Here is a 72,089-nt window from a genome sequence, read left to right as displayed (position 1 = left end):
CAAGGCTTGAAAAGTCATGATTGTCATGTATTCATGGAGCGATTATTACCCGTTGCTTTGAAACACCTCGTGCCGACAAACGTTTAGAATGCAGTTGTTGAGATTAGTCAATTCTTCCGAGATTTATGTGCCTCTTCAATATGTGTTGATGACATGATTCGTCTAGAAGAGCAAATACCACAGATATTGTGTAAGCTTGAAATGATCTTTCCTCCTGCATTTTTAACTCCATGGAGCATCTACCGGTTCATTTGCCATATGAAGCCAAAGTTGGGGGACCCGTCCAATATAGGTGGATGTATCCATTTGAAAGGTAATTAAGATAATCTAGCTACTTTTAAATTAAAATTAATAATAATAACTAATCTATTTATTATATGTTAACTTTATTATTAATAAAACTCATCATTAACTTTTATAGGTTTCTTAATCATTTGAAGAAAAAAATTGGTAATAAAGCTAGGGTGGAAGGTTCTATATGCAATGCTTATTTAACGGAAGAGATTGCAAACTTTTGTTCTCTTTACTTTGAAAAACATATAGAAACCAAAGAAAAAACTTGAATGTTGAGAAACCGGATGAAGTAGACGGAAGTTTACCCTAATTTTTTCAAACTCAAGATGATGAAGGGTGTTCATCAAAGGGGCAAACAAGATATTTGGATGATAAGGAGTATAATCGTGCCCACCTTTACGTGCTATCTAATTGTGACCTCTTGAGCCATACGAAACACGCTTTGTTAATGATTTCATTGAGAGGAATCCTAATATAAGTAAGGATGATGTTTGGGACAAACATGAGGACCAATTTCCATCATGGTTTCAGAAACATGTAATTGAGTTGAATATTCAAGATGATTTGATAAGAAGTTTGGCTTTTGGTCCTTCAAAAATGGTAAGAACGTGGAATCGATACTCGGTTAATGGGTTTAATTTTCAAACATTCAACCACGGTAAAGGTAAGGCTAGGTGCAATTTGGGGGTTACTATTTCTTCTCTTGATGACAACGAATACTATGGTATAGTTGAAGATATCTTTGAAATTAGTTATAGTGGACGTGACCGAGCTTATAAAACTGTCTTATTCAAGGTTGACTGGAAGGATAATTCTGTGGCTGGAATGAGAGTACATGAACAATACAAGCTCATCAAGTGTATTTTGCTACTTATCCAAGCACAACAAATGATAGAAATCAAAATGCGTGGTGTGCAATCTTTAAGACAAAGGCACGGTCACAAGTTGATACAACTTTTTTCCAAGAAGAAAACGTTTCAAATGAAACGCTTTTGTCTCCACCCGATGAAATCAACTATGAGCATGAGAATAAAGATGGTGAAGACATGGAAGAGGAAGAATATTATGATGTGGAAGAGAGACTGCCGGGGGAGGATGAAGCAGAGGAGGAGGAGGAGGAGAGAAGGGAAGAAGAGGAGGAGAGGAGGGGGGAAGATGAGGTGAGGAGGAGAAGGGAGGAGGAGAAAAGGAGGAAGGGTGAGGGGTTTGGAGATGAAGATGATTATGATGATTATGATGACGATGATGAGGATGAGGAAGAGGATGAGGATGAGGACGAGGGGTTTGAAGATGAAGATGATTAAATTGGTATAATTTTGTATTCCTCAAGAGTAAATTATTAAAATTTAGAAGTCTGTATAATTTCCATTTATCATTATTTGTGTTAATTTTTATTTGTATTACTATCGCAGATGGCCGGAGCAGTCGAGGTAGGAAGCGTGGAGGCGGCTCGGAGGAGGACAGAGTACGCGTCCGGAGCAGAGGAGGAGTTTGTGCGGAGGATCCGATGCATGACGGTGAGGAGACCGACGCTACCGACGAGTCAAGACGGGTGCCGATACGGTACACTTCGGATCATCGGATGATTCTTGAGCCGACGGGATTATGGTAAGTTTTATTCTTTATTAGTCTACTATTTTTATTTCTTTTTTTTTGTTTGTAATTTTACATGTTCAAAATAAATGCAGGTTTATGGACGATTGCGTGATACGAGGTGTCACGAAAAGCACGAAGACTAATTTCGTGGGTCCAATTCCTACATCGTGGACACAAGCTTCTCATGCACAAAGAGAGGCGTGGTTCAATAACTTTCGGGTATATATTTTCCGTAATTCTTTGTTTTAGAAACCAAATAATTAATTTTGATAAATTTTTTAAGAACCAAGGTTATACTTTTATTTTATACTAATATGAAATTTTGTCGCTTTTTTTTGTAGTTATCATTTGCTTGGTCACCGTCTCAAGAACAGAATGTCCGTATCAGGTACAATGACGTCGGTACTCGACGATATCGGGACGTGATTTGGAAGGTAGTTAGGCGCCCAAAGGAACCAGACCACATGAAAGGTATTTAATTAACTTGTTTTGTTATTTGTATTAATTAGCATATACTCTCTTATATTATAAATAATATCAGTAACTTATTAGTTATGATTTCATATGTGTAATTGCAGGTGACAAGTATGAAGGCTTAATAAAGCATACCAAAAGTGAAGCTTAATAGTATGTTGGGTGTAAGTTTGTCTATTATTTCACACTTTTTTTTTGTTTTCAATGCAACATGTTTATTTTATGTTAGATTTTTTGTTGATTTTCTAACATGTATGTTTTTCTTTTTCATTCAGAGAGGAAAGAAGAAGTCACAGCCGATTGCGACGGTACCGGAACTGTTTCTGGACACGCATTCCAGGGTTGACCACAAAGGGGTTAGAACTTGGACTAAGCCAAAAGACAAGCAATTATATGTAAGTTTTCCGTAACACTTAATTTTTGTTAATTTATTCTCTTTTAAAATGTCGTATATAAGGTGGTTACCATATTAACTTACAACCATTTGTTTAATATTGTAGGAAGCATTTGAACGAGAAAAAGCCGCCAATCCAGAAAAACCGGATAATGACATATGGTATGAGTTGGTGGATGGCTTCAAGAAAGGGCACGTGTATGGTACCGGAAGTTCAACACCGGCTTTCTATGAGAAAACGCGTAGAAGATCGACTTCAACAATTTCCAAGAACACGTATCAACCTGGAATTATTAGTCAACTTCAAAGTCAAATAAGAGAGCGTGATGAACGTGATGCCAAACGTGATGAAGAACTTGCCAAACGTGATGAAGAATTCCGGCAAATGAAGGAAAGAATGGAAATGTTTGAGAATTGGTGGCAAGGTTGTAACCCCGGACCTAGATCCAACTACGATCCAAATGATCCGCATGGTCCACATGGGGGGAGTGGAGCCGGTGTTGGCTTCCAAGTAAGATGATTTTAGCATGTAAGCTTGTAAAACTTGAACACTTTAGACTTGAACATTTAGAATAGCTTAGCTTGTAAAACTTTCATTTTCAATATATGAAATGAAGTTTGAGAAATTGGGAGGTGTTGGGTTGAAATGTATGGTGTTGTGTGTGTTGAAATTTGGGATGTATGGTGTTGTGGAACATCGGTTTGTATGCAGGTTGTAAATATTTGGCTAGCAATGAAAACGAAAAACCACCAAAACATACAAAGAGCTTTGGCGATCGAATTGATTTGGCGATCGAAATTCATCGCCAAATTAGCGATCGATTCAAGGTAGTCGCCAAAATGGCGATCAATTGCGATCGCCAAATCCCACATCGATCGCCAAATTACCTCAAAAAATCAAGCTCGTCACCCAAAAAGGCGATCAATTGGCATTTGGCGATCGCTATTCATCGCCAATTTGGCGACTACATTTGAATCGATCGCCAAAATTGGCGACTACCCTATCCGTCGCCATTTTAGTCATTTGGCGACTGATTTTTCAGTCGCCAAATTTGGCGACCGAGTTTAGTTGCCAAAGCTAGAAAAGGCGACTAAGGTCCGCGACTGACGTTTGGCGACTGATTTCAGTCGCCAAATTGATTTTGGCGACTGATTTCAGTCGCCAAAATCAGTCGCCTGTTTTAATTCTTTTTGTAGTGTCAAACATGCGGCCCAATCATCACCGGGTGGTTTGCGAGAGGTGCAGAAATGAGGTATCTACAATGCATCACCTACCTGTCAATCGCATTTTATACAAATACGAAAGCCACAGTCAGTGGGGAGTAACTCCGAGTTCTCCCAGCCACGAAATGTCATAATTAATATAACATGTAAACATAAGAATATGAATATGAATAACACATAGCCTTAGCATATAGATGCTAAACAATCGTGCTTATCATGTGAACAACAATATAACAACACATAGTCCTAGCATGTGAATACTAGACCGACTCATACTACACTATCATGTGAAATGATAATTACAAACATCAAGGCATAACATAAAACATCCAATAACAACCAATCTCACCTGAAAGACAAACCCTCGACCCGAGTCCCGCGACGGGTCATCGGTCAAATCGAGGCTGACTGGTTTAAACCTAGTTTGACCAAACTCGTTCGGTCAATCTGCCCACCTTTCGAGTCTTGGCCTACTTTGGCCCAAATCACAAAATTCATCACAATATCATTCTCATGCTATTTCCAATTTCTATCATGTGAACACTATCAACATAAAGAAAACATTCCAACTTACAAAATAACTAATTCCACAAAATTCTCGCATAATAAAATAGCATAAATAACCGTCTCACACAAGGGTAAACTTTTCTATAAATTTTAGTCGATAAAACGACGCCATTTACTCTTACGGACTCCGAATTGAGTGATTCAAGTGGCTAAACCACCTAATTTTTCGATGCCGTTCAATCTGTCATATTTTTGGAAACATTGGAAACTGTCTCGGTCCGTAGATCGACGCGTTCCAGCCAACACGCGGACTTGTCACGACACATAATTCCTCATCCAAATTTGTTCCAAACAATAATATACAAATGGGTAACATAAATTAAACATAAGCATACTCATCTTACTCCATTCATTCATTTATCAACAAGATCGTCTCAAACAACAACAAACAACAACAACAACAACAAACAACAACAAACAACAAATACAACTACTAATGTGACATTAATTCGTCGAGTAACTCGGAATAGTTACCTTAAGCTAGAAAAAGAGAACAATAACACTTGAGAAAGAGTCCTAGAAACCGAAATCACTCATCATCTTCTACAATATATAAGTCACCTAACTCATCTTCAAATTCTTCACCTATAAGAACAACAAAAACACAATTATTAAGCTTAAATTCGAAAACCCTAAAAGATTAGCCTTAAAACAAAATTGGGGGAAATGAAAATAAAGCTTACTAGTAGATGAGGATTGAAGAGAAGATTCCAAATATATAATTTTTATGAGATTTGGTGGAGAAATGAAGGATTTATGGTGGATTTAGGGATTGTAAGGAGGATTTTTGAGATGAATTTGGTGTTTGATGAAAGAAAAAGAGAGAATGAGAATTGAGGAAATGAAAGATGAAGAGGAGACCCGTGGAGGATGGAGGGTGCATGGTTTGGGGTAGGGTGTTTGGGTGAGTTTCAATTGTTTACGTTTTGGTTCGTTTAAATTTTAAATTAGAAAAATTAGTTTAACGCGATTTCCGAGAATATTAAAGTTCTTAAACACGATTTTACTAAAAGATTAAGTACTCATATGCCCAATATCCAAACTCGTTTACCCAACGACCGTAAGAAATGGGAAAATCCCAATTTTACGACTTTTATCCGAAATCTATTTTATCAAAGGAAAAGGTTTAAATATAGTTTAAATCATTTTTAAACATTTCTAAACTATCAAAAATAATTACATTTCTTCAAAAATAAAATAAAATTATATTTATCAAATTACTATTATTTCAAATAAAATTAATATTAAATTAAAATAGATTAAATTGTTACTTTTAAAATATAATAAGGGTCTTCAAAATTACGGGGTGTTACACTAGCCTTCTCCTGACTCTACTATTCTGCGTCTGGTCGGCATAGGTGATTCTGGTACTGAGAACCTCTGGCAAAACTTGTTTGCACAGTTTATATGCAGCTGGTACCTGAGAAATATTAGTAATACAACCTAGGTGTATGCGATGACCTTCTAATGCATGATCTAGCGATCTAACCAATGTAGACACGTTATGAACTTATATGTCGGGAATGCAATGTTTATCAATGTGTCGTGAGAATGATCATGTTTGAGCGTGTGTTGCGAGTGTCGCAGGTGTTCTATCGTTTTCTTTGTATCTTGCCGTTTCTGGCGTACTTTTGATTTGTGCATGCACGTTTTACGCTGTATGTTTGGCCATCGTTTGATTGATTCTTTGGCTAAGGGGTCTAGTACGCCCACTCGTTCAGAGGAGCCAGGCTTGCGTGGGTGCTAATGCATCGCGGGAGACTGACTGTCCCGGTTGTACGTGCTTAGCCACGGACACACGCCTTCTGTAGGGAATACAGACCCTGCCAGATTAGTTTGCATTTTATTCACTTGGTCATTTATTTGAAAGATATTTATAAAAAAGAACTTCTTCACTTAAAATATTAAAGTGGTTTACTAACTTGAAAAACTTTCAGAATCAGAAAATATCAGGGTCAGAATACATGTAGGGTCTTTTCAGAACCAGAAAATGTTGAGATTGAAATACGTGCAGGAAATTTTCAGAACCAGAAAATGTTGAACTTAAAATATATGTAGGAAATTTTCAGAACTAGAAAATGTTGAACTCGGGATATATGCAGAAAATTTTCAGGACCAGAAAATGTTAAATTCAGAATAGATGCAAAAAGTTTTTAGAACCATAAAAATATTCGAGAGCGTAGAATGTTCAAAGCAAAATCTAGAACCCGGCCGAGTCCAGATCTGTAGGTGAGTACCCGATTCGACCATGTTGGTGGGTGACATGTGCGTGCCTCGACAAAGGCGTCGCACCTTTTGCAAATTCTACAAAGATCTTTGCGCACTGTGGGCTAAAAGTATCTCTACCTCAGTACTTTATTGGACAGGCTCCTGCCCCCTGCATGGTTTCCACATTCTCCACTGTGGAGAGCATGCAAAACAGCCTGAGACTCTTCTCGATCAAGGCATCTGAGGTAGGGTCCAACGAGGGATTTCCTCCTTTTTATCTGTTGGCAGGGTGTCATTCTGCAGCCAATCCAGGTACGGTTTCCTCCAGTCTGGAGTATCTTCTTCACTTCCGGTGCTGCACAACACTCCTGCTTCCTGCTTAAGTTTTAGTATCGCTGGCTTCAGCACGTGGACAATTGGTATTGTGGAGATGGCTCCTGCTTTGAAGGTTGCCCCCAAGGTGGCTAGAACATCTGCTTCTGCGTTCTAGTCTATTGGGATTTGTTTGATGTTGAACTTAGCAAATCTGAGGGTTGACTCCTTTGTTATATCTAGGTACGCCATCATCCTGGAGTCCTTGGCTTCATAAGAGTCATTTACATGGTTAACTATGAGTTGAGAATCACTGCAAACCTGGAGGTGTCTGATTTTCAGATCCAGAGCTAGCCCCAGACCTAGGATCAAGGCCTCATATTCTGCTTCGTTGTTTGTGTCCTTGAATTCACATCGTATAGTCTGGACTATGAGATCTCCCTGGGTGATTTGAGGATCAATCCTACTCCTGCTCCTCTTGCGTTAGAGGTTTCGTCCACATGTAGCTCCCACACTTGTTATGCTTTGTCTTCCTCCAGATTCAGAATGTCCTGCTCTGCCTGGGTCTGGTCCCTGCAGGAAGCACAGACTTAATGACGTAGTGTACTGGATGTTGTGACCCCTTCTGCTCTCGTACTAGCACTGCACTTGCTGCTGCTTCTGTGACTGATATATACAGGAATAGTGGCTCCCCTGGCTCTGGTTTCGACGGGAGTGGCGGAGTACTGAGATGATGTTTCAATTCCTTAAATGCTTTCTCGTGCTCCTCTATCCACTCGAATCTTTGAGTCTTCCTCTAGGGGTAGGTCTGCGTCGTCCTTCCCTTCTGTGCTTCTAGACACCTTATTCTCGCTTCTGCTGTAGGGTCCTGATCTTTCGCTCCTCTTTTCTACCGGGGCTTTTCTGGATACTGGATCTGAATCATAAATGCCTCTGATGGGCGCACAGTCTTCCTCCAGCCTTATGACAACATTTGCTTTCGACTGTACTTCCTTAAGGTGGTGCAAGGGTGTTTCGTCAGGTCCTTGTAAAGATCTGAATCCTGGTGCAGTCCTCGGTGGAAGGCTTGTATAGCGGTTGCTATATCACATCTCGGGATAGCCGCCTTCTCTTTGTTGAACCTGTTCAAGTAATCACGGGTGGACTCCTCGAACCCTTGTACTATCCGGTAAAGGTCGTTGGTCTGATTCTCCGCTTTCTCGCTGTTTGGCGAATCGGCCGGTTGAAGGTATTGACTAGGTCGGCGAAGTTGGATATGCTCTTGTTGGGCGGTGCCGACGAACCACCGGCAGAGTCGCTCCGATAAGGTTGACCCAAATCATTTACACATACAAGCTTCCTTTAAGGATCCAGTTGCGGTTATCACCATCATTTTCTGCTTGTAGTGGTTGATATGATCGAGTGGGTCCGTGGTTCCATCGTAGAGTATCATGGCTGGCGGCACACATCCCTTAGGAACACCGACTAGGGCTATGCCGTCCACGAAAGGTGAGTCTGCGTAGCTGTCTCGGGCTGCTTTCTCCAACGAACGGGCTACGCCGGTATCCAGCATCGCTCCCTCGGCTCCGGTGCTATTTGCTCCAAACGAGTTACCTCGCTCTGCGAGAGGGTTAGAAACAGCGGGAAGGAACCAGCAGGTGTACCTCCTAGCCAGGGCACTCCAGAAAATCGGCCTGGTGCTGGATAAATGGTTACTGGTGTTGCACTGATTATGGATCCGGGCACCCATCCTGGTGTCTCACTGTAGTCCTCCGATCCAGCTCCGGTGGTGAATCGAACTGGTCTGCAGGATGGAGCTCAGCTGCGTTGATAGCGAGTCCAGTTGCCATCCCGACGTCAAAAAGTGTGCGGGAGTACTGTAAAGGCGGAAGGTCGATTCGACGGGGTGCTAAACAAAGCATTACCCGATGTCCGCTGCAGTCGGACGGGTTATCAAATGATAGGCATCCCAATCCTCCGGGCTCAATTGGTTCGCTGGGTGCTACTTCGCAAGGTCCGGTCGGTGACTAGTTCTCGACGGAATTGATCGACTCGATCCTCCACCGGCCGGATTCGGTGAGCCTCCGGTGCCGATGTTGGCTTGGTCTGACCGGGCTTTGTCACGATCCGTGCAATCGGTTCGTTGTCCTTCCTCGGATCTCCGAACGGCCTGACGTAGAGTATCCATCCCCTGAATCATCATCTGCATCGGGTCAAGCACTGGAGGTCCTCTGCTTCTGAGAACTTCTACACCTGATCCCTCCTGGGTCGGGGCTCTGGATGCAGCTTCACCTCTGCTGGGGCTGCTTTCCCTGCTGGATCTAGGTTGGTTGGGCGCGCATGCTGCCTTGGGTATCTGCGTCGGCTGCAGAGGCAGAGGCATGGTTATGGGTGACATCTTGTGGACGAACCATCCGGGCGGATCTTTGGAGAAGCGATTGCCGATTCTCGCGAAGGTGGAGAGTCCTGCTCCTGAAGACATGGCTGACATGCTCTGGCTGCTGGAAGGATTCTGGCTGGTTCTGGACATGGTGATGGCTGGTTCGGTCTTGCGAGATTTGGCTATAGAAAATGATCATTATGCCCCACGGTGGGCGCCAAATTGTTTTGGTAAAAATTTACCGACTATTGATTTAATTTAGTGAGTGATAGTGATTAATCTATGGCCAACGACGGAATGAATGCAACGAATTTAACGCACGAATAAACAACAAAATAAGAGAGTGACACGAGAAATTTTTGGTGACGTGGAAAACCCGATGTGGGAACAACCGCGGGGGGGAGTCGGAATCCCACCAATTTGGCACTATAATCGAGATAGAATTTGTGAGTAAGGAAATACAAGAATTATTTTTCTAGCGGAATATTGCTAAGTATAGACGGAGTGTTGAGTAGTAAAGTGTTGAAAGTGCTTGAGTGTTGGATGCCTTTTTGTGTTGCTCATCTCTTGCTTTTATAGCCACTGGATCTAGGTAGAGAGTCTAAGAACTTCTCTCCTATTTCTGCTCCTGGATTTTGGGTCAACTCCCATAAGAATAGGAATTGGTTATTGACCAAACCCAATAATTCCTTTTGCACGTGTGTTTTGCAGCTTCCAAGTTGTGTTTGTTTTATTTTTGATCTAATGGTCCCCACCTTTTCCAACTCACCAATCCTTTGAATGCCTTAATTTCTTTGACTTATTCCTCTGCCCATTATTTCTACACTAAGTGCACATACTTCTTTCTTGGATGGCTAAGATTTCGCCACATCAGCGACTCCCAACTCCTTAGATCCACCTCTAGGATTTTGCCACGTCGTCTCTTAAAAAATGTGTATTTTTTACCCATAACACCAACCAAACACTTTTTGTGCAATTCACATGAATTTCCATTTCATGTGAATTTATCTTCCCTTGTGGCAACTAAACAACCACTTGGTGAATTCCCTGCTCTGTATGAAAGGAATGGAGCGAGATCCAGGGACGGATCTACACCTAGGGCTATATGGGCTCAAGCCCAATGTAAAATTTTGATAAAAAAGTTTTAGTTATAACCAGATTCAATGACTCTTAGTAGAACAATTGGCAATTGGTAATAGTGGATGGGAGATGGTGTTTTGCTTCAGGAGGTCGTAGGATCGAGTCCTACATGACCATTTTTTTCCCCAAACTTTTTCCTTGTTTAGTGTTTACGAATTATGACTAGTCGGACTACCACTATTTACATACTTCTTTGTTTATACTCCCTCGATCCTCCGTCTCAATTGTTTGTTTATTGTTTACGACTATCACTTTTTAAATTTACCTCTTTTATTTTTTGTAAGGTATTATTTAATTAATAAAGGTATATAAATAAGGGGGTGGAGGCAGTTATATTTAATTATGCGATGGATATTCAAAATATGTGTCGGAGTTGATTAGCTAGATTCTAATAAACTTTGTAATCGAGTCTACATTAGCATTCTTTGTATTTTCCCCCCACTTTTTATTTATTTATTTATTTATTTATGTTTACAACTACCACTATTTAAATACTCCTTTGTTTATATGAGTACTCCTCCGTCATAATTATTTGTTTATTATTTACGACTACCACTATTTAAAGTACTCTGTATTTTGTGTTCTCAGTCTCAATCATATATTTACCTCTTTTAAATTTTGTATGGTATTATTTAATCGAAGTTATAAATAATAAGTCGCAGGAAGTATATGTTTAATTATGAGATAAGTATCCGAAATATTTGTCGTAATTGGTTAGCTAGATTATAATAGAAAGGTTTATAATATATCTACCATAAAAAATAAAATGGTTCATGATATTAAAGGTCATGGTTCAATACTTTCTAAATGCTCTTTTCAACAAAATGTCTAACTTTTCCCCCTCTTTTCCCATCCGTACAATTTCTTTGATTTTTATACAGGCAAATCTTACTTCTATTAAAGCAAGAGCAAATAAACAACAATGGTTAAGCCACGCCACAAAATACAAGCAACAATTGCATTAAGAGAAAAAGTGTCACATGATGTCATAGTGACATCATCCCATCACCCACCCACCCACGTTCTTTTTTTTTCTTTTGTTTGCATGGTTTCCAATTTCCAAATCATTTAGTGTATCATTTATACCAAATAAATTTATACCAAATAATAATAATAATAATAATAACAAAAGAAAAGAAAAGAACTTTATATTTTTCATGTAAACTTTATAATTGGTGTGGGAGCCCAGATTGTCTCTCGGCTCCCCACCAATTTCATGTAAACCTTTTATTTTTATTATAATGAAAGTTGCGCGCACTTTTTTTTTTTAAAAAAAAAAAAATAATAATAATAACAATAATAATAATAATAAAGTAGAGTAGAGTAGTAAATAAGTTTCAACATTTCTCAAAAAAAAAATTGGCAATATAATTATATTTTTTTTTAATAAATCTTGCTAATTTACAATAAGTTTTATAAAAAAAAAAAAAAAAATTTAACATTTCTCAAAAATTGACATCATGTATTTTACGTCCCGTTTGATAATTACAAATGTAATTTATAATTCAAATCTACATAGAAAATATAATTATATTGTTTTTATAAATCTTGCTAATTTACAATATTGAATTACATACCCGTGTAATTTTACACGGGTTAAAAACTAGTTTATTTTTTATTAGCCCACTATAGATTTGATTCCTAGATTCGCCCCTGGCGAGATCCCCTGCCTATCGTCTAGAAAACTTCTGTCTCAACACTCTCGACCAAGGCTAACACATCTTTACCTCATTGGTGACGTAATATTTTTCGTTTTCTTTTCTTGTCATTGGTCTTGATCGACTTTAAATGGCAAAATAGATTCAAATACTACTAGTTGATGATAAGACACATTGATGTAAATTGTAGTAACTAGATTATACATCTGACGTAATACATCAGATGATATAATTTTTGAGCATTAAGAAAAAGTTTTTGAGTTTTAATTTAAAATTTGTGAGTTTTATTATAAAGTTTTTGAGTTTATTTTCTTAAACATTAATCTCAAAAAGTTATATTATACTATAACTTAAAAAAATTACATATAAGCTCAGAAAAATTTGATTTTTGACGTAATAAAACTAAAATGTAATTTATAAACTCTATAGAACTAAAAAAAAATACAAAAAGGCTCAAAAACTCATTAAGTATGACGTAGTACATCTGATGTTCAATCCTTTACTCGAGTAACTGGCGTAAAGAAGTCTTCTCATCATAAAGTTTGACTTGATAAGAGTGTAAAAAATAGGAGTAGTTTCATTTACTTAAAAAGGTAAGAATTTTTTTTTAAAAAAAAAATGAACATAGCTAGACCCAAAAACATCATTCCGCTTTCAGAAGCGTTATATGAGACGTTCTTCACCGAGGTCCAAGGCAAAGAGTTTCTTCATTCGGTTCTAGATCAAAGGGATTTCTCCACTTTTTTATTAGAAAGATTTGTGCTTTTTAAGTTTCTTTGTTTTGTTTATTTAAGTTGGACATTTTTGTTGTCAAAGGAGTAGTAAAGACAGTAAAAAGGGTAAAATGTCAATTGTGTATCTCAATGTAGTCAAAGTTTTGTGCTTTTTTCCCCTATGAGTCTTTTTTTTTTTTTTACAAATACATTACAAAGGTGGCATAATAAAAGGTGGTAATTTTGTGCTCCACCCTTTAACTGAGCTTGTTTTAAATCACGCTGCTGCAATTGTTGAATTTGGAATCACCACAGACAATACGTTGTATTTGATAATGAGAAACAATTGGGGTGAAGAGTTTGGAGATGATGGGATTTTCAGGATTGTTATGAGTTTGGTGTCAGATGTCTATTCTGTTCAACTGAATCACGATGAATCTGATGGTGAAGGTAATTAGTTTGCTAATAGTTTTATACATATAAGTAATTTTAATTAATCGGTTAGAATATTATTCATTCCTCATCGTTAAGACAACTGTTTATTCGTTTTACAGTGAGGAAGAGTGCACGAAAACGAAGAACATAATCTTAATTGTTGAGAAACGTATGAAGAGCAGCAGCCGAAGAAAGTGTTTGGGAAGTGCATGATCAAGGAAAGGTTGTTGCTGTTAACTTTTTGTAAATGCCTGAAGTTCCTATGCTTACATTCATAAACTAATTACTTAGCTACCAATTTTATTCTATTCAAGTCGGTGACACCGAATCTGGTGTAGATAATTACTTAGCTAGCAATTTTATACTTAAGTACTTAACTTAACCAATTTACCGATTAACTTTTTTTACTCCCGTCACTTGGACAAGTTCAACATTTATTTGTTTCACACTGAGGAGGGAAGGGAACGTACTGGGCCCCGAAACAGATAGGCCCCCAAGGAAAAAAATACATTGCCACTATATTTTTTAATATATATATTACAAAAAAAAATATGTTTACCACAATTCACGAAAATTTTGTCACGATTATTAGTAATTTATCATAGCTATTGTTAGTTTATTATATTTTGCCACGATTATGATTATTTGTTGTTGTTGTCATCGTCCTTTTTTTTTTTTTCTCTTACTACAATTAGTCTTACTTAAGACCATCGACGGGTGGGTTTGATACTGAATTGCATAAATGAGCTGAGAAATGGATAGACGGTAGGATTTTGGCATTTATTGCAAATCGTCATGTCTAAAAAAAATCTCTCACTTTCTGACACCTCGTTTCTCCGAGTAGAAAAAACCCCTATCGTGACACCTTTATCGTGGCGGTTCTAATAGAAACGCCGCAAAAAGCCCAAAAATTTGGCGGGAACCCAATTTTTATGTATGTAGGAGGTCTTTTGTGGCGGTTTAAGTAAGAACCGACGTGATAGTTGAAACTTTTTACGGCGGTTTCAAATAAAAAACGCCACCATAAGTCAATTATGGCGGTTATATTAACAACCGACGTTAAAAATGATGCTAAAAGTTAATGTTAAGTTACAAATTTTGGGTTAAAAAACCGCCATTATATATTTTTGTGTCGGTTTTTAATCGCAACCGACTTTAATAAAAAAAAAAAAAAAATAGTTAATGCTAAGTTGCACATTTATTTTTAGTTCACTGCCAAACTCAATCCCCTCAGTTCAATTTCGTTTTTCCCCTTTCCCTAGTGAAACCCTAACTTCCTCCGCCAATATCGCCTTCACCTCCTCCACTCTGCTGACCACTCCTCCGCCAGGACATCGCCTCCACGGCTCTCACGCACCATCGTCCTTCTTCTCATTCTAATTCAACCACTGTACTGATCGATTTCACCTCCCTTCGTCTCTTTCCCGGTCAGGTAATTCGATTTCTCCTAAACGAAAAATAAAAATACCATAAAAGATATGCTGCCGATTTGTATGATAAAGCCGCCAATTATATATTACAAGCTTGCCAAATCATGTACGGACTACTTACTATTTTTTATCAATCATTGATGAAAATCATTGTTTTCTTGTCTTTATTGATCCACTGATAGGTTGATTAAGGTTATAATTGTGGAAATGTGCATATATTCTTATGTTTTCAGCCGGAATGATTTCACTATTTTATTCATAGGACATTGAATTGTCGAGGTTCCATGAGTTTTTACTGAATTTTTGGTACCTAATTCATCCAATACTGACTCTATATGTATGATTGAAATATTGTATCTGTAATCAATGCTAATCATTGCTGAATTGCTGCTGATTTGTCCTAAGTTTTAATTTGCCAAATTGTATTCAGTTCGGTTCAAAATTGTGCATATCTTTCTCGGTCGATTGTTACTTGATTGTTCTGTATGCTTAAGCATTTGTATATCCGAAATTAATCCATCCAACTGGAAAACTCGCACACTGGCTGCGTTTAATTTAGAATTTAGAATAGGACCGTAATTCAACTTATAGTGGTTATGCGCTTTACTTAGCTTGTCGCTCATTTGCCTTAGATAATTGATTCACTAAGGATATATGAGATTTGAATCCCATTTTGGTACTGGATGGTTAAGCATCAATAGCTACAACAAAGGATCAATCTATAAAACCAACATAGGTGCAAAAAAGTCTGGTATTTCGATTGCATATTTGACGCTTATTAGTTATTTTTATGGATCTGAGGGGATCAAGCTGGACTCACATATCAAAAGTTGGCTACCTGTCATTTGAAGGTCATCATTTTGCGTAGGAGACTGAAATTTTATTTGCCTATTATTTTATTTTCGTGCTATTTGTAATACTTTTCGTTATCATGCAGTTGGATAGAAAACATGAAGTCGCATGAATCTAAGGAAACCAATTACTTTCCTTTCTCCCTCCTTCCTCCTTCCTTTCTTCCTTCTTCGTCTCCCCTTTCTCCGGCTCTACCCACTACGCTTCTGCCATTAATGCGTTGCCTATGTTCAACCCGGTCCTTCGTCTCCTTTAATCACTATCAATCTGTTTTTTTCTCTTCAATTGGTAAGTTTTCATTATTCTTTTTCTCTTCTATTTTTCACTTTCAGTAAAAGTAAACCCGAATTCAGTTTGGGGTTATGTAATTTGATTTTTTACATTAATTTTTTTTGAATTGGATTAGTATTAGTATTGATTTATCTATACAAGGGCAATGACAATGTCGCAGGATTGTGGTATGAGTTTATTTGATGACGTGGGACTTGATGTACGCATGAGTTTATTATTAACCACTAAGTTCGTTGTTGGGGTTTCATCTGCCTAGCTGTGCAGTATTTAAACTTCATCTTCCTGCTTGATTTGCTAGTTGATTATGAATGAAGGGCTTCTATTATTACAGAGTATAATCTTGGAAGATCACTTTGGATATCTTTGAGATTAAGTAACATTTTTGGCTTAAAAATGCCTGTTTCTAAACAATGCAAGTTTTACAGGATATATCGGAAGAAATTGCCGAGTTTCAGAATGCTATAGGAGGAGAGGTCAATACAATGTCCTAAAGGATTTAGCAAAACCATACCTAATGCCTGTAGCACAACTCATGCAGGCGACTGAGTGTGCCTCATCAGAATGTTTCATGGTATCAAGACTGTACAGCTTACCCCTGATGCTTCAAGGTATTCTAATTTATCTTCAAAATTCTGCATCACAATCAGTATCACCTTAGCCCTATGTTAGTGAACTCTACTCTTCTAGGAAAAACTGTCAAGTTTTCAGTCTAAGATGAAGCCTCAGAGTATCATACCAATGTCTAAGTGTCAACTGTCAAGTGTCAGACATGGGTATGCAAGCTCCTACGAGCAGCCAAAATAACATAGCCTTTACTTGTAGATGAGTAATTTTATCAACAAAAGTCTCCTAATTAAATGGTCATGTTTTGAGGTTTGGAGAAGAGTAAAACAGGTATGAAACAAAGTTTCAATTGGGAGATTTTCAAATAGGCCAAAAAATGATGTGCTTTTGCTCTGATTTGGGGCTTGTCGGCTTGGTAGTCTTTTGACTCCAACTATTGGGGGTAAGAGACACAATTTACATATGTTTTTATACCAAAGAACGCTATTTTCTGAAGATAGATTATATTTGACACTCTAACCTCATCAAAGATATGTGCGAAGGAGTCTGTTTAAGTGTACAGACTAGCGCTAGGCAGCCAAATAGTTCCATATTATTGGCCGAGAGAATCAAGGCTCTATTCTTAGTCATTTCTTATTTTCATAGCTATAATCCTTTTTTTTTTTTGCCTTGGTCATTGAGAAATTAATGAAAATAGTTCAAGACTATACCATGGTGTATGATGTAGGCAGATGGTAATGTTGTATTGTTTGATGAAGTGAAAGCAATTGTTGAGTTGAGCAAGATCAGATTTTTTGCCTTGGTCGTTAAGTGGAAATTACATAAGATATAGTTTGATGTATGTATGTTCTTAGGAGCAACATTAAACCTTATGAAGCATTGAACCTCATCGCATCTCTCTGTTATTTTTGAAGTTAAAATTAAGTTCACAACTCTACATTTTGATAAGCTTTCAATCAAACTCGGGAGTGTTTTATAGTGTCTTATGTTGATATTAGTAATGTTTAGGCTGTTTTTCTAACTATTGGTTTGCTAAATGTATTTTTGCAGATTCAACTATGTTAGTTGACGAGATGAAAGATGTTAAAGACGTGTGGGCTATTAAATGTTTAGAGAACATGAAATATTAGATTAGTTTATTCACTAAGACGTGTATGTGATTATTTATACACTTAGATGTATAATTTTGAACATCGGCATTATTGTTCTGTCGTATGATATGCAAGTTTGTTGGTTGACATTCTTTTATATGTATTATTTGTTTATTTCGCTATTTGGTTTATCAAATCAATGTCGACATTGCTGCCGAAATTTTGGTAGCAAATAATTTTTTTTTAAAAAAAAAAAAATCTATCTATGGTGGCGGTTCTTTAAGTATGAAATGCCACTATTAGTTCACCTTTAATGGCAGTTCCTTACTAACAACTGACGTCATAATTACCTTTAGTGGCGGTTCTTTAACAATTATTATTGAAATACTTATGGTGGCGGTTTTCAAAAAATAACCGCCACTATAGGTGAGTTATAGTGGCGGTTCTTATATAATAACCGTCGTATTATATAAGTTTATAATGGCGGTTTTGTATAACAACCGCCACTATAGGGGAGCTATTGTGGCGGTTCAACAACTGCTTACAACCGCCGTAAAGTTTATACGACGCCGCGATAAACGACGGACCCTAAATCTTTAAAAACCGCCATAAAAGGTCATTTATAACCGCCACCGTAGGGGGTTTTCTACTAGGCGATCCCTCCCTTCTTTTCACCCCGTTTCTCCCTCCATATTTTCATTTCTCCCTCTATCAATTCTCTTATCGTTTTTCAATTCTCCCTACATTTCTCTCTCCGTCACCATATTTAATTAACCCAAAAAAAAAATAGGGAAGAAAAAAATGGCAGCAAGAACTCCTCCAAAAAAAGGCGTCCACTACACATGTCAAAAATGTTCCATTGAGGTCAAGAGCGACAGGCCGGAAGAAGGTTGTTATTGAAGAAAACCTGAAAAAGAGATTGACATTGGTAAATGATTGAGAACTGTTACCCTTAATTTAGACGATATTTGTTTTCATATTTTTTCTTTTTGGTACATTTTTTTGATTTTGGTACATTTTTTGAACGATTTGTACATGCATTAGGAGCAAAACTATGGATCTGATTGAATATTTCAATCTCTCTATTTATGTTTTGGTATTTTTGGTTTTGTGTTGTAGAAGATGTTGTTGTGAAGAAGAGAGATAAACCCTGTGTACCAAGAAAAGCGCGGCCAAAATCTGTTCTGGGCAAGAGGAAGGGTGTGGTCATTGAAGAGGAAGTCGGTGAATTCGACATTGAAAATTCTGAAAATGAGGAATTGGAGCCACCACCAAAAATGGTGTAGAAAAGGCGAAGGGAAAGGAAGGTAAAATGTCAGCCCTTTTTAACCTTTATGAAGCTGATAATTAAATTGCTTTTAATCCACGTATGTGACCCCTTTATGCTGTTGTTGTAACCACATCTTTTAATTCAGTGCTTTGAGTGAACTCATAAGGTCATTTGGTCATTGAGAAACAATTTTCAATTCAATGTCTAATGTGTACTGACGGATTGTTATTATGTTAGCAATTAAATTAAGTAGTTTGAGTGATAATAATTTGGTGAAAGACAATGCAAAAGCTAGTTGTTTACCCATTTGTCCATTATGTTACCATCCGTCCATTACTGAAATCATGGTAAAATGCAGGAGTAACTTTCTTGTACGCATCTTTGATGATTATGTGACCAATCCTTTGAATACAAATATGTTGGACGAACTCAATATGTGATGTGGTTACAAATTGGTGATATGTTAATACATAAATGGTAATTTGATGTTCGTGTAAAGTGTTTGAGATGTTTACTTTTGGGTAAAATATGTTACCATGTTTCCATTATTGAATTGAATGTGTAACAAGGATACAAATGGGTGGAATATGACAACATAATTGCAAAATTGTTGTTGGTGTTATATGTGACCACTAATAACATATTTTACTCCATTTTGAAATTGAGAACAAGTAATGTGCATAAGTTGTAAATCAATGGCAATAATGTTTACTGAGATCTTAATTATGTTACCAATGGACATGATTTAGAGGTAATTTATAATTTGGTGACAAATAATGGAAATTGCACTACATATGACAAAGATTTAGTTTATGTAATGTGTGCTTGAAATGTTCTCTTTGTGGTCAAATATGTTACCATTCCTCCAATATAGAATGGATATTGTAATTTGGTGACAAATTATGAAAATAGTACTACCTATAACAAAGTGCTTGAATGTTTACATTATTTTGCAATATGTTTCCATTCTTCCATAATTGAATTGATATTGTAATATGGTTACAAATTGTCGAAGTGTTAATAAAATATTGAAAAGATGCATTTGGTGTAATATGTGGCCATTAATAACATATTTAACTCTATTTTGAAATTGACAACAAGTAATGTGCATAAGTTTTAAATCAATGGCAATAATGTTTACTGAGATCTTAATTATGTTACCAATTGACATGATGTAGAGGTAATTTATAATTTGGTGACAAATAATGAAAATTGCACTACATATGACAAAGATTTAGTTTATGTAATATGTGCTTGAAATGTTCTCTTTGTGATCAAATTAAATATGTTACCATTCCTCCAATATAGAATGGATATTGAAATTTGGTGACAATTTATGAAAATAGTACTACCTATAACAAAGTGCTTGAATGTTTACATTATTTTGCAATTTGTTTCCATTCTTCCATAATTGAATTGATATTGTAATATGGTTACAAATTGTCGAAGTGTTAATACATTGTTGAAAAGATGCATTTGGTGTAATATGTGGCCACTAATAACATATTTAACTCCATTTTGAAATTGACAACAACTAATGTGCATAAGCTTTAAATCAATGGCGATGATGTTTACTGAGATCTTAATTATGTTACCAATTGACATGATTTAGAGGTAATTTATAATTTGGTGACAAATAGTGGAAATTGCACTACATATAACAAAGATTTAGGTTATGTAATATGTGGTTGAAATGTTTTCTTTGTGGGTAAATATGTTACCATTCCTCCAATATAGAATAGATATTGTAATATGGTGACAAATTATGGAAATAATACTACATGCATATAAAAAAGTTCTTGAATGTTTACATTATTTTGCAATTTGTTTCCATTCCTCCATTATTGAAAGCAGATTGTAATGTGGTTACAAATAGTTGAAATTAGTGCACAATTTTAAAGATTGTAATATGCTAATGTATAAAGTACTCATGTAGTATCTGTGCGCATTGTTGATGAAAAGGTGGCCATTTTTAGCTGACAAATTGTATGTTCAATGTTTACAGGAAACCCTATCGAACCAAAGCCTCTACAAAGTGTGAAGCCAAGGTTTGAAGTTGGACAGGGATCAAAGACAGTGAAAGGGAAAATGATTGTCTGCTTGAAGAGGTCAGTGGAAGAACAAATGGATGGGGAAAATGTTGGAAATCATATTCTAAATATCACATATTTTGGTTTAAAGTTTTAGTCATAAAAACTTAAAGATCTTATGCATGCAAAACTAGAAAAAGAGTAAGGAAAAATGGTTTCATACCATATGAATATTTCGGCCAAATGGGCACAAATGAAGTCTCCTACCTCACTTGTTCTTGAGCTTTCCATATGTTAGGATGATCCTCCAAAGACCTCAAGTATAGAAGTCACTCCTCTTGATTGCACCCAAGATTATCCCTTATCCCCACTAAATAATATTAGTTAGATATTAATTTAGTAGTTTACCTTAAAATTGATTACTAATACTCATATATTACACTAATAATTTTAGTAATCTTTTATGAACAATTTGAATCAAAAATCTCATGTTTTGATGAAGAAAAGGATGAATATGTGAGAGAGGATAACTTTTGCATGTGTATGAATACAAGTAAAAATTGAGAGAATAAAATTCTCTCCCCTTGATTCACAAAACCGGTGGAGAGAGGGTCTTAAGGCCAATGCATGGTCTTTTCTTTTACTTTTGTTCTTTCTAAGTAAAGTAGGTGTAAGACTACCCTACATCATAGGTAATCATAGTGTTTTATTTATCCATTAAACAAAACACTCACTCACCCATACTACCTCTAATATTTCGGTCATATGAGATAAAATGGACCTCCATATTATTTTGTCAATTTGTCACTTGTCACACTATATGTCACATGTAGTATGATACATGTTATTAATTAATTTAATGCATATTTATCACATAAATATCATTTCATGAATTAATTAAATTACATACAACAATTTGACTAATGATACTTGATCACATAAATAAAATGGGTCATATAATTATAATTTACAACATCTTGTAATTATAATTAACCATTCATTCTTATCTCTATTGTTTCTCAAACAATAAATAATTTTAGTAACAAAGCATTTTATTACTAAAATAAATCTTATTTAATCCCATTACAATAAGATAATTATTCTCTCTCACAAATTGAATTGTTCAATTTTAAGGAATTGATTAACTTATATCATCATACAATTAATCAACTTTACAGATTAGGGCATCATCCTTTAAGTGTGACCTTAAGGAATCAACTGACCACCACCGTCCCACGACAGTAACGTCAAACTCTAGCAAGCCAATCGTTACCAATTAATGTTGATCAGTTGACTATAAAATGAATCATCCCTTACGTATTCTTAAAAATGAGATTTAAACATGTGATCATCATGATCGACAATTGTGATCGCATTATTGTCGGGGACACTCCAACAATCTCCCACTTGTCCTCGACAAGTGTGCGTCACCAATTCTCTTGTCCTATTACTATCTCCCACTCAATGCAAGGTGTCTTTCGGGTCGTACTTGCAAGTGATCATATCGAGAGTGGTTTCCTCGATCTGGAGAATAACTGATTGACCGGAATTTATCTACCATAGATACCTTCCGAGCGTGGCCACGCATTTCCAGTTCATTACTCCTCGAGTGGCCCTGAGATATTATTTTGACCCTGACAAGGGGGTGGACAATTCTTATCGCACTATTCCCTTCGTCTAGCCACAGCCATCATAACCCAAAATATGCCCATTTGACCTCATTTACGAAGGTCGTAGTAACATAAATCAAAGTTAATCTGAAACCGTGCCACCTTAGGCGAACAGTCTTTAGTCAAAAGAATCGACTCATTTGAATACTATAGTAGCTCTCCCCACGACCAGGCTTTATAAATTTTCCAGAACTCTATAAGCGGTCACTGCCCAACAGAGTGTTCCCAACAGTCTGCCTATGTGATCGACTAGTCATCTCACATGACTCTATGGCACTTGAACTTGCCATCAATCGCATCACACTCTAGTCACTTCGAGATGTCACCTCATACAAGTGACTATGGGCAAATACCATGTTAATCCGGGTTCACTTTAACGGGGTTCAACATTGTCATACAACCCGTTTGGATGTAACAAAGTACAAGAAAAGAGTTTTTAAAGTAAAAACTCGAACGACAAATGCGATTATCACATATGAATAGTCAATGCCTGATTGCTATTTCATATTCTATAATCTAATTTGATCTTGTATGTAGTTGTTCATTTCAATTCAATTGAAATGACATGACTCATCATGTTTAGCCTATGATTAGGCCTTGCTAAGTAGGTTTTAGCAACTCCCTGCTCAACCTTGCTACATACTTGTTTTCCTTTCGTAATGTATACATTTGCATTACAAAATTTTCTGAGTACGTGTCTAGATCCGATCTAGACATAGGCTTTCTAGCTTTAGAATAGCTCCCACTGTTTTCACAGTGTGCGGGATCCATCCTCTTGCACATCTCATGATTGCAAGTGTACTCAATTTCCGTTGTAAATATTTCTCATTGTTCTTTAATGCCTAGAACGATTCTAGAAAATCTATTTCTTAAATAACATAGCAACAATGGTATCTTAACCATCCTAATGTGTTTTGATTTTGGTTTTGTCGGAAACCATGCTCAATCTCAATTGTCAATTGTCATTTGTGTAACACCCTTACACAAAATTGCATCAAAAACATTTTGTTTTACATCCTTAATGCTTCTGCAAGCACTTAAGGGTAATCTTTATGGCTTACTTGGTAACTATTACTTAAATTCGATTTGAAACAATTCATCATACTCAAAGTATATGAAGTGTTATACATCATTACTCATTTAATGATCCGACAGCGGAAGCAAATGGAATCAATCAAATATGTTCAACTTGATTGAACTAGTCATGAATCTTATCAACATAAGACTTCTTATTTGACGCTAATATCATGTGGATTTATCTCCATAAATCTGGATATTAAAGATGTATTATATTTCTCCAAGTCTTAAATCATTCGCAATGATCAATGTGTCATCCACATATAAGACTACTACAAAATTTCCGTAACTCCCACTAAACTTCATGTATAAACACAACTTCTCAACTTATCGGGGAAATTTTTATACCATGATCAAATCATTGATTCCAACTCATTTATGTCCTACTCAAGACCATCTCTTAAGTTGCACATTATTTTAGGATTGCAAAAACTCATAACATGTATCGAATACATTTCTTCTTTGAAGAAGTGGGTTTTTGGATTCACTTGCTATATATCTCATCATAATGAAATACAATCCTTAGACTTAAGCTTCTCAACTCGTGCAAAACCCTTTGCTACCAATCAAGCTTTGAAATCTCGCTCTTTATTAATGCAAAACCCTTTGTCACTAATCAAGCCTTTTATTTCGGTTTTTCATGGCTCTAAGCCTTGTATTGAGTTGTGACTTAAACATTCTCATGTAAGTCATATGTTCATTACTTTCCAGAAGTAATTAACTTGAATCAAACAATTTCTTTGTAACTTGTAAGCTCTTTACTTTCTTAAAAGTAACATGAATTCATCATCTTCAACAAGTGATTAATTTAACCTCCTAGGTTTTGAAGAAACAACGTCTTACACAAGAGCTACAAAACGTCTCATGTAGCCAAGAAAGACCAGTTTCTTGCGACATACAATTCTTTGTGGCTCTTGAATAATTTCTCCCACTCTATCTTCTAGAAATAAACTTGTATTCTAGAAAGACAGCTTCACGAGCCGCAAATCCGTTGTACTCGTGATTATAGTAAGGAAAAATGAGCATTTGTTTCTTTTGAAAAACTTACAAACATGGTACTCTACCATTTCATATCTCATATGAATCGTTTAAATTTAGTGGAAAAACAACTTAGACAAAATGATAAAATCCCCAAAATTAGATCAAGTAACTCAAGGTAACTTGATTAAGGTCCAAACCATATCGAATAGCGTTTGTTCTTCATCCAACCACACATTATCCCATAATGCGTGCTAAGAGAGATTAATTTATGATACTATATCACATTTCCTTTGGCTTATATCAAAGTCTTCACTTTGATAATCCCATCACGACTAAATCGTGATTCCTTGAACTCTTTGAACTTATTCAAAGATTTCTCTATTTACCTTATTAAGTGAACACATTAGCGTCAACTTAAATCGTTGGTAAAAGAAAATGATCAACCTATTTTGGATCAATGATTTACAACCTTGATCTCCTTTTCAACCAAAAGGCACGAGTCATCTTGCTTTGAATACAAGATACGCATATACCATAAGATCTAATGGTTTCAAGAGTACTCGATAACTCTTTGCGTTTATCATTCCAGAATCTAAGGTTCAATCTTGGGTTACCAATTTGAGTCTTGCATCATTTACATGATGTATCATTCTAGTTTGGTTTAGAATATAATCACTTTGATAATGGGCTAGCCATACATCAAATCATGGTGTATAGGGTCACAAAAGTGAAACCTCTTTTGTATCTTAACAAGTTTATATTCTTATTTGGAGTTTATGCACTTAATAGTCACAATTAAGTACAACTTTAAACTCAAAAACTATATTGAGTACACAATGACTCTATCTCTCAACATCATTGTTGCTAGTCGTCATATTCTAATCATCCTATGTATTAAATACAATGATGAAAACCACCACCGGATTCTAATATTGACGAAGTAGTACTAGCAAAATTTATGTCAATCAAATAAACATTTAAAGAAGAAGGTCCCATTAGATGTCCCACAACTAACTTGTTGATTCTTCAATAATTTGGGGTAGTTCCTTTCTAGCGTCCAACAATTAAGACAATGAAAACTTTTTCGGTCGGGATTGATAACTTTAGTATCGTTATTCTCAATAACTTTACTTTTAACATTACTTTGTATCAATTCCATTCTAATTTTACTTATTTGAACTTCGTCCTTTTCTTAACGGTTTAAGAGAATGCTCCCACTCATTTCAATGAGTCTTTGCTTAGAGAAGCAAAATTGAATTTCATGAAGACTACTCTTCAATTCATTTGTTTAGTCTTAAAACTTTCATTGAAGTGGTTGCGGTATTTTGAACAATTTTGATTTCATACAAATCTAGTTACCAAAATGATGTAACGTTTCAAAGTGCTTAACTCAATTAGGCATATGAGAAACAATTCATTGTAAGTAGATATGTTAGTCAAGAATAAAAAACCCTTTTGATTACGAATAACTTTTATCTATACTCTTCACAAGAGATCCTTCCAACGGATAACACGAGGTTTTAGAAGAAAATTCATATTTGTCTTTAGTTACGATGTTTTAATGGAGATTTGAATTAAAATCGAAATGATATCGTATATAAATTGAGGTAAAGAAATAGAACAATATGTTAACGGAATAGTGGAAAACTTAACATTCATCGTTTTATTAATACTTGTAAACAACAAGTACAACATTTATATAGTGACCTCTACCTAACTATGATAAATGATCCAAGATCCAAATTCATATTAACTTGGGCACGGGGTAGCCGATTCATCCCTCATTAATATAACTCGGTGGATTAACTCTTTAATCGATTCTACTTTTAGAACTCTCGGTCGATAAAATTACTCTAATATTTATCTATAGCCCGGAACACATGCGACTACGGTCACGAATACTTCCGTTGAGCTCAATCCAAATTTCAAATAAATGTGTCCATGATCCAAATTCACATTAACTTGGGCACGGGGTAGCCGATTCATCCCTTATCAATATGAATTCGGTGGATAGACATTTATCACCCACTTCCCCTACGTAACAAGGTTTGTACCTCGGTGTGGCCGAGCGCACTCCTTTACGAAATAGGTTTTCATGGTTTCTACTTTTTGGTAAGGCTAAGTCTCAATTGTTTATTTTAGCGAGAGGTCATGTCAATTTATTATCTATCACGTTTTAAGTGAACTAAAGCGGTGAACTACGATAATTGTAATTGACACGGTCGATAAACTCGATTTGAAATGCATGTTAAGTTATGGCGATTTAGCGATGCATGCAACATATAAATAATGCAAAGCATAAAAATAAAATCCTAGTATGACCTTCCTAAAATAGTAAATCTAATAAACTATTACAAATTCGGAAACCAACTCCTTTGATCCCTTGAACTTCGGTCTTGGCACGCATTACAAGTAGGGATGGCAATTATGGCCCAAACCGAACCGAACTCGAATCGAATCGAAGGAAAAAATTCGATCCAAACCCACCCTTTAAAAACCCATCCCCGATTCACTACTTAAAAACCCATATCCATATCCACTATTAAAAACCCGAACCAAATCCAAACCTGATCCATTCATACCCGAACCCGATCCAATCGGATATTTTTGAAAATTTAGGCTTTTTAACCTTGAAATTTCAATTTTCTTATAAAATTAATTTTGTATGTAGTCAAATCAAGTTTCGAATTGAGTTTTGGATTATATGGTGGATCGGGTATGGATTTGGAGCGGGTATGGATTTGAAAAAAGTATAATGGATCGGGTATGGATTTTAAAATTTTGGATATGGATCTGTGATCCAATAACTAAGTGGATCGGGTTTGGATCTTTCAAAACCCGATCCAATTCGACCCATTGTCATCCCTAATTACAAGGCAACACTTTCTTTAATGGATCGCCTTCTCGAGTGCGCACCGTCTTCAAGGTACTCCGGAATAAACAAATTACAAAATGAATTACATAATATTCTATTATACATTTGTAATAAAAATAAAAAGAAATCTATTAAATTACAAAATGGTGATACGAGATCACAATAATTACAACCGAATCGATATTCCCATACATTTCGGGTAGTATCAATTAAAACTAAGGTCATACTAAGTAAAATTACATAATTCAAAAATTACATAAAATTAAAATATGACAATCATAAATAAAATGCAGCATTATAATATGTATGAACATCAGGGGTGTTCATTGGTCCGGGATCGGACCGGACCGGACCAAACTCTCTGGATCGAAGACCAAATAAGGGTTAAGAGGTGGACCGAGGACCGAACCATATTAATATTGGTCCGGTCCGTCTGGACCACAAAAACACGTGGACCGGACCGGACCGGACCAAATGGACCAAAGTGGAGCAAATATTATTGTCATTGACATGTTTTACCATATAAAACTAGAACTCGAGAAGTTCGTAATGATCAAACTAAACAACATTATTTTATTACGAGATTTAACTACATAATTACACATCTTATAATACGTGTAAACAAAGTAGAAAATAAAATCAATAATATTACAAATTTAAAAATTCTTTTATTACATAACTTCGGTCCATGGTCTGGTCCGCGGTCCATTCGGGTTGGTCCAGGACCGGACCGAAGACCAAAGTAGAGTAAATCGGTGGACCGTGGACCGGACCAAACAAAATTCGGTCCGGTCTGGTCCGGACCAAATGGTCCGGTCCGGTCTGGTCTTTGGTCCGGACCACTGAGTGAACAGCCCTATGAACATGCCCAATTTTATGCTAAATCGCCTTTAAAGAACCAATATCGTATATTAATCGGTTTTTACGAATTTGCGTGATTTAACCTTTTAAAAATCACAATAATTACATAAATTCATATTTAAGTACAAGTTAATTACCCTAACCATATTAGGACTCAAAATTAGTCTCCACTAACATTTGACAATAATTAACCTAGATTTCTTAATATTGTTCATAAATGGACCTAAAATACAAAATTTTGCCATAAAATTCAAATTAAATCATAAAAATTTCAAATAATTTCAAAATTTGAAATTTAAACTCATGAACATTCTGGAAAAATACCATGACACTCATAATGTTCAAAACTTAGGTTAAAAATTTCGAAAATTTATCGAGAAAAACAATGTTGCGGTTTATCGGATTTAACAATTATGATCCTAAAAATATGAGAAAAATTATATTCATCAACTTTTCACTTTTAGATCTGAAATATATGATAAAATGCAACATGTGACTTTTTTACTTAGTCATGAAGTATGTTTTAGCATTTTTACTAATTAAAGTCACTATTTATGTGATGTTTTATCAAAAATTCATAAATCATGCATAAAGACTCCATTATAGCCAAATATTTTACACACATCTTGTAAAATTTCATGTGACAACATACCAAATTTCTATGACCATATTCGAAATATAACTCATATTAACTTATTTTTCCATTTAAATACGATTTTAAATTGAAAAATCCATAATTCGAGCATAACAACTCATTTTATTCTGAAAATTTACAGGTCATCATTAGATAATATATGTGAAAACATATCCAAAAACGAATGAAAAAATCGAAGTTTAGCTATTTTTAGTCTAAAAATGACATTTTTATCATAAAAATCACATTTTAATGCCATTATTATATACAATGAACAATAAAATCCATAAATAAACCAAAATGTCCTAAAAATCATTTAGGACCAGAAACTTTTAACATGCAAAATTATTTCATAATTTATCTTCATAAATCCTAAATAACAAGTTTTATATATTAATTAAATTAACTCGGAAAAACTAACCCGATTTTTGTATGCAACAACCATAATGCTCTGATACCACTCGTTGGAAATAATATTCTAAATATCACATATTTTGGTTTAAAGTTTTAGTCATAAAAACTTAAAGATCTTATGCATGCAAAACTAGAAAAAGAGTAAGGAAAAATGGTTTCATACCATATGAATATTTCGGCCAAATGGGCACAAATGAAGTCTCCTACCTCACTTACTTCTTGAGCTTTCTATATATTAGGATGATCCTCCAAAGACCTCAAGTATAGAAGCCACTCCTCTTGATTGCACCCAAGATTATCCCTTATCCCCACTAAATAATATTAGCTAGATATTAGTTTAGTAGTTTACCTTAAAATTGATTACTAATACTCATATATTACACTAATAATTTTAGTAATATTTTATGAACAATTTGAATCAAAAATCTCATGTTTTGATGAAGAAAAGGTTGAATATGTGAGAGAGGATAACTTTTGCATGGGTATGAATACAAGTAAAAATTGAGAGAATAAAATTCTCTCCCCTTTATTCACAAAACCGGTGGAGGGAGGGTCTTAAGGCCAATGCATGGTATTTTCTTTTACTTTTGTTCTTATTAAGTAAAGTAGGTGTAAGACTACCCTACATCATAGGTAATCATAGTGTTTTATTTATCCATTAAACAAAACACCCACTCACCCATACTACCTCCAATATTTCGGTCATATGAGATCAAATAGACCTCCATATTATTTTGTCAATTTGTCACTTGTTACACTATATGTCACATGTAGTATGATACATGTTATTAATTAATTTAATGCATATTTATCACATAAATATCATTTCATGAATTAATTAAATTACATACAACAATTTGACTAGTGATACTTGATCACATAAATAAAATGGGTCATATAATTATAATTCACAATATCTTGTAAGTATAATTAACCATTCATTCTTATCTCTATTGTTTCTCAAACAATAAACAATTTTAGTAACAAAGCATTTTATTACTAAAATAAATCTTATTTAATCCCATTACAATAAGATAATTATTCTCTCTCACAAATTGAATTGTTCAATTTTAAGGAATTGATTAACTTGTATCGTCATACAATTAATCAACTTTACAGATTAGAGCATCATCCTTTAAGTGTGACCTTAAGGGATCAACTGACCACCATCGTCCCACGACAGTAACGTCAAACTCTAGCAAGCCAATCGTTACCGATTAATGTTGATCAGTTGACTATAAAATGAATCATCCCTTACGTATTCTTAAAAATAAGATTTAAACATGTGGTCATCATGATCGACAATTGTGATCGCATTATTGTCGGGGACACTCCAACAGAAAATGCTGATGTGAACAGGGTGGTAGCGAAGGAGAAGGAAGTAGAAGGTCACGGTAACCCGAGATCGTTGTGTGAGCTAATTGAGATGTTGACACCAGCTCAGAAAAAAAGCGTAAAAGATATAGGGTTTGGGGGCCTTCTGGAGTTGAAAGCAACTGCTTTCTATCATCTCATGGCGGACTGGTTGATGGAATGTTATGATGACGTTTCTCAAATGTTTATGTTCAGTGAGAAGACGAACTTTGTCATCACAAAGCATGATGTGTATGACGTATTCATGCTGCCATGTACAGAGAAGGCCGTCCAGTTGACATCTCCGAAGAAAAAGGACAACCCGGATCGAGGGTTAGTAATGTCATGGAAGGCGAGATATAATGTGGCTCCAGCTCTTGAGATTTCACTAGAAAAGGTGAAGACGGAAATGATGGGCTTGGTAGATGGTGGCAATATGTTTAAGAAGTTATTTGTGATGTTCTCGATGGGGTCCTTCTTAGCGCCCACAGTGCACAAACGTGTTGACCTGAGACTGCTCCGAGCGGTGGAAAATGTCAATGACATAGTGAAGCAAGATTGGTGTTCCTATGTTATCTTTAAGTTGAGCGAGGCCGTGAAATCATACAAGAATAATGACACCACAAATGTCGGTGGCTGCCTACTATTTTTACAGTTGGTTTACTTCCACCGCTTGAGCTGGAGAGGGAATCCCGCACCTCGTGAACTGCCCTTACAGTGGGAATGGCGGCCACTTTGGTATAGGCGAATGGCAGAATGAGTTATACCCCATATCACGGAATCAGCCGAACGTCTTGTACCGCCAGCCTGTGGAGGGCCTTAACGCGTTACAGGAGGATGTGCCAAGGACCATAACCCTCGCTCTCCCCGCTGGACTGCTCAATGATGAGGAACTTCAGCAGAAGTATCCAGATGTAAGTATCTTTGTTGTTTTGTCATAATGTGTGTCAATAAGTACCCATTTAATTTCCTTATTCTATCCTAATTATCCTATGTTCAACTCTGCTTGGTGCGTAAACTTAAATGGATGACCTCAAAACGCAACCCGGAGCTGGTTTCGCGACTCCATAATGATATGACCAAGGAGTTGGAAACATTCTTCTCTGTCGATGTCATTGCTGGTGAGGTGCTTCAGTCCGAGGAGGTAGAAGATGGCAAGGAGCCGACCCAACAACATTCTCAGTTTTCATGGACCCAAGCTTTGGAGAACAATGAAAGCTTCCTCGCTGATTTTCATAAGATGGGACAACTGGTGGACAATGCCGTGGTAGTTGCTCTTATTGAGCCCCTCTCATTTGATCTAGGGTTGGATGGCATAGGTTTTCAAGAGGGGGAGGTAAGGGATGAAGCAGTGGAAAACCCCCATGCCCGCGGCTGGTAACCACGCAGTTGCTGAGGAGCCGCCTATAGCTGAGACTGAGAAAGTGGTGACTGCAACGTAAAGGAGGGGGGTCAACCAAGTAGGGAGAAAACGTGGTGGTAAGGTGTAAGTGAAGGTAGTTTGTGATGACAACATTTTGTTAATATCGCCTACAATGTTATTAGTCGGGGATGGCATTTGATTGTAGGTAGTTGTTATTATCAGTTAAAAACAAGGCTCTCATATTTTGAAACATGTTTGAAACATGTTTAGTATGTTGTAATTGACATGAATGACGCTTCATTTTGTTGTCATGTCATGGAAGGCAGCTGTAACCTACACTAGTTGGTTGTGGTTAACTTGTGAATATATTAAGTATGGTTTGCTTGTTGTTCACCTGCCAATGTAGATAATGTTGCCTTATAAACTTGCATTGTTAGCAATTTATCGTTTGGTATTTTATTGGTCTATCTGGTGTTAATTAGTCTAAAAGTGATGACATTTGGTTTCAAGCCAAATATGTCCCCATAATAGTTTAAGCTGTTCAAAAAGAGGCATATAATGTTGCCAATTCTGTAGTAAGTTGTATAAAGGATAATATGGTTACAAATTGGTCAACTGACGCAACATAAAACAAAATATATTGTAGGTGTAATATGTGACCATTAACAATTTATGTGAGATAATTTTGATTTTGAGAAATGATAATGGTGAAATATAAGCATATAAAGTTGCCATTATGAAATATGTTGGATAAAATAATAATATGGTTACAGATAAATCAAATGACACAACATAAAAAGAATTATTTTGTTGGTGTAATATGTGACCATTAGGAGCTTATCTGAGCTTCTTTTGAAGTAAGTTGTATAAATGATAATATGGTTACAAAAAGTTACAAATGACACGACATAAATAAAAATATCATGTTGGTGTATTATGTGACCTGTAAGGACTTTTGTGAGACTATTTTTTATTCATTAAATTATAATGTTCACAAAGGACCATATAATGTTGCCATTTATATAATAAATTTGATGAATGATGCTTTGGTTACAAATAGTTGAAATGACACAACATAAAAAAAATATCATGTAGGTGTAATATGTCTCCATTAGGGACTTATATGAGACTATTTGTCAAGTTGTGAATTTGTCAAGATTCGTGCAAGTTATATTGGACTGATAAACACCAAGTACACATTTTGGACTGATAAACACCAAGTACATATTTTCAGATTATTTGCACTGAGTTATCTGAAAGATGTCAACACATTATATTACAATGTCACCAACTTCACATATGTGATTACAATAATATTAGATGGTCAGAATAATGTGGTGACACGATGCAAGTGCAAAGCTAATGTTAGGGTCCAACTGAATAAGGAAAAAGGAGTATGGGAAGTGTTGAGCCATTTTTTTTGCATACCATATAAAAACTACATGCATATTAACCATATGAAAACCGTTTGAAAATTACATGCATATTAACCATATGAAAACCATGTAACTCACCATCATTGCTAACCACAATAGAGTCCCCTAGAACGACATCGTCAACTTCATCCTCAGCGGTGACAATCACGCCTAGATCATTGGCTTCCATGTGTGACTTTTTTTTTTGGATAAATAAAAGTTATGGAGTACGAAACAAGAAGTGGAACGTTGACACGAAGATCGTCACATTTTATTTGGTAATAAATAAAATGAGGGATTGAGTCTTATAATTGTAGATGAAAATTGATTTTTTGATCTATGTGATGAAAATGGAGAATTTGATTGTTGTAGAGGAAGAAGTGCAGTAGGAGTGCAGTAGGTTTAGGTTAGAAAGAGTAAAATAATAATCGTACACCTCAAATCATCATATCTTACACAAATCACCTTTTGGAAGGCTCATTAATGACTTGTCCCACAAATTGCAATTTTCGGACGGGTTGTTTTATGTAATATGGGTGGGTTTGACCCGTCTTATTATTTCAGACGGATCGGCCGGTCTGAAATCAGAATTTGTGCTCTTACTATAGTTACTAGTATAGATCCCGCGTAATAAATGTGCGGTATTTATAGAATTTTTACTTTTTAGTTTATTACCTATTCATTCCAAATTTATACCTTAATATTTTCATATTTCATCTCATTATATTTTAATATGAGAAAAAAAAAACTTCAAAACTATAAAAATAAATGAGCATGTCATGAAATCTTTTTTTATCACAAAGTTAATGATTACATTTTATAAATTTTCTTAAATTATCTTAATGAATTTTTTTCACGAAATTAATAATAATAGTTTATTTTATTGTTTTATGGAGTACAATCTATATCTATATCTATCTGTATATAAAAGAGGCTTTTTTCGAGCGATATTAGAGCATCCACATCATCTTTTTTAATTTTAGGAAAGTATATTATAAGATCTTCTAAGATTATGACAAAGATACTATGTAATATTTTTAATATCAAAGCTATATTTTACATAAAAGAATTGTTTGATTATCAATCTAACCAAAAAGTATAATGCAAAATATTTCGAAACTTAGATATTTGGATTCGTAGTGATAAATGTTTTCACCTGAGTATAATTTCGTATTATTTACTACTTTCTCCCTTCCATTGAATTGTTTACATTTACTTTTACACAAATATTAAGAAAACAGGATATCTCTACTTTCCATATGTTTACTTACACAACTACTCTCATGTAAGCCCTTTGTATCGTGGCATCCACCCACCGAAATATGTAAAAGTAGACAAGGATATGTGGGTCATTTATTTGATAACAAAATATCCATATATAGAAATTAGACAGTCAAGCGAAACAGTGTAAAATAGAAAATGTAAACAATTCAATGGTATAAAAAAAATATTATTATTTTTCTCATATTTTAATTATGATAAAAGATGGCGTACTTCTTAATATGTTATTTGTCCCATACTGAAAAATTATGTAGGTATGGTGAATATATTACATATAAATAGTAGAATTGTTACACATTGGAAAATTACCATTAGGTGGGTGATCATATGATTATAAATAGGAGTCATCTTTGAAACTTAGGTATCAAGCAAAAATATTTTGAGTCTTTTAAATATTTTCTTAGAGGGTTATTAAGTGTTTGTATTATTAAAAATTATTTAATTAATTAATTTAGAAAAATATCCTAAATAATATTTTTGATATAAAAAGTATAGTGGAAAATATTTTAACTATTATTATAATTAGAATATAATATATATTTTCTATATTATATTAAATATTTATAAAAATTACGAAAATAATATAATTATATTGGTGGTACAAATATGTTATCATTAGAGTAAAAATTTTATATTATTTGCACATATTTTAATTATTATAAAACAAATAGAGAAAAAAATGTACGAATATTAATAGATCATAAGGTGAATTGTCCTACATCAGAAGATTATCGTAAGGTGGGTGATTCCATGATTATAAATAATAGTCATCATTGGAACTTAGTATCAACACAAAATCTTTTAAGTCTCTCAAGTATTGTCATGATACAAACAATAACATACAAATATTAGGCACGTAAATATTTATAGAAGCGATTATATATTAGTGATATTATAATATGTTTATTTTAAAAAAATTATGAAAATAATATAATTAGATTTGTGGTAAATTTTTTTTGCTATCATTAGAGTATAGATTTCATATAATTTACACATATTAAAAATTGTGTACTTCTTAGTTCACACATTGAAAAATAATGTAGATGTGATGAATATACTATATATAAATAGTTCAATTGACACAAATCAAAAGATTATCATAAGATGGTAGTGATCCAATGATTATAAATAAGAAGATAATTAAACTTAGGTATTAATTTAAAAAATTTTGAGTCTCTCAAGTATTGTCTTAGCGAGCTATTATAAGAGTTTGTATTAACGGCACCAGTTACAACAATAACATACAAATTAAGCTTTACAACCTTCATTAATAAAGTGTTTTATATTTTATTATATTTAAAAAAGATATTTTAACATAATTTATTTTCGCAGTACGTTTTTACTCATTACAGTACTTTTTGCCCATTATTTTTCATTTGCATACCCCTTAACAAAAAAAAACTCACTCCAATTCTCTCTATTGCTAACATTATCTCATGTCAGAATAAACAAATTTGTTCAATTATAAATGATATAATTTAAACGTAAAACATATAATTAGTATGTTAATGGCTTAATTATGAATTAAATTGTTGTTTTTCTTTCAATTTTTCAATTTTTTTTTGAATTTAGGGTTTGTGTTTATGAATCAACACAACTTTTGTTCAATAGCCATTGGTTGTTTAATGGTTGTCCAATGACGACGGTGGCAAAGGACGGCAGACGAAGGCCGATGCAGGCGAAGGCGGCGTTGTGGGTGGTGTCTTCGTCATGGCTGCCGGCAGAGGGCGGTCAGGTGAGGGATCGAGGGAGTACAATGGGTGAGAGTTGTGACTTGTATGCAAGCCTGCAGGATTGTCTGACGGAGGGGAGACAGACGGTGGTTGTCGACCGACCGACCGACCATAGAGTGGGGTTATTTCTTTCAATAGTCTATGTTGATCAGAAGATTAGTCTCACCTAAGTACACAATTGAATATGTTGCTTCTTTCAATAGTCTATGTTGATCAATCTATGTTAATGGTGATACCGTTGTCATAGATTTTTTTATTATTGAATTAATTTTATTATCCAATTATTATATGTTATTTTTATCCTGTCATACCTCACACATACACAAATATTATTCCAACGTAGATAAATCAAATCTTAAATCGACTAGTACTCAACCTTCACTTCCCTGAGATCGACCCGTAAGTGCTACAACAGACACCGTTCACTTGCGGTAATTTATAAACTGAACACACATGAGACGGTCGTTACAAGAGAATTTGTGAAAATCGTATCTTTTTCAAAACTCGTCAATACCGTAAAACGGGAATGAGTTTTATAGTTAACTTAGCTTATCTTTTCTGAACTTAATTTTGCCGAACTTAACTTATTTTTGCAGAACTTTTCTGAACTTATTTTTGCTGAACTTAATTTAACTTATTTTTGCTGAACTTAACTTATTTTTGCTTAAATTTTCTGAACGTATTTTTGCTAAACTTAACTTAATTTATTTTTGCTGAACTTAACTTATTTTTGCTAAACTTAACTTAAATTAAGTAAAGAAAAGTCGAAAAGAACAGGGTCTTAATTGATTACCAAAGAAACTAATAAAGACAATCAATAAGATCATGGTACAAAGTAATGTATAGAGTCCAAAGGTTTACCATAAAATTTTAAAAATGTAAGGGTACAATATAGAAAACCGAAAAATTCAGAGGTGTAACATATAATTTTTTTTTCTAAAGTTTGTGCGCTTAAGTGCAAAATCGGTTTTACCTGAAACTTGACCAATTTACCCCGATCTAATATAGTCTCACCCACATGGGTAGATAAGATAAAAAGTAGAATCACAAATAACTTATCTTTATCATCCCAGATGAATTTTATTAACCCGTTACAAGTTTGTGAATTTGCGAACAAATATAATGCATTGGATGACATAAATAAGGCAACACAAAATCCAAATCGGGGGTAGTACTTCATAGAATCATAGTTGAGTCAATACTCTCAATAGCCATGGGCGTGGATGTACAAGAAGAATACCTTGACGTTCTTACTAACACTGGTCAATTCACTGGTCTTAGTAAACCCAGGTTCATTTTAATCCCGTTACTCAATTTCTCAACTTCCATATCTTCAACTGCTGTATCTATTCACTTTTTAATTCGACGTTCTTTATACTCGTTCCGTCTCGGTTATTTGTTGACCTTTTATATTCGTTGAATATTTTAATCAATGGTAAACAAATGATCGGGTCGGAAGGGTTCTTGTTTTCTGTAACTGCAACTTTAGATTTAGATTTCGGTTTATGTTTGATTTGAATTGTGATAATGCGCTCAAATTAATGAATTCTCAATCGATACGCTTAGTAGGATGTTTGATTTGATTAAAATAACTCTCACAAAGAATATAAAAGGTAAACAAATGATTGAGACGGAGGGGGTATTCTTTGTGAATTGTGAGAGTTATTTTAATGAAATGTAAACAAATGATTGGGACGAAGGGAGTATCAGTTATAGTTGACATAGTTTTACGATGGGAATCAAATGGAGGCACTATATATAAGACTGAGACGGAGGGAGTATATATTAATGTCCGCTTTTGCTTGAGCAGTAATGTTGTTGTTGTTCACCTACTGTGGTAACTTATTTCGCGGAATTTTGGAACTCGAGTTGATTTTATCTTCTTAAATGAAAATCGTGCTATTGTAGTTTTGGTGAAGATACTTCAGTCATAAAAAAAATACTCTTAGGATCGTTTGAATATCTGTTTTTCAGTTATTAAGATGCTTGGATATCTAAGCTACATGGATTCTAATGCCTTCTAATGTCGTTAGATAATGTAGGTGATGACATTTTTTTACTTCTTGTAGGGGAGAGGTGCATAGAGACGGGGATTACCATCGAGCTGTTCACGTGTGGATTTATTCTGAGAGTACAAATGAGTTACTGCTTCAAAAACGTTCTGACTGTAAAGATTCTTGGCCAGGCCAGTGGGATATCTCAAGTGCAGGCCACATATCTGCTGGCGACTCGTCTCTTATTTCTGCCAGGTGAAATTTGTCTTTGATATATTTAGTAAAGCTGTGCGTTGTTGCCTGGTCTCCGTAGTTCTGCTCAAGTAGAGATCCTGTAGTTCGGTTAGGTGACAGTTTATGTTTGATGTATAGCATCTCTTATTTTAAGGCAATCCCATTTGTCCCCTCTGACCAAGTGTAGAGAGACAATTTATGTTGTTGAAAGCCGTGTCACATTTCACTAATGATCCCAGATCTTTTCGCTAATATCCTGCAATGCGCAGTGTTGTTTTTGAAGGATTGGCCCACTTGCAAATTTGTAGCTTTTAGTAATCCTCTCCCCCTGAAACCATTTTTACTTGGAGTAAACCTCTTTGCCGTTGATAACAAAACTGATTAAACGAGCAGTTTTAGTTGTAATCTTGATGCAAAGTGCAGTTGACAAAATTCTGTAGAAACTAAAAACTCAAGTTTAAAGGGCCGGCTGTATATGGTTGCTTCTGTAACTAAATCTAGCTGACTGAAGTGTATTGAAAACCCTCCTTTTTTACCGAGTACTTCTGTTTGTTGTTTTCGTTTTTGTTTGTCTGACCAATTGATTTGTTGGTCATTTTTAGTAATATCTGTAAACTATGTTGGTAAGTCACATCCATGTCTTGAGCACTTTCTCAGTTTCTCTAAATTCTTGCAGGAGGGAACTTCACGAAGAGCTAGGTGTCAACCTTCCAGAGGATGCATTCGAATTGCTGTTCGTTTTTCTGCAAGAGTGGTTAGTAATCTGGTTTTACTTATGATAGTTATTTTCCCCGTGGCTTTGTTTTTAGTTCTTTATTATCATACTCCGAGTTGTCTGCTTACTGAGTTTACTCATGTTTTCAAATGCAGTGTCATCAACGATGGAAAATTTATCAATAATGAATTCAATGATGTATATTTGGTGACCACTATAGCACCTATTCCTCAGGAAGCTTTTACTCTTCAGGTAAAATTTGCTTTGTGACGTTGATTTGTTCTAATTGTGCAAGACAATATTGAACCTAGACATGTTAATTGTTATATCATCTGCCAAACTCCTAATCAATCAGTTCATTAGTCGCCGTCTACTCCACGCAATCACTTTGAGAGCCAACGAGATGTTAGGAAAATTATTTTGTTCCAGAAAGACTTGAGACATCATGTGATTTGTGGGATCCCATCATTACTTCTAACAAGAAATCACTTGAAATGTCCAAAATTCATAATGCTTATTAACTTTCTTTTCTTTTTCTTTCCAAAGGTAGCATAATAAATTTGCAAGTTCCTTAATAATGACTGTAGAAGGGCTCACTGAACCTTAAAGCCACCATTGTCGTAACGCTTGTTAAGGCTATTGCCAATCATTACTTCTTGCACAAATCAGACATATATTGAGAAATCCCCTTGTTTAATTGCCGAAGATGCAGTTCGTTGTTGGTATGAGCCTTACTATACATGCCATTTGTGCTACACCTTAATTTATTTTAGTGTTGTTTTGTAGAGGTGATGAAGTGATCCTTACTTTGCTAGGTAACTGGGTCCAATTCAGTGTGATAGATAATTGAAAATGTAGGGAAGAGAAATCAGGAGGGGAGTGTAGTTCAGAACATCTCGTGGTGTAATTTTGTTAATATCCTGAAAAATCAAAACTGCCTTGTGCGGCTTGTGGCACCTATTTCAACAAAAACTAAAGCACATGGTTATGGTGAATACCTTTAACCCTCTACCATCATTTTGTTATAACTTGCCACCCCTTATTTCTACAAGTGAGAGTCCATGTCATGATGGTTACCTTCTACTAAACATGCCATAAGGGAGTATTGATCTGCAGTTAACACTCTTCTTAAAAAGTACAAGAGGATGACTTACTGTATTTTTTGGCACAGTTTAAGTCAGTCAGGTGATATAACCAAAAGGCTAGCCTCAAATACTCTCCTTAGATTACATGTCCTCCAATCACAAAGTAACATGATTTCATGAAGATAATTTGAAACACTTTCCTGTCCTGATATAAAACCTTGTAAATCCTCCTAAAACGTGTTCTCAAGTCTTGTAGAATTCATAGCTTCTGAACGTCACAAGATGGAACACCATTTGCAGTTGATGCATGAGTGAATGACATATATGCAAGAAAATTTCTAGGTTTGATATTGTATCTGTCATTTTCTTTTTGTCATATTGACATCTCGTTTCAACTTTTTGAAGGAAACAGAAGTGTCAGCTGTCAAATATATATCTTGTGAGAAATACAAAAGTTTACTGGCGAACGAAGATTCTGACTATGTCCCATATGATGTAAATGGGAAATATGGCCAACTATTTGACTTGATTGCACAAAGGTATTTTTATGTTGATATTGCGTGAATTTGGTAATTAAGCACCCTCCTGCCAGAAAGAGCTTGATAACTATTCATAGGGCATGCCTCCACTTTAACATGTTTCGTCTTGAATCTCTTCCAGTACGTGGAAATGTGTATGAATATTGTTTTGGTGAGATGATTTCATCCTTGTCTAATTTCTAATTTGTCTTTTGCTCTTTCATGTAAGCATTAATAACATGCTTCGCTTGATAATTTTAGAAGTTGGTTTTAGTTGGTAGTGCCGCAGTGGCATTGTTATTGCTTTCATATGGAGTTTGTATGTCAAGAGTTTCATATGATGTGCTAGAAGGGGCGCCTTTTGGTTATCTGGTGAAAACGGAAGGCTGTATAACTAAGTAAAGTTGTGGGTAATAAATAAATGCAAAAAGAAAGGAAGATGGTTTTGTCTGGATCACAAAAAGTCAAAAAGTACCATCTACCACCAGAAAATGGGAAAAGGGGATATTAAGTAGAAAGGCCAGCCTGCTTGATTAGGCTTCTTTTCCATGTGTAATTGTATTATCCCTGCTGGGCTAACGTGCAGTCCTTACGTGAAGATTTGTATCATGCACTCTAGTGATGTTGTGATTTAATTTTTTATTTTACACTGTACTCCTGTAGGTACAAGGAAAACACGGAAAACCGGAGTTTGGCTCTTCAGAAAAAACTCAATCGTTATGCCCCGATATCTCTTCATGCAGAGGTTGGCTGAACCCTTTACTGTTTAATATCTGTTCCATTTCACATGATTTACATGTGCTTGTCGGAGAAAATCGCGAAATACCAAGAAAATGAGACAAAAGAGATGATCATTGTCTTTCTTGTCCAAGTGACCAAGTTTACTCCCACTTTATAAGTTTATAGATCTCTCACACCTGAACAACGCATGAAGACATTCAACACACAGCCATCTTTAATCACTTTTGTGGTTTTATATGTCCTCCCCCGTCCTCACCCACGTTTTCTTTCTCACCTCCTTATTTTCTTTCCTTTCCCCATCCCCTCATGTGATTTACCCTTTTGGGCTGCTGGGTTTGGGTGAGAAGAAAGGACAAATCTGGATTTGCATCGTGCTGGGGATGAAGTTGGTCTTGGGGGTGGGCTTAATACTATGAAGAGGAGTTTTGTTGAATTTTCTTGTTTGGGGTGAGTCAATAGAGGTTCTCAGTGGTTGCGATTGAGGGTGACTTTATCGTGGGTTTTGATGGTCTTTGACTCTTTTGGGGTCACTTTAGGCTAATGTTGTTTTAGATAGTTGTCCATTTAAAAAATGATTTTAGCCCGATTGCGATCACTAGCATTGCAAAAAGTCATGCAACCAAGCTCAGTTATTTGGCCTTTCTGTATTTCATTAGAATCCTCAATATACTGCGCTTGCCTTGAGCTTCACCGCTAAGACTAGGGGGTAGTAAAGAAGCTGAATCATGTCCATATCTCCAGCTTAAGTTTGGCTCGATCACATCATGTTCCATATTTCGCGACTAGCCTCAGCGAGCTTGCAAAATCTAAGTTTGGGCATGGATTGGTGGAGCTTGACTTGTTTGCAGTTTTGGTTTTCCTAGAGTGGTTTTAGGGGTGGCTCTAGGAGCTCAGGTTAACTTACATTGTAAATCCCCTACCTCGAAAGACAAGTGAACTTCTGAGCTTGTCTTGTTTGGCACCAAGATCAGTCCGTGTTTGAGATCCACGGGAGTCGAATCTAAGGGCTTGGTGAGACTGTTTTGTTATGTTACACTCCTACTCAAAGACCTAGAGGGAAAAAAAACTATCCTCTTGGTTCAGTATCTTTGTAAATAGAATAATTTTTCATATAAATGTGGGATTTTCCCTACCTGGCTTCGCTGTACTCAAAGGCTCATCCGATTTTCATTAGGCAAACTAATTTGCATTAACATTATGGATCGGTCTATGCTTCAATCTTATCTCATCTTTTTGCTTTCTGAACTCAGTTTTTTCCAGTGATTTTCTTTTTCATGTTTTCCCCTAATATTTTACTTCCTTCCCTCTGCTCTTTCGCCTCTTACAAAGAGGACATGAAGACAGTTTTCTTGTTGAACTTGAAATGTCTGATCTTGAAGATGTGATCTGGAATTGATTAACTTGGATGTTTATAATGCAGATGTCTGGACTTAGTGCTGCTGATATAGATGCTCTGAAGTTGCTTATTAAAGCTGCAACAATAATGGATGATATATTTCATCAGCAGGTTCAATCTATGGTTTACATGATGATGATATATTTAAGGACTCATTCAGTTTTATTTTTTTGACCCAATTTACATCACGGGTCATCGCAAAAAGGCCTTTGCGTTGTTATCATAGATATAAGGCTGTGTACATCCTGCTCTTGGGTTTCTGTGTGTGATCCTGCTAATAACATGTCAATTATCTTTTGAATTTTTCATTTTTTTTATTACTTTACCATGTTTCTTATGTCTAGGGCCAAATAAGAGTTACTTTAGGCTCCATTGTTATAAGGGGATGTGTCATAGTCCTCTATATAACTCTAACCTGTACAATATGATTCTTCTTTGTATATAAGTTCTTTGATTATACATACCTCAGCGTTATCTAGGGCATACATTAGCTGTCTTCTGTGTTCCAACAATTTTAGATCCCTGTAGGGCTGTATGTGTATCAAGTATGACTAGGTTTGCTTATTTTGCATTAACTAATTCAGGTTTGGGTCAATAATCCAGCTTTGAGGGATTGGTTAAAGGAGCGTGCTGATACTTCTCCGCTGGATGAGTTGAAGTGGAAGTATTTTGCTATCAACAAGAGCCCTTGGTAAGATCTGATATCCATGAATATTTTAGAAGTAACCAGCCATTTCTCGTGGTCTTTATTTTGTGTGTTTGTCTGCACCTTTTTTTTTTTTTTTCTTTTTTTTTACCGTGAGCAAACAGACAATGAAAAGTAGTCACACGGCAATAAATTTATAGATGTATTACATAAATATAACCTCGGTTGAACAAAACTTTATTTGACATAGTTACAATTAATGTTCTATATGTTTTCGTTGTAATAGTAATTATTTCCGTTATTGTTTTGTAGTCTTTCATAAGAGGAAGAGGGAAACCTCATTTTCAGTGGAGTGAAACACTCATTATTCTGTGGTTCTTGATAAACACTCTTCCTTCTTCTCTATTTTCTTTGAGGACTGGGTAATGCCGTTGATGTTATTGTTGTTGCTATAAGATAGGCTTCTTATTTTTGATAGGAAAGATTACCCAGAGAAACTTAACCTTGGTGCGTATGCATAATTTTCGTTTCTAGTAATAACTGACCTGAGCTAGCGTGTTGATACTATTTTTTTGGTTCTACTATATCTTTTTCAGGACTGAGTCACAGAATATCAGTGTTTTATGTTTAAACAGCTTGATCTTCTGAGAAGATATGTTCGCTAATTTATGTCTATAATGCTGTGATATCAGGTCTTGTCTCGATGAAAACGAGGCATATTTGACCACTGCAGATTCTGCACTTAAGTTGCTTTCTAATGTTACAAAAGCAGTACCAGGCTGGAAAGGCCTTGAGTATAGAGCTGCATTTCCATTAGGGAAACCGAGTGGAGCAAATTTTTATCCTGCTGATATGGATAAACTGGTACGTGATCGTTTTTCCCCTCTTTATTCGTCTTAGGTTTTAATGAATATACCTATACGATTATGTGCTTAATGTATGCCCTATTGTCATAAGTATGAAAAGTTCTGTTGCTTTGGTATTTCACAAATTCATGACAGCTCAAGTTAGTCAAGCATCAACTATCAAGGATTCAAGGGATGTGGTTGGGTCCAAATTATTATTTATTTATCTTACTTTATTTCGCAGGATTTGTTCAGGTTCCGTAAAGCGATAGGTAGATCTATTTTTATTGTCTACTATTCTCTAATGAAATATTAGATTTAAGTTTTGGGGGGAGGATTGGCGTCCAATCTTCAATCAATCTCACGAAAAAAATCTACATTTGTTCGGGGAAGAAGTTTGCCTAAAAGATGTCTTGTGTTGGACGGTTGGGTCTCTATGGTTTTATACTTTTCAAGAAGATATGCAAAGGAATTGAAAGCCAGTGTACTTGATACGAAATAAAAATAATAATAAGATATTATTTTATTAGTTGTTAGATCTTATTGATTAAGTTTAGAATTTTAGTTATCTTTTAGTTAGTTTATTAGTTTAGTTATCTTTTAATTATCTTTTAGTTACTTGTTGGCTAAGAAGACTATAGTTATCTATAGGGTGTCATTTTCAGTCAGATTATTGAATATTAAATAAGAAAAGAAACAGAATTGTGGTTGCAATAGTGGTATTCGGATCGACGCGTTTCGTTCCAACCCTAATTATTGTTTGACGCTTTTTCAAACATTAACTCGATCAACTAGACCTACATCGATCACCATTGGTTGGATTATAGGTCTAATCCAAGCAAATATCCGGTTCTTATATTGTTTCTGATGTTTCCGCTGCAAGTTCCACTTATGATACGAAAATTGCGCGGAAGCGGTTTAAAGAATAATGAACAATAATGAAAAGGGATATTTGACCGATCTAGACCTATAGATCGTTCAATGGTGATCAATTTCGCAAGACCTATTGCTAGTTGATCGAGTTAATGTTTGAAAACGCGTCAAACAATAACTAGGGTTGAACGAAACGCGTCGATCCGAATAGCACTATTGCAAGAGCAATTCTGTTTCTTTTCTTATTTAATATTCAATAATCTGACTGAAAATGACACCCTATAGATAACTATAGTCTTCTTAGCCAACAACTAAAAGATAATTAAAAGATAACTAAACTAACTAAAAGATAACTAAAATTCTAAACTTAATCAATAAGATCTAACAACTAATAAAATAATATCTTATTATTATTTTTATTTCGTATCATACTCCCCTTCTTAAAAAAGAATCGTCTCGATTCTTAGAACCACAACCTCCCGGATCAAAAATTTTCATTAAATATCTTCGCCTTGATGAAACAGTTATCCCAAGTGCGTTGTCAGTTGTACCAAAATTCAGCCCAAAGCTAATGTTCAGTTGTACTCTTGAGTAACAATTTTCTCCATTAAAAATGATCAAGTTCTGGCTTATATCAATGATCAAAGGCTGGGATGACCTCTGGTTCAGGGATAACGCCAACGGACTCAAGTAAGTGGTTACATATGCGGTAGCAACAACTTGGTTTTGCTTTGCATCGTTGACGTGAGTAAGGCTGGTGATAGTTGGTTTTGATTCTTTGGAAGATGAAGTCTCATTCACATCTTCATCAAAAACAGGTGGCAAATCGAAATTCAAACCAGAATCGATCTCCACCAAAGTTTCTTCCGAAAAGCACGAACTCTCCTGGTAGCATTCCAACTCCTTTGCCCCCATAAGATCGTCTTGATTACGAATGCGGAAGCGACTTAACGGATTTTAACGAACTTAAGGGTATCACGTGTTAAGCGTGACAACCGAACTGATTTTAACGAATTAAAAAGGGGATATTTAGTCCGTAATTCTACCTCGAACCCGGTGCTAATAACGAAGAGATTGGAGCCCAATCCTCAATCGCCAATTCAAAGTACACTCTCGAATTTTGTATACAAACTGATCCGTAATGATCAAAAGCTTGCAACGGTTTTTGTTTCTTTCAAACTTTAATATTCATAATCTGACTGAAAATGACACCATAACTATAGTCTTCTTAGCCAACAAGTAACTAAAAGATAATTAAAAGATAACTAAACTAATAAACTAACTAAAAGATAACTAAAATTCTAAACTTAATCAATAAGATCTAACAACTAATAAAATAATATCTTGTTATTATTTTTATTTCGTATCAGTACATTTCTTTATGTTTCTTAAAAGTGGGCAGACTTATGTTTAATCAGGTTGTTGGTGAAACTTTTTTATTTATGCTGGTGTCTATAATGCTAGCTTAACTGCTTTGCTGACAGTCACTTGTCTTTTAACTTATCAAAACTTCTATGCAATATATGTTAACATACTCTTAAAACAGGAATTCGAATTGTGGAAGAATAGTCTGACTGAGGATGAAAGACAAGACGCAATGGGCTTTTTTAATGTTGTAAAGAGGCGCAGCGAATTCAGTGTAGATTCCTCAACTGATGGCGGCAATACAGCTGATACGAGTGCAGTGCATGATCTTTACACTGTTCCATTTTCTCAAGAGTACAAATCTTATCTTACAAAGGCTTCAGAGTTGCTACATAAGGCTGGGGAATTGACCAGCTATCCCAGGTTACTTACAGTCTTGATTTGTTGTTCAGTGACTTTTTTCCCTTGGCTATTTTTTTTCCCTTTTATTTACCTTTCTTTGACGGTTTCAAATGATGATTGCTTTTAGCCGACCCTTAAATGAGGTAAACCATTCTGGGATTAAGTCTCTCTTAGCATTGTTGTATACTTGTATCAATTGACTTCTTTATATTTGTGAATGGATTAGATGACGAGTGTATATTTTTCTTTTGTAGCTTGAAGAGATTGCTACATAGCAAGGCTGATGCATTTCTTTCGAATGATTATTATGACTCGGATATAGCGTGGATGGAATTGGTATGCAATTGTAATCCTTTTATCTTTTCAATCCTCCCTGGTCCCTGCCTGAAATAAATCTCAATATTGATAAGCAGAAGAGTCCACGCGGCCAGTGAACTAGTTTGGGGAATCCTTATTCTGAATCATAATATAATCTGGTGAATTAACTTTTGGTTTTATATATCTAGAAATCATAATTGGACTTTGTGCAAATGATTTTAGACATGTGGGAGGGTGAATGATAAATTATTAGGGACCTGAAATGTGTTCCATCTGTTTTCTTATTCTTTCTACTTGAACCACTTTTAATTCTTTTTCGCAAGTTAGTAACTTAGTATTAGGCACTTTCATGTTTACTTAAGAATGTTTTTAAGAGAATGCCAATAGCTTCTAGACCTTCTTCCTCATACTTGACGCGTTGAGACGTAATACATTAGAATGTTGAATTTTTTGAGCAATGGACAATAATCTCTTCATTCTCTAAAGTCCAGTCTACCAAATTTGATGGTTGAAAACAAACATTGATACAAATTGCTTTAAGTATTCGTTGGTTACATTGGAATTAGTAGGTTCACTTTGTTGGTTTTGCTGCCGAAGAATTTGAACTGTCTAAAATAGTTGTCTATACGCCTCCCCTTAAAATACTGTCTCACTTGAGCTAGGCGTCTTCTCATGGCCTTCTGATTCTTTTGACTAGTATAAGTGTAGCAATCTCTGTTACTCCGTATATATTTGTCGTACACACTAGGGTTTCAGATTATGATGGAATGAAACAATCTCACTAAGTTGTCTGCGCTTTTTTCTTTTACATGTGAAGTAACCTTCAGTAGATGCAATCCTCTATGCAATTTTAATTATTGGTCCTCTGGAAACATCCTCTCAGTGTTTTTGACACGGGTTGGGTTACATATATTTGAATTCCCCCCTACCCAACAATTTGCATGAGCTCTTGAGGCGATAGGGTAATGTTGTTGATAAGAAACCTCAAAACAGCAATTAAGTTTTTTTTCCTTCTCGAACTTGCAGGACTCTAAGTTGGATATTACCATCGGTCCTTACGAGACCTATGAAGATGCGCTCTTTGGCTACAAGGTGGGGTATTTGTGTCAATTCTTGCTTTGCTTTATTTTCTAGTGGCGCTTGGACAAAATGAAACTTTATGTACAAGATATTGTTGTTAGATTTGGTTGCGCTCTTGCTGCTTTCTACTGGACCTATGATTGTTTCCAGATGATAGGTGTTATTGTGGAAGGATGAAGATGTGTTTGTCGAGTAATTAGTGTCGGACAAAGCATTTGTAGCAAGGCTGGGAATCTACTCTCTTTTTTCTTTTTCTTTTTTTTTTTCTCTCTCAACATTCATTGGTGATTGAGTTGAATGACCTAACATGATGTTCATTAAATGGGTGTTAGATTTTGGCATCTCAGTCACTTTGTGGATTATGATTTCTAGATTTTGGCATCATAAGCTTCTTGCTGTAAATGCAGTTTTAGGTTATATCCATTTTTTAGTGCCGTCAATGTAAATGCCGTTAAGCTTCTCACCAAAGTATAATGGAATTAAAGTGCATTACCTAGCTCATAAAAAACGAAACTTCATGGAGAGAAATATCCACTGATAATTCGAGAAACTCAGGCTTATTCATCTTATTGAGTTTGAAAATCTATTCATCTAAATTGTTGGTAGATTTTAAGCTCATGTTATCTGATAGGCAGTCATTGGCAATGGACCAATGGTAGATGAAAGGGCTGACAATCTGGGGCCTAGGGAGATGGTAAGATCGCACTACCTCCATCCCGTTTTTTGTCCCCGTTTGACTTTAGTGGTCAAACTATATCAACTTTGACCATTAATTTCTCCAAATATATGTCAAGATTTAATGTGAAATTCATGTTTGATTTACGAAACAATTATTTTTATGTTATTACTTCATAGAAATTGCAACTATTTTTATTGTGAAACTTGTTGAAGGTGGACCATCAAGTCAAATGGGACAGTGTAAATTGGATGGAGGGAGTATTTAAGAAACTGTATAATATATTTGCATAGAAATGTTACTCGACCACGTTTCATTCCTGAAAGATATCTGGTAATTAGGTTACTTATTGTTTGCATTTGTTGAAGAATTATCTGTAACAACTCGTGGTTCTTGCAAGCTTATTTCTAATCTAAAATGGACCTTGATGTGCATATATTCATAGAGTTTGAGGGCTTCTGTTTGTCTTTTTCATTGAAACACATTTCATCTAATAATCAGTTTGCTGGTTTCAAACCATTTATCCTAGATGATTATTTAATCTGAAATGTTTTAAAGTGATTCATGAACATTTTAAATTGAAACTTAGAAAGTTTCTCTTGAACTTTTTTTCTGTTTCTTTTCTTTAAATTGACTCATATAAGGTATAATATTTAGCATAACCACATCGGTGGTTAAGTATTTACTAAGGTCAACAATTGTTAATCCGTTTTACCGTATTATTATCCTTTATTTTAGCAGGACACAAATAGTTATCTGTACGACTGTAAATGGAGTGGCCATGGATGAAAACAGGCCATAGATGATAATTTGATAATGTTGGTTATGTTGGATCTTACTTGTGTTTCTTCGCTCTTACCTCCTCTCTTTAAAATTACAGGCTACTTTTGAGGCGTTTATTGGAATTCGAGATGACAATGCTACAGAAAAACTGAAACTATTCGGCGATAATTTGTTGGTATTCTTTCGATTTATTTATGTGAATCTTAGTAACTGTTTTCTGTTCTATTGCTCTCCTGTTCGAGAGAGATTTAAAAAATAATTAAGCAAGGCTGCACATTCTTGATCTTCTTTGTATAGGTATTGGAGCAGAATCTTCCAATGGATGACAAATTCAAATCTAAAAATGTCACAGCTGCTCCTATTCGTGTTATTCAGCTTCTTTACAATGCTGGAGTAAGTTTTTGTATATGAACTTCATCCCCTCGTGTCCTTTAATCATGTTTGCAATATAGTTTTTTTCCTCTACTGGTGGAAGTTACTGCACAAGCTTCATCACTGTCGGTGTACTTTGGAATTACATCATAAGTATCATACTAAAGTTTGTAGAGAACCAGAGTTTATCATAGGATTCATAGCTATAACATTTAGGAATATTTAACTGAGTCTTTCAAAGAGCTCTGTCTTTCTTATACTTTGAGGATGTGCTATATACATAGGCGTGCTAACCGTGATTTTGAAAGCCTTAATTATTTGGTTACGGACATGACTTATCAAACTGTGCTTCTAGCTCTATGCTTACGGCAAAGATCATAGAGGGACTCTTGATTAGGTGTATTGTTTTCTCCTGTCATGATATCAGTTTGGGAGTTGTGACTTGTGAGGGTGTAACTTATTTAAATGGGCTAATTGTCATGTCACGTGGTTTCCATTATAATTGTGTGTGTAATCTTGTCGCTAATTACAGTCCTAGCTGAAGTTTTAGCCTAGTCGCCTCATCTCATCCTTTTTTGTAAAATGGGCTGATGTTTGACCTATACGGAAGATAATTTTCTTATATGTGGCCGATACGATGAATATGGCGAAATTACAGTTGAAGAAAAACATGACTCCATGTTATGCTACTGCAGTAGGGACCATTAGCCATACTGTGATTTAATACAATCGTTGGATTTGGTTGATTTATTCCCTTACAAGATTGTGATGCCTGAACCCAAATACATCTTGTTGGATTGCACTTCTTGTTGAGCTCTTGTGATGGCTATTTCCCCTCTCTACTCCAGACAGATGGTCTATAGTTAGACTTGCATTCAAACTGGGCTTATTTTTCTGTGTGTTTTTTCTATACTAGATATAATGCGAAGTTGCAGTACTGGAGCTAGATTATCAGTTAGTAGACTTTTAAAAGTACTGGTTGTATTTCAGGATGTGAAAGGTCCTCAGACTGTTGCCTTCAATTTACCAAATGATGAACGCATTGTGAAAGATCGTGGTACATCAATGGTCATGCTTAAAAATATCTCTGATGCAAAGTAAGATTTTCAGTATGTGTAACATTTCTTCTTGTTCTTGACTGGCGATCTTTTTACCCTCTTTCTCTGATTAGAAAGTTAAATATACCCGTGATATACATTTTCTTAATTGGATTTTTCCTTTCTCTTGATTGGACCCAGGTTCGAGCTCATTCTTCTTCCTATAGCCGAGGCATGCATATTACAGGAGCAACAGGGGCAAGTTGACTTTGATTCATTTTTCACTCATACAATCTGTCACGAATGCTGCCATGGAATAGGCCCTCATAGCATAGTGCTTCCAAGCGGCCAGGAGTCTACTGTGAGATTGGTGAGCCAAAATTAAGTCTTCTTTCTTTACCAACAAATGCAGTTATGTGGAGAGTGTAACAATAAGAAGAGTCAGTTGAGGAATAAGGTCCTCAATGTGTTAACTGAAGGGGTTTATATTAAATCAAGAATTTGAAATTAATTTTCTTATTTGATTTATACCTGTTTGATTTTATTATATTTAGAACTTAGTTATTTGGTGGGTGAAACAATAAGTACGAGTAGATGAATGAAGGACAATTATGTTAATTGAAACGAGGTATATAACAAGTCATAAACTTCAAGTATATTTGCTCATTTCATTTCTGCCAGTTTGTTTATATAATATTTAGGTACTAGTTTTAGAATTCAGTTCTCAGAGCCTTAAATGAAGGCTACTCAGGTGAAATATCTAGGGCACGAATCAAAATCATTGTTTCAAGCATTTATCCTTAGGAAGGAACATTGATGTTTTAGGTGGTTGTTGTCTGGGGCAAGTTAAAGATAAGTGCCAGCTTTGACATCCATAATGAAAGCATCTGGAAGTTGCTGTCACAGTATATAAAAATAAGCTGATGCAATTTTCATCCTTAAAGAGTCTGAGTGTCAAATTCTTGGAGCATGTTTGTACGGAGATAAACTCTTTTGCTGCCATGTTTCTGCCCACACTATGATCTGTATGAATCTCCTGTTTCTATGCTTTTCAGCACCATAAGCCGCTCCTGCCTCCTGGGACCTCTATCTACGTAGAACCATAATGATCCGTAGTTTGAAGAGCTTTGTTCTTTCATACTTGTTTTCTAATAATTGTCTGGAAGTTAACAATTTGCTTCTGTCATGCAGGAGCTACAAGAACTGCACTCGGCTCTGGAAGAAGCAAAAGCTGATATAGTTGGTCTTTGGGCTCTGAATTTTTTTATTAATCAGGTCAGTCATTAGTGAACATCACTCTTATGCTGTTATTTTAAGGCTTTTGAATGATACTTCGCAATACATTAGTAACACGTATTGCTCTCTCAAATTAATAGTACCTTTTGCTTTCTGAAGTGTGACTATTCAGTACCTTAGTAATATGCTTATAAGTTATAAGAGCATAAATGTAGTAAAAGCACTATTTAACAGAAATTTAGGATAAGAATAGTTTTATATTTTGATGTAATGAGTACAAAATTTAATTCCAGTGGTCAAGTCATGACATTGAAAACCAGGAGCAACTAATATTTATGGATTTCGTAGTTCGTAGACAGTCATGCATATATGTGTTGGCACTATGTGCAATGTATAGGTAAACCCTGAAGTCCAGTGCCCTTGCGACATACTCCGTATCTTTTTTATTGCCTTCAAACTTATATGCCCTTAAAAGGTAGTTGAAGAATGAAGATTACCACTGCTAAAATCTTAAACGTCCAAGATTACACTATTATTGTTGAAAATCACCCAAGAACCACAATCTTAAAAAGCCTGCACCTTGAGTGGAATTTTAGCCTTCCATATTTACGCCTGACAAGGGAATGCGGAATGGCAAAAATGATTTCGACTGAAACCTTGAGGTGATGAGATCATGGTTACCGAATTCGTTGGGTGCCCTGCTAATCGCGAATTGCTAAAAGCGAATTCTATCATGTTGCTTACTAAAAATACATATAACACACATCCTGTAGGAGCGAATCGCGAATTGGTAAGGACGTATTCATAGCGAATTCGGTAACCATGGATGAGATCCTGTGCTTCCAAGAGAATCAGCGTCACAAACCGTTAAAACCCATCTCGTGTAATTATGAGAATTGGGGGTTAAATTTTTGCATATACTTTTTTTTTTTTGGTGATAAATAAATGATAAAAGGAGAAACAGTCTTGTGCCATATGCTTGAGGCTTTTGCTGCAATCTCTAAACATGCGTTCCATGTCTCATTGTGCCAGGGCCGGCTTCCACGGAGCTTGTGCGAATCTATGTATGTGTCCTTCCTTGCTGGATGCTTTCGCTCTGTGCGTTTCGGGCTGGATGAAGCTCACGGGTAAGCAAATTAATCAAGCTTTAAACTTGTTTTACCTCTACTTGTTTCACTGGAGGGAAAAGGAGAAGGATGATTGTGTTGGAATGAAAACTTTTTATGTTGGATGGATTTATTTCACTAAGCAAAAAGGAAATTTATCCTCCTCGACTTCCTCTAAATCTCTCCATTTAAGCAAGGGGTTAATTAGTATTGGCATCTAATTTTGTTTGCCCAAATTATAGAAAGGGCCAGGCGCTACAATTTAATTGGTTATTTGAGAAAGAAGCATTTGTGATGCATCCTGATGGGAGATTTAGTGTCAATTTTGACAAGGTCTGAACTTCTTATTCCTTCCTGTTTCCTATTGTTGATTGTATTTTTTACGCAAATATCAAAACACTGATTGCTGTTGGGTCCTGTTTAAAAAGGTTGAAGATGCAGTTGAGGGATTGAGTAGAGAGATACTGACTATACAGGCCACCGGCAACAAGAATGCTGCCGGTTTACTTATGGACAAGTATTGTAAACTAACTGAGCCATTGCGAATTGCGTTGGATAAGTTAGAAAGTGTTCAGGTATTATCTCGTACTATTCGTATGAAATCACGGAATATTCAGATATGGTGATTGCTAGTAAACACTGGAAACTACTTGTATTATGAGATCATCTGCACTAAATTGGGGATTAAGGAAGAATGGCACTAGTAAAAACAAAAGATATTCCATTTATCACACATGACTTGTGGGTTGATTACAGAAAGACTTGTGTCTCAAAAATAACTTACATTTTGCTTAATTCACACTCATTCTCCACCACTCAAAATGTACTTACGAAAACGTATTTATAAGTTGAGACGGACCAAAAAAGAATACTTGGGAAAAAAAAAGTTCGGTGGGACAGAGAGAGTATCTCGCAAGACTTCAAGCATTGGGCGCGTTGACAAGGGTGTTTTGAAGGACATGGTTTATTTTAGTGGTTTTGTTTTCAAATTTGTTAGCTGTGTTAACCAACATACTGCTCGGTTAATTATTGAGTGTGTTTGATGTCAGTTTTATGTAAACGGCGTCAAGTTTATTTCTTCTTTGCTGTACTCATGGGGTAGTTCTTTGACTCTATGTGTGTATACAGCACTAATTTTCTGATTAGTGAGTTGTTTAGCTCTATTGTAAATGTAAATATTATGAACACATCGTGATCTCAATTCTTGTTTTCTAAACATCGAAAACATAGTGAGTATATTCTTCAAATGTCAAAGAGCGTGACATTCTCAACAAGTTGTCCTGCACTGCAAGTCTTGCACCTTTGTTTTAGCTAGTCCTTAGACTCCTTACCTTGTGCATTGCTCATGCCTTGCAGGTGCCCATTGACATCGCTCCTTCATTTCCCATTGCTGATGAATTACTGCTTTGAACACTTGAAACTTGTATTCGTGCCTGATGGAGAGGCAAGCTGCCATCAGAATGTACCTGATGGTCTTTCGTGTTTTGATTCGGTCCCTGCAAAAGCAAAGCGAAAAGAGACCATTTCAAAAAGCCAAATGGAGTTGTGAACCCATCGCTTCTTTTTCTGCTGTCATTATGGCACTGATTGTTTGTTTAGTCAGAAGATACACTTGGTTGTAGTTCCAAAACTGCTTGGCATTTTCTATTGTTTCGATTTTGTAAGGAGTACTGTGTTATACTCCGAATCTCAGTTAACTCACCCAACATAAATGTATCAGTTCAATTTGGGTATTTTCCTTGGGGCAGCGCTGCTTGCCCAAAAAAGATTGTTATGGATGTTGAATTTGAAGTCCGTTGTTTATTGGTATGGTTTAGTGAGTCATACCGCCACAATGTAAAACTCTTCCTTTACAGCTGTCAAAAAAAAAAAAAAAAAAAAAAAACATTTGCATATAACTTTTTGGAACTCTATAAATAAGAAAGTTTCTTTTTTGTTCAATGCTCGGAATTAAACAAGAGTACTCGGTAATATTTAACAAAATGTGATTAATGTGAAATTTTTTTCTAAAAAAAGAAAAGAAAAAAGGATTACACCCAACATTACATCGATGCCTCAAGAGATCACATCGAAGTTGGGAAAAAAAAGATTTAATTTGGCATAAGTCTTTGGCTCCAAAATAAACAAACAAAATTTGTAAAAAGCAATCAAGTTACATCCTCCTAGTTGTGTGTAGAGCATGTGTCCTCTTTTTTGCCATTCTCTACTTCTTTCTCACTTGCTTCGGAATCAGTCTCACATACTTTAAGCTTCTTTTGGCTGTCTGATGAGTTATCCGCCTCCTTGTGCTCGTCATCTTCCGATTCTCCTCCAATTTTGCTAGAAGTTGCTTCACAACGTTTCCTTTGAGGAATCACCTGGAAGAAAGAAGTCTTCCAATCTCTTATCTCCAAGTACTTGAGCAGTATTTCTACTACTTGATTCACGGTAAGGACCTGCAGACATAAGAAGGCGCGTGAACAAGAATGTGAGACACGGAAACAGCTTCCAGTTTGCTCCACTAAGATACTCATACATGTAATTGTAACGATGTTCTCGGAATGTAGCCAAGACTAAAAGTGCACACATAACAAGGATACCTATAGTACATAACGTCGTGATTAGCAACGATCTTACGATGCATATCCCGAGGTATCATGTCAGACACTATAAGTAGAGAGTTGTAACATAGGTTATGACTTATGAGATGCGGTAGACTGTAGACAGAAAGTTGAATCCGTAAAGAGTAAATTAAATCTAGATAATAAAAGAGTTATGTTACTCAGACACTACACGTATTCCTGAAATTTAGGATATGTGGACACCGTCAATAGAGCGTCTTGAACAACAAAGTGGACACGATATTGAATGTCTCGAATCCTTGGAAGTTTTTTTGAAAAGAAGACATAAAGATTAGATAAAATTGCTCTAAAGCAGCTTCCAAAAAAATTTCGATGGAGTGAATATTACATGTTCTCAATTCAAAATCTGGATTGTACGTTTGAATACAAAACATGATCAGTTTCAATGACGAACTACTAATGACAATCCTAGCAACATTTCCATCTAAGGACAACTTCAATCTCATCTTCATCTCCTAGATCATAAACAGTATTTTCAAGCTCCGGATCATTGACGGACAAATCTACAAGCTCTTGAACTTTAGCATCCACATCATACTTGTCACTCCCAAAATATTATACTTCGTACATGATTAATCTCAATATAAAAAATCATATAATACAATAATATTTGAAAAGGGAAATAAATTACCAAGTTCGCAATATTTGCAAGGACCCAACTTGTAGCTTTTTTCTTTTGCCTACTAAAAGCCAGTCGAAGATTGTTGTGAACTTTCACCAATTTTTTTGCCCGATCAGATGCCAATCAATTTTTCTTCACGGTTTTTATATGTTATCGTATTAACTCCATTTCCACTCACAACAAGAAGAGACATGCAGACATGCAGAGACAAAAGCTTTTGTCTGAGCCTGCCTCTTCTTCTTCTTCTTGCTGTGAGAGAAACTGGAGTCGGTACGATAACATAAAAACTGTAAAGAGAAATCGATTAACCTCTCATGGAGCACAAATTTTGGTGAAAGCTCACAACAATCTTCAACTATTAGCAAGGCAAGAAGAAAGCTAGAAATTTAGCCTTTGCAAATACTGTGATTTTGGTAATGTGTTTGTTTCCTTTTTCCAATATAATTGAGTTATATGATTTCTTGCATTAAGGTTAATCATATACGGAGTATAACATTTTTTCGGGCGCGACAAATATGACGTGGATGCTGAAATTGAGGAGCTTGTAGATTTTTCCGTTGATGATGTGGAGCTTGAATGTGTTGTTTATGATTTAGGAGATAAGAGATAAAGATAATGTTGAAGTTATTTTTTGCTAAAAGGGTCAAAGAGGACAATATACATGGGATGAGAGGGGTAACAAAAAGCAAATGGTGTTATAGCTATTAGTAAATTTCACACATTATAATACAAAGTAAGAAATTAAGTGAAATGACTACGACACTGACCTGCGAACTAGACATCTTCAAGTAATTGCCAATAGGAAGCTTGGCTGTTTGGATCCCTTGTTCTTGAGCTTTCTTCATAGTTAACCCTTTCCACCGATTGCGATCTACTAAACCTCCAATAATATACATCTTCTTAGGATCCAGATCTTCCAGAACAGTTTCCGAGTCTGCGGTTAGATAAACTAGGTTCTCCTTCTGGTCTTGCAAAGCCTCAATATAAGATCGACTCTCTTTCTCAATGACCCACTTATCAACTCCTGGGATTCTCTTCAATTGGCTGTCCATAGTACCTTCACAACCAGTTAGCCACAGATGACAAGGGGAAGTGCTCCTTCCATTCACTGCATAACAATACATTATCTGCAGTTTGTATTAATTAATGGACAGAGTACGATCAAGGGATGGAGATAGCGAAACATCCAAGAATATAACAGACAAAACATCTTTCAATCGAAGTTGCCAGTGGATACGAATGAAGTACATCCAACACGAGAAATCTCCTAATAGAAAGTGGGATATATTTTTCTGGGCATCCAACAAGCTAATTCACTACATTTTTTCCCATTCTGGTTATTCAAGCCAATTCACGCATTTCACTTTTAGGTCAATTTTGCATTTAAAAGGAGAAAAGTACCCTTGCAAAAATATGTGGTTATGTTTCTTCCTTACACTCTTCATCGACTACACTTAGAGTGCCTTCCTAATTGCCCCTTTCTTAAAACTTGTGCCATTTGAAAGTGTAGTGCTTCCATATGAAAGGAAGTAGTAGTTTAAAGCAAGGGACATGATAGAATATCTTGAAACAGTTCGTGATTCATTAGCAGTTAAGCGAATCCACTAGCCTAACTTTCAGTTACTTATCAAATGCACTTAGAAAACTACATACTATAGTTCGTTTATGACCATTCTGTCAACCATTGCAGGCCGCAACTGTCGAAACAATGTTATCTGTATGCAAAAGCAGTCTAAATTCCCAGTGAGCCTTTACATGCCAATCCGACAATAGGACTTCCAACGCCTTAAAATTCCAGCAAACAAAATTACATAATCCAGCACTACTCTGATGACACTTTGGACTTCTGACATCGCACGACACATATTTAATAGATGTGACAAGAGGGCACAAATCAAAGCAAAGGGAATTGGGAAAAAACTGTTAAGACTTGTAGAGCTCTAACAAAATTAATTCACCAATAAATATTTTCATCAGACTCGATAACATTCATAGAGTTCAAGTTATATACAAGGGGTCAATCTAAATGGCTGTATGAAATCACAAATTCCAAACAACTCAAAAGCACCCAAATTTTCAAAAAGAAAAAAAAAAACAGAAAATGTTACTCCCTAGTCCCTCCATCCTAATCAATTGTTTACCTTTTATTATTTGTGAAGGATATTTTAATCAAAGGCAAACAAATGACCACGAAGGAAGCATGGCTTTGTTCGGTTAGCTAAGGCCTAAGAGGGTAGCAGGGAAATAGAGGGATCCATTTTCCCTCGACTAAGCCTTGTCAAAATCCCTCCAACATAAGAAAGATTTGAAAGGAAAATACAATGCTTATTGCTCCATTCCCCCTCACCCTCCCGTTCCCTCTCCTCCATTCTCCTCCACTCCCCTCCCCTTCCCTCCTCTTTTGCTATCCAAACACATCCTATACGATACATTCACCAATTTAAAGGTTGCCCCATGTACCAAGATACAATTTTAATATAACATCATAGCTGCCTTGACACATTTTATAAATCACGAATTATAACACAATAAGTGCAATTTAAAACTAATCTTGAAGGCCTTCATCAAACACCGGGATCTCGAAAATGTATCCTATGATAAAAATTAAACTTCTGTCATCCCCACAATGCATTCAATAGCTCTATATGAATCATTATTAGCCCATCATTTCAACCATCAACCTCCCACAAATTTCAGGTTCAAGGTAATCGAGTATACGCAACCTTACCTTTGTATTGTACAACAAAGAATCCTCATTTCCAAATGACCCAAAATAAAAATTGCATCGAATTAACAAACAATACAACACCACAAAACAAAGCGCAGCCAATTTAGCGAGTCATTTTACCTAATCCTACACAATCCACAACAACAACAACAACACATACAAAATTCCGAAAGACAGAAACCATAAAAATCAGACGCACCTGTTGAACAAGACTATGAAGTTCAGACTCAGTCATAAGGTCAGCAAACTCAAGATCAATAACAATACTTTGACCATGGAGTTTCCCCCATGAAAGCTTCTCAAATTTCTTAACCCTTTCTTCAGATCTTTGCTCCATTCTTTCTTTCCTCAACCCTCTTCTAGACTCAATAAGCTTCATCTTTTCCTCTTCACCCAAAGCAGCAAGCTTTTCATCCCATTCTTTCTGTTTTCTCAATTTCTCAGCCATTTTATGTTGTTTTTCTAAAGCTTTTTTCTCTGCTTTCTTTGCTTCGTATCTTTCTTGCCTTTTCAGCTTTTTTTGGGCGTTTTTTGAGATGGGTTTTTCATGGAGGTCGGATATGGATTGAGGGGTTTGTTCGGTGGTTATGGTGGCGGCGAGGGTGGTGGTGGTGGTGGTGGTGGTGGTGGTGGTTGATTGCTCATTTTGTGGTTCTTCCGCCATTTTTGTTTGTTTTTTTTTCCGACTTTGTGTGTGTTGGGGTTTTGGGAAGGTTTAATGGATTCTACTCGGGTCGAATAACTCGATTCGAACTCAAGACCCGCAATTTGACCCAAATTCAAATTGACCTAAACCCAAATAATTAGACCCAAATAATTATTATTGCAAACTGATTATTATCCACAAATAACTTGATAATAGCTAACCAAAAAATGATCTGAATCCAAAATGATCCAACCAGACCCGAAATTTACAAACCCGAAATAACTCGACCCGAACCCAACCCGATTGACCCATTTTACCAGGTGTAATTGAAGTATTTTACAAAGTACGTGTTTAGGAGGGAAAAAGCACGTCATGTCTAGAGGTGATAATGAGACGAGACAAGACAAATCGAGATCGGCTCGTACGAGCTCGGATTGAGAGCTTCACGATTCAAGCCGAGCAAACACTGGTTCGATTCGAAAAACCCGCGAGCGGCTTGAACTTGTGTGATTAGATAAGATATAGCTCATATTTTATAAAAATATTTTATAGTGATTATATGTTTATATCACACATATAAATTGTATCAATAATTTGTCAAATATTTTTACATATAACTTTCGAGCCTTGTTAGCGAAAATATCGGAAGAAAAAAAAATCAAAAAATTAACAATTATATATAGACTCGATTTGAGCTCGAGTTCGCGTTAAAACTCGCAAGCTTGATAATGAGCACATTTTTTTCCAAGCTCGAGTAAGCTTGAGATCAGTTCGAGCTCGAATTTTGGTTCTTGAGCACAAGCCGAGCAAGGCCAAGCTCGGGCCCAGCTCGACTCGTTAACACCCCTAGTCATGTCGAATGGTGACTCTATGATACGATTTTAGTGTTAAATTAAGTTTGTGCTTGGCCCAATTTTATGAGTGTTTTTCTACTTAATAAGCACAAATTAGGGTAAACAATCACTTTTAAGAATCCCCTATATACTAAAAGAATAACAAAACTCCAATCTTTCAAGCTCGAGTTTCCCTCCCCCTAATTATTTAGCCTCTAATAGTATTCTTCACTCTAACTAATTACGTAGTTGCTCTTTCAAGTACGAGTTTTTACTTCTTTCACGTACTTTTTCATTAGTTTTCCTTACCATGCTCTTCTCCTAAAAAACAATGGAAAAATTTCTCACCCTTTCTTTCTCTCCAAATTAATCAAACTAAAACCAAATTACTCACTTATGAAACTTATTTCTCATATTAATCAATTAATTCAAGTAATGATTCTAACTTAATTACTCATTGCATAAATTATGTAACAAATTAAGGAGTTGAAATTAAATTAGGGTTAATAAAAATTTATATATGCAAATTAGGTTTGTGAGAAAAGGTGACTAGGGTGGTGGAGGCAGCGGAGGTCAGGCTTTATGCAAATTAGGTTTGTGAGAAAAGGTGACTAGGGTGGTGGAGGCGGCGGAGGTCAGGCTTTATGCAAATTAGGTTTGTGAGAAAAGGTGACTAGGGTGGTGGAGGCGGCGGGGGTCAGGCTTGAGGTGGTCGGCCATGCAGGAAGGCAATTGAGATGGGTGGTTGTCGGTGGTGCAGGATCACAAGGGAGGGGCAGCAGGCTTAGTAGGGCGAATCGGGGGCAGGGGTCTGTTTTTGGTGGGGCTGGGTGGGTGGCGGGTTTGGCCGGCAGTGTGCAGAGGAGTGGTCGGTGGGGCAGTGGAGGGAGGAGGGCGGTGGTTGTGGGTGGTGGTTGTTGGGAGGGAGGAAATGGAAGGAATTGAGTAAATTGTAAATATGTTGAAATGTAAGGGTTAAAATGGTCAATGGTGTACACGATTGAGTAAATCATGTACATGATTGAGCATCATCTATTAATTAATCTCATTATTATTCTCTTTAAATTTACATGCCATAAATAAATAAAATCTTTCTTAATATATATCTTATTTGATTGTACTCAAAAGATCATCTGTTAATGTTTTAATTATTTATGCTAATTATTTATGCTTTTAGTGGATGTACATATGACTGATCCCCTTTTTTGTGTTTTCAAAAATGTGGTGATCCATTCGGGGATGGTGAGCAGTTGGTTTAGCAGGTGTTGGTTGACATGTTGCTTGCGGGACATGGAAGGGAATCGAGTCATCACTCTATCTAGCTTGTTGCCGCTGTCACTCATGCTTAGTAGTCTCTTCGGTAGTTAGAGTTGTTATCCTTGTTACGTTGGTATAATTTGTATGAGACATTTAAAAAACGTTCTTTTATAGTTTATTTGATGTACTTACCTCAGGCAACCGAGATGGTAGCATCTTTATATGCTAGGGTGGTCCTTGGTAAGGCACCTTGGTATATAGGGGTGTTACAGTAAGTTAAGTTGACGTCGAGTTTTTCATGAGTATATATGGTCTCACATGTTTACTAGTTTTTGATTTTAATTGTTAATGATTGTTGGTTATTTCAATTGTTGTAAACATGACTGGGAGAGTATCTAGTTACTCTCGACTGATTGTCGACCCCCATTCTCAGGTGGAATGTTCATCGCTGTTTGGATGTTGTTGTTTGGGATGCATCGAGAGGCGAGACGAATAATAAAATTAGGAGTTTCTTTTTATGTTTTGAGAACCTTTAATAATGTATTAGTTTCGGTTTGGTTAAGTACCGATCCGGATTTGGTCAGGTGTTTCCGCCACCTTGACCTTTTTATCATTGTTATACTCTGATTCTTCACTTATATACGTTTTCCCTTTGTTTTATAATCCAGGGTGTTACAACACTACACACTTTCATCCATGATTCAGTATGGACAAACTAAACACACATTATATCATTAACAATAGGGTAAATTGATAACTTATACCTATTATAATCCACTTTTTCAAATCTTATACCTAACATAATTTTCTTTTAAAACTTATACCAAAAAACTTGTTTTCTTTCAAACTTAATACCAAAATCTCAAAAAAGGCCTAATAGAACGGTTTTACCCATCACCACCACTTTCCCACAACACCAATCCCTAACCTCTCTAATCAACCACATACCCTACCACCCATCACCACGATCCCCCTCCTCACCAACCTACCACCACCGCCGGCGACGGGCTCCACCGCAAATGCCCTCCTGCCGATAAACCTTCCTACTACTACTCCATTAAACACCCACAACATTCCCTGAGACCCTAACCCACTTCACCCATATACCCAACAACACCTCACCACCGTCATATCACCTTCACAGCCGCTGCCTATACCCATACACACCTCGTCCTTCACCCAATAAAAAACCCCATCAAACCAAAACTCTTAGCACCACCACCCACCCTCAACTTTACCACATAATTCGATCAGACCACCGACAGCTATTGAGCCACCATGGCTTGAGCTGAGCAGCAAGCCCGATACCAACTAGCTCAAATTCAACCAGATTACAAGCAACTTAGAAACGGCACTGCTCCGACCATCCCCTATATCCACCACATACACCTCATCACTACATACAACTAATTAAAGAAATCACCACAAAAAGCGGTGGTGGAGTTCACCGAGGAGTCGAGAGAGCATGTATGGATTGATTAAATCAAGGAGAATTCGTACCACCCGGTGATCGATTGGTGGCCGGTGGGTTATGATGTGGTGCACGGAGTGGGAGCATGGCAGTTGAGAGTGAGGTTATTTTTGTCGATGGGTTCAAAATCGCGCCATCGCTGCTGCTGCTACTGCTTGTTTACCGAGTGAAGAGGATCAGAGAAGGCCACCGTGATGTATGCGTAATGCGTGATGGAGTTGTAGCACGGTGGTCTGATTGATTGAGGGCTGGTGAATAAAGCCATGGTTGGTGGTTGCAGCCGATTTAATTGGTAATGTTGGGGTGTCTGTGGGGGGATAGGATAATGGGGTGAGCAAATGGTGGTAAAGAGTAGTTAATAAGGGTAAAATGGTCACTTCGTGAGATTATTGAGCATGAAAGAAATGAATTTTTTTTGTATTTTTGAAAGAAAATTATCAGGTATAAGATTTGAAAAAGTGTGTTATACTAGATATAAGTTATCAATTTATCCTTAACAATATTAGCGTTTGTGATTAACAACAACAGTACAATAACGAACACAATAAATGATAACAACCTGGTCTCACGTCTCACACGTGCCAACCATCAAGAAACATCGTCGTAGCACAACCCCTTTTGACACCATGCTATACTCCACCATGGTACATGTAATACCCGTCCTTTTAGGGACCCATTGGCCGACGTTGACTGACCTTAGACATATATCTTAACCTTCAGAAATCTTACGAGCGATGACTGGTGACGGTGTGAACTTTAGTTTGGGTGTTACTCGATCTAGCGGAGGCTACTCGATCGAGTAGCTTGGGAGCTCGATCGAGTAAGCCAGTTACTCGATCGAGTAACGAGTTTGCAGCGGGGAATTATAAATCCTGTTTTTTGAAACCGCAAACATTTCCGCCTCTCTTTCCTAAACCTAGATGTCGTCTCTCCTTCTCCCTTTCACCATAGTTTCTTTAATAGGAGCCCTTGAAGATGCTTATGTCATGGGGGTGAGTTGCTTGAGTCGGGTAGCGGTCTTGATGCCGGATTGCTATGCGTAGGTATGTCATCGTCATCATCATTGTTGTTGTTGCTGTTTCCGGTTAGGTTTGTAGTGGTAGTGATAGATGATTGTACTGTTTGTATAGGTGTTGCGCGATTGAATGATATCACATGGTCGGACATGAAATCGCTGCGGTTGGCTAAAGGTAGGTTCGCCTAATCCTTACTGTTAGTTGTCTAGAGTGTCTTTTGATGTGGTCTGATTGTTGGTGTGTCGGTATGGCTGATTGGTTGTGGTGATTGGTTGGTGTTGTATTGTTTTGATTATCGTTGTTGTGGTACAACTAATTGTGGTTGTTTGTATATGGTTCTCGAGGTGCGTCCTCGGCTGAGTGGACTCACTTGCGGGAGTGGCTTCACGCCCTAGTTTCGCCCTCCGTGGAACCCGCCACGGGAGGGGATGTGCACATTAATGGGACAGAGTTATCGCTCGGTATGATGAGCGGGGATTTGGTGGGTACGGCTGTGGTCCCCCACTGGCAGGGTTGGTCCAGTGGACAGTCGGTAACAGAGATTGGTTGGAGAAGATGTGATGTATGTATGTTCTGTTGTGCCTATGTTGCATCTGTGGTTGTTTGTGTGTTTCTTCAGTTACCGACCTTGTGTGGTTTGTCTTGTTGTTTGTTTCTGTTGTGCCTGCCGTGATCCCTTATGGTGAGCAGTCAGTCACTCAGTCTTAGCAGGTTGTGATCTGGATGTTAGCTGGGTGCTTGGCGGGATGAGTTTTTCACGAGTAACGACAAAAGTAATTAACATAGTGGTTTTGAGTTGTATCTTCTATATATCAATAGTTTTTGTTAATCACTTGTAATATAACTTAATTGTTCTTTTATCGACATTTGATTATTACTATCCTCAGGCAACCGAGATGGTGACGCCCTTATATGTTAGGGAAGGTCTTGTTATGACTCCTGAGTATATGGGGGTGTTACAGTACAACCCCCTCGACAACGTACCATAACATCCTCATCATCGATAGTACAACCCCCTCTACAATGTACTGATAGATATCCACGTACATATTCGCATCTCGATTCAATAATCGCAACAGTAATAACATTCATACAAACCATTTCAATACATCATTCACAATGGTAGTAACATCATATTCAATTCATCTTAAAACAATAAGTAACGACTGCACAAGTGAGTAGAGAATATCCTTACCTTTTAGCAATTCCGCAAATACAAGCCAATTAATAATGATCTTTTACAAATTTGTTGCAATAAAGGAAGAAATATGAATCTACGCTTGCAAGAAGAAAAACCCCAATTTGATTGCTTAAGATTCCCCCCTCCCCTCCAGATTATGAGATTTTTGTGTAAAACTTAGAATAGAAGCAAAAAGGGTTTTACATCTGATAAATATGAGGTATATATAGTATTTCGATAGGCTGACTGATGTAAAATTTAGTCGATTTAATTAAACGACTTAAAAAGAATAAATTTGGCAGTGGAATTTGTCGTAGTTATTGGATGAGTTTCGTGAATTAGAACTGAAACACGAGATGGATTTGTAAAATTGGAACAAATGAAAAATAAAGGGATAATATTGATGTGAATCTCACTCTCCGCCTCGCAAGGTACGAACTCGATTACACTCTCGGGTCAATCCTCGTAAGGAAGACGGGTAAGCCAAAACTCGCAAACCTTGAGCTCAATTGTTTTCACATATGGAACGATTTTATTAATCTCTCAAAACTGAATAATAAGGTTACATTCGGACCTATTTATACTAGAAATCGAATCTAAGCTAGCTTGTAAAATAAGCCATCTTCCTAAGATTTTCCTAAACTAATTAGGAAAATTATTTAACTTAATAAAATAACAGCAACTAAAATTAATAATAGTAGAATTAGGAAATTAACAACTTTCCTAATCTTTATTCGAAAATAAAAATAAAAATGATAATAATCTAAGGTTCTACACGGTGTAAGAAACCGTGTCTCCAGCTCGGCATTGGGCCCGTGTTATTTCCACGCCAAATAATCCAGCTTCTTGCGTGTTCACAAAGTAACTCGTGTTTCTTGCTCGTTCCGAGTATGCTCCTGCATCACTGACACAAATTTAGGAGAGTTTAGGTGTAACACCCCGAAAATTTAAGCCAGCGTAGAAATACGTGGAAAATATTTTCGCTAAAATAAAATTTTAGAAAAAAAAAAAGAGAGAATATTTGTAAATGCAAAATTTGAATTTGAATAGTAAAGAAAATAGTACATTGATATGGAAATCGAATAGAAAACCAATAATAACTTGAAACGGAAAAAGGGAAAGAAAACAAAAGACGTGCGATAGCTATGGTTAAGAACGCATGCTAACCCCTATTTAAAATGTTATTTCAAAGTGAAGTACTCGGGAGACAAGTTATAGTATAACTTAACGATAGTATCGTATCATAACTAAAAATGGCCCGAATACAATTAGAACTACCTTATTATATTTAACTTAGACCCCCTTTCCAATCTCGTTTTTGACCCCTGCCATTACCTCATAATAAAATCCCTACTCTTTCTTTGAAAAGAGACAACTTCCACTACTGTAGCAATGAATAGTGCCCTTTCAATCCCAGCCCTTGCTCTCTGCCTCTCAATCCGGACCTTCCTTTTTCCCTCATTTATTCCCTGCCTTTCATTCTACCTTTCCATCTTGCTGGACCACTCCTTCCCTCCACCCACATACCACTTTCTACTCTCAACTTATCCCCTCCTCACATGGTAATTCATTTCTCCATCTTTATTAGTTTCAGGTTCAGTTTCGTATTAGTTTCAGTTTAAGTACGATTTCTTTCTTATCCCCTTTATTGTGTCATATGGAGATCGATTTTTACATCGGGCAAATCATGTATGCGGTCGAAATTAGGGTGATCAATTGGTATCCTTGTTTAATCACTTGGTGTCATGGTGATGACGATAAGGTGTTGATGTGATGGCGATGGCGATGACGATGTTGCTTCTGGATGACAACGGCGGGAACAACCATGATTTTAGCTCCGATCTCCGCTTATCTTAGAACAGGTGAACTCATCTTTCTCATTTTTTTTTGTGTTTTTCGCCGATTAGCGTTATTCTTATTATTATTGTTATTATTGCTTTGATTATTACTGTTCTCATTTGGTGAAGGCCCTGGGGTGGGATATATTATTGTTCTCATTCTCGTTCCTGATTTATGTCTTCATTTTTCTCGATTTTTCTGGAGGTTGAGGTGTGTTTGTTGTATATATAAGGATTAAATCCACTTGTTTAGTAACTTAACGATGTTTATGGCGACGACAACAATTATAGTAGTAGGTTTGACATTCTCGGACCCTTTTTTTCTTAAGGATCTTTAAACCAGAAAAATCAAAACCATGAATGAACCTGATGGAGTAAGACTATGAGATAGAGTGATTTAAAAGGCCTTTTTAAATGTTTTACATTTGTAATTAAAGAATTTTTAATATTTAAAAGGAACTTCAGAACCTGATGGAGTAAGACTATGAGATAGAGTGAGTTGTTCACATAAGCTTATGAAGATTTATGTGATTGTTCACACTTTTATATTGCCTTCGTAAAATAGCTCATCCTCGAATTTTCTTTTTAGTTTAAAAGGATAAGGGGAAGTGGAAGGGAAAGGCAATGGGAGAGAAAACAATTTTATTCAATTTTGTTGGTCCTTATAGAATGTGTGTTTTTGTTTGTCGGAGGAAATTTGCGCGAAGTTCAAAGAGAGTTAGGTCTGTAGATCTTCATCCTTTTGACCCATGCTGATTTCCCCGCTACATTTTTTCATCTGATTTAGTCCAATTTTGTTATGTGATGCTGCTAATGTTAGTAATTGAATTAATCTATAATGTATTGCAGGATTAGTTTCAGCTCTCAAGATGTTGATGCTCTATTCCAAAGTGGCGTTGTTTGTGTCTATCAAAAACCTGGAATCGAAGCCCCAAGTCAAGTCTAAGAGACAAATGCTAAAAGATCGACTTGAACAGAGAGAAGAATTAATCAAAAGGCAAAGTCCAGTAACCCATCAACTCTTTCTTCTTCGTGACTTAAATATTGTGCTTACTCACCCACAAAGCTAGCTGCACTATGATCGGTTCACTGATTGTGGTTGTGATAGACGGGTGTTCTATGCTTGTTGGTTGCGACCGTGGCTACCCGTGGTAGAGGGCGGTTGTAATTAGTGGCGTAGTAGAGGTTTAGAATGTGATATAAGATAACCATTTTAATTAGTAATTATTATTTGGACTGATTTAGAGTATTACCGTTGTTTGACAGGTGACAGGTACAACCAATGAAAATGCCTTCTTCCCTTTGTTTGTTTGAGGTCAGCGTTTTAGAACGTTAGTAATTTAATCTAACTTTTATTAGTAGTAGTTTTAATTTAGTTACATGGCTGAGTGAAACATGGTCGCCTCTTTAGTTTAGTCTGATGGTGATTAGACCAATAAATCTTTGAACTCGGTGGCGTAAAATCGCCTTTGGCACTATTTGCCAAAATTCTATGCAAGCCCATAGACTACTATTCTCAACTACCAAGTTTTACGTTGAAAACCTCTGTTTAGGTGTTCTAAATTTTGTCATTTGCAATAGTCACTCTATCTAATTGTTTCAGTTGTGTTATGACATGCAGTTGCTATCCTTTTTGTACTTTTACTAAACCCTGGTCTTTTTAATGGGTTTGATTTTTTTGAGTGTGCTTCTTTTGTTTAAATTCTGCATTTTGAGGACTGAGATTTTCTGGGTACATAAAAAAAGCTTGAAAGGAGAATTTGTAGTCATTTTTCATATTTAGTAGCTGCTTATGTTTGCGTTTAAGAGTTGTGGCAGTTGCTGCCTTGCTGAAAACATTTTGAAACTTACATAAGAGATAGACTCGGAGTTGCAGGGTGAATAGGAATTGGAAACGGGATCGTGCTGAATAAGAAGGATCCCAATTTTTGTGCGATTAATTCAATTGTTTGCCTTTTTTACATTCTTACATTCAAGACAAGTAATTGGTTTTTGTAAGCATTATAGGTGACCTTTGTTTCGTTTGATTTTGCGGGATGAACTCAACTTTGAGGCTTAAATCTGTTGTAGCCCGTACAATTGTACATGGTCTAGCCTTTGAGTAACAGATTTTCGTTTGTTACTCCAACGCTTCTTTCTAAGAATAATAAATTCTTCGAACAAAGTCACTTGCTAAACTGTTGTGTTGCTCGTATTATGATAAAATACTAAGGCGTTTCTAAAACTATGTGAGGTGTATCAGAATAAAATTAGCGGTCACATAGGATATTTAGTGTGTAACTAATGCTTCTATCATTCGGAAACTTACGCATTGTTTGGATTATGCGAAGTGTAGCATCGTTTCACTATGAAATAAGCTGGAAATTAACCTAACCCTTTAAAAAGAACAAACTTGATGTTATTGTAGCGATGAATAGTGCCCTTCCAATCCCAGCAATGTTGTATCAGAATTAGGCAGTCAAAGTTTTTGGAGCATCTGCCTTAGATATTGGACTTTAAACTCCAACTCTCCAAGCAATGTTGTAGTTTTTTAGCTGGCGGGGTTTGTATATAGTTTTGTCATTCTTTTTTTTAGATTCCGTCTCAATTATTTGAGAACTTTCGTTAATATACATTTTAGTGAAAAGGAGGGAATATTTGCTGTGGACCTTCTATGGACTAGGGTGTTGTATTGGTTTGATGTTAGCCATTTGATGGTTTGCAAATTAGCTTTTGCTGTGGACCTTCTATGGACTAGGGTGTTATATTGGTTTGATGTTAGCCATTTGATGGTTTGCAAATTAGCTTAGTGTGCTTGTATTTGGTTTGCAACAAAAAATATGAGAACTTTGGAGGCTTTTTCTGCAATGAAATCAGTTGTTATATATAGCGGACAAGTTTTTTTTACTTTAGCTATGATTGTATCTCCAGGTGTTGAAATGTGAATATGTTGTCCACGGTGAGATTGCTACTCAGGCTGAGGTATGACGAAATTAATTGAATCTATTTTTCTTGTGGTTACATTAGCAAATTGAAATCGTCTTTTTCCTAGGAGTTTGATATTAAAATTACTATAGATGGAATAATATATAGGTGATTAAATATGTTGGAAGAAGTTGTAGTGGTAAGAATGACAATTTGACTGAGCTATTTTTTTGTTCCTTACATTAGCTGATTGAAATCGTCTTGTTGCTAGAGGTTTGATGTTAGATTAGTATAGATGAAGTGCTGAGTTTGTTTGCATCCCTGTTGGAGCTTTCGATCCTAAGCTTGTCATATAATCAGTTGAAAGGGTCATTTCCATATTCAATTGGCAAAAATACACATTCAATACTCTTATACTGTCAAACAACAAGATTTCGGGGTTATTGCCTGCTCTAGGTAGCTTAAGTGGGTTTAAACTACTGGACTTGAGGAGGAATGAGTTGGACTCGGAGCTAACCAATTTTCGTCGAGGTTTATTCATGCCTTTGCTAAACAATAAACTCTTTTAATGGAGAAATACCAAGAAGTTGTAATCGATTGATTCGACTAGAGCACCTAAACTTGTCATTGAATCATCTTAACAGAAGATGACCAATGTTCCTTTTCTCTCTGCCTCGTATGTTCCATTTTTTCATTTAGATTTACTTTTGATTGTGTGCAACTGGAATGTTATGTATGGCAATAATGTTATCATATAAAGCATATCCAATTTGCTATCCAAGGTACCAAGTACCATTCGACTAATGTGTTGTGATAATTTTCTCTCATTTGATGCTTGTCATCATTAGTTAATACATATATTGATTTGATTCTGGTCTCCTTGTTGTCCCAAGAATGAGTGATATTGAACTGGAATGCTTATATGCATCAAATAGGTTGGCTGAGTTCTGGAATTTGCATTAGTCTTCAATTTCAAGTTGTAGTGGAAAAGT

The 72,089-nt window shown here is 36.0% G+C and overlaps 4 protein-coding genes across 4 annotated transcripts; 3 read left to right on the top strand and 1 right to left on the bottom strand.

The window, feature by feature from the left end:
• The first annotated feature begins 1,801 nt into the window (after positions 1 to 1,801).
• LOC141590579 (uncharacterized) lies at positions 1,802 to 2,515 on the top strand. The gene is made up of 4 exons (XM_074411155.1): positions 1,802 to 1,902; positions 1,983 to 2,109; positions 2,232 to 2,361; positions 2,469 to 2,515. Exons 1-4 carry the CDS (start codon positions 1,802 to 1,804, stop codon positions 2,513 to 2,515), a joined length of 405 nt encoding a protein of 134 aa, XP_074267256.1.
• Positions 2,516 to 18,300: 15,785 nt separating this feature from the next.
• Positions 18,301 to 32,558, top strand: LOC141591267 (uncharacterized). The gene is made up of 4 exons (XM_074411608.1): positions 18,301 to 18,530; positions 18,722 to 18,909; positions 20,878 to 20,980; positions 30,774 to 32,558. The coding sequence occupies exons 3-4, from the start codon at positions 20,961 to 20,963 to the stop codon at positions 31,525 to 31,527; spliced, it is 774 nt and encodes a 257-aa protein (XP_074267709.1). The 5' UTR covers positions 18,301 to 18,530; positions 18,722 to 18,909; positions 20,878 to 20,960; the 3' UTR covers positions 31,528 to 32,558.
• Positions 32,559 to 37,689: 5,131 nt separating this feature from the next.
• On the top strand, positions 37,690 to 55,772 carry LOC141592658 (nudix hydrolase 3). The gene is made up of 21 exons (XM_074413411.1): positions 37,690 to 37,849; positions 38,629 to 38,808; positions 39,464 to 39,541; positions 39,658 to 39,754; positions 40,993 to 41,126; positions 41,769 to 41,850; positions 43,267 to 43,353; positions 43,827 to 43,933; positions 44,581 to 44,752; positions 47,153 to 47,394; positions 47,628 to 47,709; positions 48,718 to 48,783; positions 50,328 to 50,405; positions 50,528 to 50,623; positions 51,593 to 51,699; positions 51,841 to 52,009; positions 52,831 to 52,914; positions 53,908 to 54,002; positions 54,224 to 54,314; positions 54,410 to 54,556; positions 55,338 to 55,772. The coding sequence occupies exons 1-21, from the start codon at positions 37,773 to 37,775 to the stop codon at positions 55,389 to 55,391; spliced, it is 2,325 nt and encodes a 774-aa protein (XP_074269512.1). The 5' UTR covers positions 37,690 to 37,772; the 3' UTR covers positions 55,392 to 55,772.
• Positions 55,773 to 55,894: 122 nt separating this feature from the next.
• LOC141592659 (tRNA (guanine(9)-N1)-methyltransferase) lies at positions 55,895 to 60,652 on the bottom strand. Its single transcript, XM_074413412.1, has 3 exons — positions 60,152 to 60,652; positions 57,992 to 58,351; positions 55,895 to 56,416 (listed from the first exon to the last, which is right to left on the bottom strand). Exons 1-3 carry the CDS (start codon positions 60,614 to 60,616, stop codon positions 56,144 to 56,146), a joined length of 1,098 nt encoding a protein of 365 aa, XP_074269513.1. The 5' UTR covers positions 60,617 to 60,652; the 3' UTR covers positions 55,895 to 56,143.
• Positions 60,653 to 72,089: the final 11,437 nt, after the last annotated feature.

This window comes from Silene latifolia, chromosome 7 (assembly GCF_048544455.1).
Source record: "Silene latifolia isolate original U9 population chromosome 7, ASM4854445v1, whole genome shotgun sequence".
Lineage (NCBI taxonomy): Eukaryota > Viridiplantae > Streptophyta > Magnoliopsida > Caryophyllales > Caryophyllaceae > Silene > Silene latifolia.
This window is presented reverse-complemented; position numbering and strand designations above follow the sequence as displayed.

Coding starts and splice junctions, on each gene's coding strand:
- LOC141591267 (XM_074411608.1), top strand. CDS start 20,961: ATGATTGTCTGCTTGAAGAG. Junction 20,981..30,773: donor ATGATTGTCTGCTTGAAGAG/GTCAGTGGAAGA, acceptor TGATGTGAACAG/GGTGGTAGCGAAGGAGAAGG.
- LOC141590579 (XM_074411155.1), top strand. CDS start 1,802: ATGCATGACGGTGAGGAGACCGACGCTACCGACGAGTCAAGACGGGTG. Junction 2,110..2,231: donor CGTGGTTCAATAACTTTCGG/GTATATATTTTC, acceptor TTTTTTTTGTAG/TTATCATTTGCTTGGTCACC. Junction 2,362..2,468: donor GGAACCAGACCACATGAAAG/GTATTTAATTAA, acceptor GTGTAATTGCAG/GTGACAAGTATGAAGGCTTA.
- LOC141592658 (XM_074413411.1), top strand. CDS start 37,773: ATGGGCGTGGATGTACAAGAAGAATACCTTGACGTTCTTACTAACACT. Junction 47,710..48,717: donor ATATAGCGTGGATGGAATTG/GTATGCAATTGT, acceptor TCGAACTTGCAG/GACTCTAAGTTGGATATTAC. Junction 51,700..51,840: donor AAAAATATCTCTGATGCAAA/GTAAGATTTTCA, acceptor GATTGGACCCAG/GTTCGAGCTCATTCTTCTTC.
- LOC141592659 (XM_074413412.1), bottom strand. CDS start 60,616: ATGGCGGAAGAACCACAAAATGAGCAATCAACCACCACCACCACCACC. Junction 58,352..60,151: donor TTCATAGTCTTGTTCAACAG/GTGCGTCTGATT, acceptor TACAAACTGCAG/ATAATGTATTGTTATGCAGT. Junction 56,417..57,991: donor TGAAGATGTCTAGTTCGCAG/GTCAGTGTCGTA, acceptor TTATGTCTGCAG/GTCCTTACCGTGAATCAAGT.